This window comes from Macrobrachium nipponense, chromosome 44 (assembly GCF_015104395.2).
Source record: "Macrobrachium nipponense isolate FS-2020 chromosome 44, ASM1510439v2, whole genome shotgun sequence".
Taxonomy (NCBI): domain Eukaryota; kingdom Metazoa; phylum Arthropoda; class Malacostraca; order Decapoda; family Palaemonidae; genus Macrobrachium; species Macrobrachium nipponense.
This window is the reverse complement of record NC_087221.1, coordinates 6,311,790-6,371,789: the sequence shown is the minus strand read 5'-3', so window position 1 is coordinate 6,371,789 and position 60,000 is coordinate 6,311,790. Positions and strand designations below refer to the sequence as shown.

The 60,000-nt window shown below is 37.9% G+C and overlaps 1 protein-coding gene across 2 annotated transcripts; it reads right to left on the bottom strand.

The window, feature by feature from the left end:
• Positions 1-30,846: 30,846 nt before the first annotated feature.
• On the bottom strand, positions 30,847-58,556 carry LOC135204013 (interferon-induced very large GTPase 1-like). 2 transcript variants are annotated; one of them, XM_064233940.1, is made up of 3 exons: positions 58,400-58,556; positions 40,681-41,230; positions 30,847-37,854 (listed from the first exon to the last, which is right to left on the bottom strand). In XM_064233940.1, the coding sequence occupies exons 2-3, from the start codon at positions 41,120-41,122 to the stop codon at positions 32,282-32,284; spliced, it is 6,015 nt and encodes a 2,004-aa protein (XP_064090010.1). In that variant the 5' UTR covers positions 41,123-41,230; positions 58,400-58,556; the 3' UTR covers positions 30,847-32,281. The 2 variants fall into 2 exon arrangements, with proteins under 2 accessions (XP_064090010.1, XP_064090011.1); XM_064233941.1 differs by lacking the exon at positions 40,681-41,230 and having other exon boundaries at positions 58,400-58,541.
• Between the last annotated feature and the right edge of the window lie 1,444 nt (positions 58,557-60,000).

Genomic DNA, 60,000 nt, shown 5'->3' with positions numbered 1-60,000 from the left:
AATTCAAATTACAATTTCTTTCTTCCTCTACAGTAAATTTTATAGAAGGGACTAAATTATTGAGATTATTAAGGAATTCCTGGAGGTTTTCGTGAACTGGCCAAATACAGAAGATATCATCCACGTATCTAAACCAAATAACTTTTTGGGGCAAAATTCTTGGTAAGAGTTTTGTCTCAAAAAATTCCATGTAAATATTGCTAAGGGACAGGAGATAAGGGATTACTCATAGCCATGCCAAACTTTTGTACAAAAAATTCCCCATTGAAACAAAATTTACTATCTTTGATACATAACCTTATGAGACTAATGAGATTTGCTACACTTAAGGGAATGTCATGACGCTCTAATTCCTCTTCCAAATATTCAAGTAAGTCATCTACAGGCACTTTTGTAAATAAAGAGACAACATCAAAACTAACCATATTAAAATCATAATTCAAATTTGTTTATAAAATTTGTTTATAAAATCAACATTGTTTTTAACATTCGTGTTAGAAATATTTCCTACCAAAGGAGTGAGAATTTTTACAAGCCATTTAGATAAATTATTCGTAACTGAGCCCACTGAACTAATGATTGGTCTGATAAGGTTATTGATTTTATGTGTCTTGACTAAACCATACATGTAAGGTAGGGAGGCGCATTGCGGTGTAAACTGTTTAATTAAATGGTCCAAGCCCTTCAAAATGGATTTAATTTGTTTATTAAAATGGGAGTTAACTGTCTTTGTAGGGTCAGACCTCAGTTTCGTATAAGTATCAGTGTCATTTAGCAATGTCATTATTTTACTTATATAGTCACTTTTATTCATTATTACCACTGCATTAGATTTATCTGCTTTTGTCACCTTCACTGTTTCGTCTTCTTTAATTTTCTTAAAAGCCTGGAGAAATCTCACGGGTAGTACATTAGGGGGAGAAGGTTTACTCATAGCACCATACACAATACCTTTACAAATATTGATATCATCAGGGCATAGGTTTTGATTCAATTTTTCTAAATAACAAAAGGATTTTGAGATGTCGACACAGTCCAGGTTACCAATAATACACCAAAGCTTAACCCATATCCCAAAGCCGCTGTCGTAGCACTAATCCACTGGTTTGTCAGATAAATTAATCATGAAGTCCACGTTGGCATGCTTAGTCCAGTCGCTTTCAGCAATAAGATTTTTCAGCTTGACTTGGCTAAGAAATTGAAGTTACCTGTAGAAACGCATTGTCTTAAACATTGCACCCTTTGGTTCCCAAGTTGCCGTGTTCATATGGGACCGAGGGCCATTAGAGTAAAATTAGTTGTTCATGACGATGTTAATACCCCCATTCACAATGTGGGTTTGTGCAACGTAAAGAGTCATCTGCAGAACAAGGGATGTGTGATGGCAGACGACGATATAAGAAATGACACTCTTAGGAACATCACTCTGCTCGTGGGAGCAGACTACTTTAACCTTTTTGTTCTGGGTATAGGTAAAGTAGACGGAGTGAGTGTGTTCGTCACTCACAATGGTACCGCGCCCTATGGGGATGTGCCTCAGTGGGCCCTGGACGGGTTGCGCACTCAACTGTAAAAATCCTGAATATTGTGACAATTATTAAAACGTCTTTCAGATGTATCTTGCAGCTGGCTTCATTAAGGAAGTCGAAAATCCGAAAATTGAAGGCTACTATTTACACCACTTCGAAGTAAAGAAGGAAAACCTATCAACACAGTTACGCAAAGTATTCAACGCTTCGTCCAAAATTAACGGTGAACTCTCGTTAAAACGACTGTCTATATCCGGGTCCTAACCTAGTCATAATGTTATATGATTTGCTGATCAAATTCAGGAGTCACCCACATGCATTAATATCAGACATCTCGAAAGCATTTCACCGTGTTTTGTTGAATCCCGAGGACACTAAATACGGCCGTTTCTTGTGGTGACGAAGGCCTTTACTAGCGTCCTCGTACACCTTTCAAGTCGTGGTATTTGGTGTTGGTTGGTTGGTTGGTTTTATAAAGTCTAGGTGTAACACCGAGCACTGGGGCAGCAAAGGCCATTCAGCGCTTACTGTATAACTATGAGACTATAAGACGTGTGATATCATATAAAGCAGGTTTATTTCTTTGAGATAATTTACTATATTTTGAAGTGGGGCATTTTCTCCCAATAGTTCTTCAAGTGCTATATTATATATGTTGTCGGATCTTCGTTTTCTTTCGAATTTATTGCATTCAGTTAGCAGATGATGGACTGTGACCAGAGTACGGCAATGGTCACAGTAAAGGGCCTGTCTTTCCTCGCCTTGCAGCATTAAGTATTTGTGTGTTAAGTATGTATGCCCTATTCTTAATCTTGTTAATATGACATCTTCCCTTCTTTGACATTGACGTCTATTCCAAGGTTTTACAGATGATTTAATATGCTTTAATTCATGATTCAATTCTAGCCAATCTTTTTCCCATTTTGATTGACAGTATTCTTTTATTGTTGTTTTAATGTCATTGTAAGGTATTTGTATTTTTTTGATAGACTCCTTTTTTACTGCCTTTTTGGCTTCTTTATCCACCTCTTCATTACCCTTTATGCCCACATGGGAAGGGACCCAACATAGTTTTATATTTATAGATTTCCGTTTTACTATTATATCTATCCACTCCCTTATTTCTTCAATTACAGGATGAGAAACTGTGTATTGTCTTAGCGCTTCTAAAGCACTGTAAGAATCTGTGTATATTACAAAGGTATAGTTTGCCTTTCCCACCATAAAGGTATGTTTTATAGCCTCTACTATAGCATTTATCTCTGCAGTGAATATCGAGCATATTTTTGGAAATTTTTTCCCTTATTTTTTATATTTTTTGTTACTACAGCATAGCCTACACCCTCCTTCGACTTGGAACCATCTGTATAAATTCTAATGTCCCGTTTATGTTTTTCCTGGTGTGACAGAAATTCACTCCTTATTTGTGCATCTGTTACCTTCTTATTAAATGATTTTTCACAGATTTCTATTTTAGCATGTCTCCACGGAGGTATTTTAGGAGTGGTTATTTTTGATATGCTACTTATTCCTAATTTTAGATGTTCTATATCAGGTTTTAATCTATTCTCCAATGGTTTAGAGGCTCTTGGTTTATTGTCATAATTATTTGTTATGTTCTTCATATATTTGGTGTTTGGATTATCATTAAGGTTATTTATTTTAGCTATATATTTTAATCCCATTTCTTCTCTTCGTACTTTCAGGGGATCTATTCCTGCTTCTACATACAGACTTTCCACCGGGGAAGTTCTGTAGGCTCCAGTGCATAGTCTAATACCCATGTTATGTATTACATCCAGTTTTGTTAATAGGGTTTTAGAAGCACTACCATATACTTGACATGCATAATCACGTTTACTTAGACAAATAGCCTTATATACTTTTGTCAGAGGTGTTCTATCAGCACCCCAGTCATTATGCGCAATTACTTTTATTATATTTAAGGATTTTCTCACTTTTATCGCCAGTTGTTCTATATGTTCTTTAAATGTAAGTTTTTTATCAAGTATTACACCGAGGAATTTTATCTGATCATCATATTCAATTATATCATTATTTATGAATAAAGTAGGAATTAATTCCTGTTTTCTTGATCTTGTAAATCTGACTGCTTTAGTTTTTTGCGGTGAAAATTTAAAACCCTTGTTATCGGCCCATTTTTTTTATCCTATTTATGGCTGGTTGCATTCTGTTGGTTATGTCCAGCGCTTTTTCACCGCTACTACATATGACGAAGTCATCTACAAAAAGGGATCCTTCTCCATTATCTCATTTATTGCTATTGCAAACAACGCCACGCTTAGTACACTACCTTGGGGGATTTCCTTCCTCCTGGATAATGATTCAGAGATTTCTGCCCACTTTGACTTTTATATATCTTTCAGATAGGAATTTCCCTCATATATTCATATAAATTGCCTCCTATTCCCCATTCTATCAATTTTTTTTAAAATCCCTCCCCTCCAGGTGGTATCATATGCTTTCTCTAAATCAAAAAATACTCCTATTGCTTTTTACCAACCATTGCATTTTGTATCTCTCTTGTAATCATTAAGAGGGGATCTATGGTACTTTTATTTTACTGAATCCAAACTGTCTGTTTGACAATAGCTGTTTTATTTTAAAATACCCATATTAATCTGTTAGTCACCATTTTTTCAAATATCTTTACTTAGACAACTAGTAAGGGCTATTGGCCTATAGCTGCTTGGTGACTCTGGGGTCTTTTCCTGGTTTTAAGCCTGGTATGATTAAAGATTCTTTCCAGGTTTTTGTAGGCATGCTGTGGAGTGAGTGCCATAATTCAATTTAAAAATTTCTGATAAAAAGGTTTTTGCTTTCAATCTGGTAGATTTTTTATCATTTCATATCTAATGTTGTCTTCCCCTGGAGCTGTTGGACTTGCAAGTTTCAGGACATTTTCCAGTTCTTCCATGGTGAAAGGAAGATTATAGATTTCCTGATTATTAGATTTTATTGGTATTGGGACTAATTTTTTTATTTTTTATTGGAATTTCTTTGTATATTTCGAGATACTAGATGTTTTGGCGAAGCATTTTCCCAATTCATTTGCTACTAGTTTGGGGTTTGAATATAGGTTGTTTTCTACTTTTAATGTAGGTAATGGTTCGGCCGATATCTACCTGCAGTTTATTTATTTTCTTCCAGATTTCTTTGTCTTGAGTTTTAGAATTTATATTATTAATATATTTTTTCCATGAATTTCTTTTGGCTATCTTGAATATTCTTTTTTGCTTTGCTTTAGCTCTCAAATATGCAATTCTATTGGCATCACATTTATATCTCAGATATCTTCTAAAGCATGTTCTCGTTATCTTCCTTGCTGCTTTACATTCCTCATTCCACCAGGGTACCAGTGGTCTAGTCGGATTGCCTGAGGTAACTGGAATAGTTTCGTTTGCTTTATCATCTATTGTTTTACTAGATGTTCATAAGCATCTATTTGGTTTTGTAAAGTCAAAGGTAGTTTTTGTTAATCACCGTTTTTCTCTTTATATAAATTCCAATTTGCTTCCTCCATTTTCCTCTTCGGTATATATGTTATATTAGTATTATTTTTTAGCTCAATTTGTATTGGGCCAGTGGTCAACTCCCAAATAAATTATTATTTATTTCTTTCCAACTGAAATCTGTGGCAATTTCTGGGGAACATAAAGTGATGTCTATTGCAGATGTGGTATTATGATAAACATCAAATCTTGTTGGAGAACCATCATTTAAAATTATCAAATTTTTGTTATCTATAAAATCCAGGAGAATATTTCCTCTCCTGTCAGATGATGTATTTCCCCCACATGGGATGTTTGGCATTGAAGTTACCTACTAATAAAGTAAGGTTTTGGTAATTGTTCTATTAGATTTTCTAAATCTTCCACTTGTAATGGTCTATTATTTCCAAGGTGATCTATTAAGCGACTTTCTAAAGACGGTTCCATATATATTGAGCATATTGTTTATTTTTTTTCCCAGGAATACTTGAACTGCACATGCCTGTATTACAGAAGTTAATCCTACCAGGTTGGCATTTGATTGAAGAATGCGTTATGATTGCAGTTCCTCCTTGGCTGTTGTTATTTAAAATTTGTGTTGATTTCCACACATTATAATTTATGCTAGCATTGAGAACATTGTTACCTATTTTAGTTTCCTGTAAGCAAATGATATTTGCATTACATTCTCTAATTGATGATTTTAAGTTTTCATTATTTGATTCGTATCCTCTAATCCATTCTGTAAAATAGACATTTTAAGAAGGTTTTGGGTTTTGTTTTAATATCTTTATTTGTTTTCCTGAACTTTGAATTTTATTGAAGTTGTATAATTTTGCTGTACTTTGTTCTTCTTTTGGTGGGTGATGTATTTCTGCTATTGTGTTCTTTATTGGCTGAAGAACCTCAGATGTTCTTTTTATTAGAGGTGTGCCTTTAAATGGCTTTTGATCTGATCTTGGGTTCTATTTCAATAATTTCTTCAATTTTATCTGATGTTTTAACTTTCTCTTTTATTTGGGTTTCTCTTTTTTCATTTTTTGTTTGCAAGCAATTTTCGTTTATTTTGTCTTCTCGGTCTTCATTTTTTTCCATATAGATTTTGGGTCTTACTGATTGTTTAATTTGTTTTTTGGATTTGGGTGGGGTTGTTTCAAGTAGTCGTTTTTTTTTGTCTTTTGTATTAGCTCGTCAGTGGTCATCAATTCAACCTCGAGACTGCTAAAGAATGGCTTCCACTTGTTTTAGCTGCTCAGCTTCTGTCATCGAGAGGGCTGGTGTCTACACCCGTGGCAACAACACACACGTCCATCCACCCCAGGTGGGCACCGCTACCAACCTCCAGATTCAGGCAGCAGTCCGTACCAAGGCTGTAGCTGACGTCTTCCATCCCGGGCCATCCCTTGTCCAAGACATGGTCCTTGATCTGGTTGACGACAACGCACCCAACCCCAACCTACCTACCCAGGCCAATCTCGTGAGGATGGCCAACAGACGCAGACAGCAGCTCCGCCCAACCGACCCCACCACCCTCGACTTCGAGCTGATGACCGAGTCACTCCCGAGTTTTCTTTCCAGGCCGACATCCGGGTGAAGGAGAGGCGCCACCCCCTGTTCGCCAGTGTCCAGCAGCTAGAGTTGCTCAGCAGGGTGCACTCTGGCGGGCAATCCAAGACTTGTGGCCCGAGCTGCGCATGCAGGGTTGTGTTTTCCACTGGACACGGGCGGTCTGGCGCAACGTTCAGGCAGTTGGTGAGTTAACTATCAATGCATTTATCGTGATTTTACTTTCGTTACTGATTGTTCAACTAACCTATTGTTCATTTATTTGTATATCTGTAGGCCTGCAGACTGCGTACTATGAGGACAAGGATGCTTATCACCACATCCGCAAGCTGCTCGCCCTGCCATTCATTCCCCATGAGCACGTCCTGGCAGCCTTTGAGGAGCTGAGGCACAGTGCTCCTGACGATGCCAGGATCCGCAAGCTGCACGACTACATCTCGGCCACCTGGCTGAGGGGCGGCACTTGAGCCATCGCAGAGTGGTCGGTTTTTAGGCAGCCCATCAGGACCAACAATGACGTTGAGGGCTGGCACCGTCGTCTGAACATTCAGGCCCGACGTGGACGGCTGCCATTCTACATGCTGATTGGCCTCCTCCATTGCGAGACCACCTGCAGGTCCATCTCGTCAGCGAAAACAAACTCCGGCGCTACCAGAAGAAGAAGTACGCCCACCTGCAAGAACGCCTGGCTGCGCTGTGGCAGGAATGTGCTGCCGGGACCCGCACCTCCTCCCTCCTCAGAGCATGTGCTGGGCTCTACAGCCCTACTCCTATTGTGGGGTCTGAGTAACTATTTATATATATATATATATATATATATATATATATATATTATGTAACTCTTATTATGTAAGAGTTACATAATAAAAATATGGAATGTTATTCCATATATATATAAAAGACTAAAACTAAAGAGGTAACCAGATTGCTTGCAGGAATGTGATCAGACCAGAGACGCTAAGATGATGTATACCATAAAGTATGTAGGCTAAGATGACATGCCGTCACCTGTGTTTATTCATTTGTTTTGAAACATTAGTCCAAGCTCCCTGCTTGAGACAACTACCGCGACCTATAATTCAAACAGCCTACATGATCTGTAGTGTGTCTCATTTTGTATGTATGTTCATATGTTCGAGCTACTGTCTGCTTCCCTTATGATTGTAACCGAGATGGTAGACAGAATAGAGTTAGCCATCATCATTGGCAGACCTGTACCTCTTTACCTAAGCTTTATCATGTAGAGAGAATAGAATTAGCCATCATCATTGGCAGAAGCGATCAGCTATCGTCATTAGAAGACTCGTACAATCCTACTTGATCTTCACCATGTAAACTCAGAAAATATAAGTATTTTTGTACTTCGTGGTTTCTACTAGAACCTCATATTGTCGTCATAACCAAAGAAGATAAAACCGACTTCGTAAGTGATCTACAAACCCCAAGACACTCCAATGAATATGGGAGTGCAATACCAACCGACTTAGCGTAAGATTATCGCAAGTCTAACATTACCTCATAGGGCGCCTTATTATACAAGGCAACAGCCCTAAAATTGGTGGCAGCGTACCAGAAGAACTCTACAATGACTTCCGAAGAAAAACAAGAAATAATGAAGTATCATATGAGAAGTCAACGACGACGAAAACAAGAGATTCTTCAAGCAACTTATCATCATCGTATAGTGAGCGACTTCAGAAAACAACAAGAACTCTTCAACAACGACGAAAGCAAGAGATTCTTCAAGCAAATTAGTATCATCGTTAGTGAGTGTCTTCAGTAGTGAATAACTTCAAGAAACAAACCCGACGTGTCTTCTTCCTACGGCAATGCAAGCTTCGTCCCTCATTAGAATCATTCAAGAAAACATCGTTTGTTTCTTGAAGTGCGTTTACGGCACTTCAAGAAACAAACCGAACGCGTCTGCAGCATCGATCTTCAAGGGCTCGAATCATCCAACAATGCGCACGGGGAAAACTGAAGCCAAACCAGGTCATCCGCTAAAAAACAGAAGGAGGACCAAGGCCGTGTGTCGTTATTGGAACACCGTGACTTCCCACAAAAGCAAACTCAGTACAACTTTTTATTCATCTGGAGTAACTGAGTGTTTCCTTTGCAGGTCGAATTTCATTATTCCTGTGGCTGAAGTTACGAGACATTCTTAATCTTACTTTTTTACAGAAATTATCTACATCATTGAGATTTCGCTACTGCGAGTTTTTATCTTTGAGTGTCTGTTTCCAGAAGTTCTACTGAAATATCATAATCATATGCTATGTTAATTTTATCATTTTGGGTGATTATTAATCCTTTACGTAACCAAATCATATTAAACAGTGAATATGCGTTTGCGCAGTGGACGTCTGTATTTATACAGATGCATGGATAGGGTCGTTAGGCACCGTAGTGATAAGAAAAACACACAAAAAACAAGTGGAACACCCGTACAAATCTAGATAAATTAGAGGTAACACTATTTTGGGTCAAACAATAAAAGCTCCTTTGCAAAGTCCCGATCGCAGTTTCAGCTTTTAGTTATGCGTAAAATATCGAACCTCAGTGACTCAACTTAACTTTAAAAATACGGCTGGATTGCAAGGAATAACATGTCTGTAAAAAACTTTCATTAGGTTAAAGCGCTGACCAGGATCCCTCACTATTTCAAATTTTAGCAAAGAATGAAGTAAACAACAGCAAGTACAAACAGTTAATACTGAATGCAGTAGAGATAACTTGTCTTAATAGTAATCGCTCAGTTCCTAATAGTTCGTCATTCATACGTTCGTTGCTTTATACGTAACCAACAACAGAATGCTAAAAACACACAATACATTGCCGATGGTAAACAGTAGCCCTAAATATCAGAATCAAACAAAGCAAACTCGGTTACTGTGTCACCTAGTCAACGGTCAGGGTCAGTCAGATCTGCCGAGTGTAGCAAGTAAAGCACATTCCAAATAAGCGACTCTAGCAGAGTGGGGAAAAGCGATGTTGGATCATACATGCCAATATCTTTTTGAATTAAAAAGGATTTTTCCTATGAATCACACGACCGTATCAAGTAATCAGAGCAGGTTCTAGTAATTTTAATACAATCAGTAATTATAATAGTGGTGGATTAAGCCCGACTGTACGCGCCGTAAAAATTAGAATATCTTGTTTTATTCCTTTAGTACACATAATATCCTGTATTTACGGACTCACCGTCTGTTGTTCGAACTTCCCTAATGAGAAGTCCGGATAAGCGAGCGCTTACAGATACCTCTATAGTTATAAAAAACATTGATCTGTATCTAGTGTAATTGTAAGATATCCATCTAGGGTATACAAAATATTATATTACTCCTGCAAAATAAGGCGTGTTTATCAAAGGAAAATTCTATAAACTTCAAACATATTAAAATCCATTTGAACAAAAAGAGACAGTTAATCAAATAATAACTTATATAGAAGAACAAATCATTGTCTCATAAATCGTGATATTGTTCAACGACCCAACAGAATTCTCCCACAACCGCAGTCGCAGTTTGCACGCAAAATCTCGAGAAGCATGCACCCTCGAATGTCTTAGTGCGTGTAAAAAGACCTTGCTGGGAAATGAAATTTTAATCCTTCCCTTGACACTCTGAAATATACGATTTCCGCGAACAAAGCCCTAGACACGGTTGACTCGCAGCAACAAGTTAAATCTAGTGATCCACAAAACCTATATATATCATGGATACGGAATTTATAAATATCGCATTTTTTTTTTTTTTTTGCTAATTTTTAATCATGCCCAACCAGTCGTAGATGAATCTCTCTTATACTCTATCTAAAGTAATATCAGTAAAGTCATTCAAGCAGAGGTGATTCGGCAGAATTTTTTTTTTTTATCTTTTATCATAATACCAGGATGTTTCTCCACTAGCGAGTGTTTCTCTGGGAAAAAAAACGGATGTCATTGTAAAACAAAATACGGTCCTAAGGGACAAACATAAAGCTATATACGTACCTTCGTATAGACTCTCAATGAAATTTCAAAATAGAGATAAATGACGAAGTTGGAAAATGTTAGTAATAGGAGTCATTAGGAAATCAAATAAGCCCATATAATTTTTCCCTCAAATGTTCATTGCCATAAAAGATCGGACTTGGTGTATCTGCGTAGATTTCTGTCGCTTAAACAAGGAAACGACTCCCGATAGTTTCCAGTGCCATGTACCGACGACATCTTATCTCTGTTAGGTTAGAATAAATTTTTCACCAGCTTGGACTTACTTGAAGGCTTTTACCAGATACCATTACCTAAGTGATTGTACCTCATACACCGTTTTCAGCACACTCAGGGGACATTATCAATTTTTACGTATGCCTCCGGCTTACGTTGCGCCCAACAATTATATAGGTAGTGTTTTGGAGACTTTTAGGGGATACCCTACATGCTTATATGGTTGGTCTTGGATAATCTTTTTCTAAATACCTTAGAATTTACATTCACATAACTAGAGCTAGTGCTACAGAGACAAAGACAAATAATCTCAGAGTAAACCTATCTAAATTGTGAGTTTTAAAAAACAACGAACATGTTTATCTAGTTTTATGTGTCTAGTCAAGGTCTTAAAGTAGTCCATGGTAAGGTGTCGGTTATTCATAACTTCCGGTACCTATTAACGTAAAAAGGGGATACAGCACTTTTGCGCTGTAGTGGGTATTACAATCGTATGTAAATATGTAACTCTTCAATCATGACAGCTCCTTTAACAGATCTTACGAAGAAGAGCGTAGATTTATTATTGGTCTAAAAAGCCGTCAACAGGCGTTCGATATCTTAAAAGCGGAATAATGCAGCTCACCTAACTTAAAAATCCCTGATTTAAATAAGAATTTTTTTTTATTGCAACAGACGCCTCAGACCAAGGGGTAAGAGGGGTACTACTTCAAAAATATGATAAACAGTTCTTTCCTATAGCTTTTTATTCATGTAAACTAAAGCCCTCTGAAAGTAAATATACAGTAATAGGCAAGGAAGGGCTAGGTATCTTTAACTCACTAGTACATTTTAAGTTCATAATCTATGGCTATCCTGATAAGTCCTTACTGAACATGAGTCCTTTACCGAGGTTTTCAAAGGCTTTAATCACAGTCCAAAGGAACTCGGTGACAAATGACCATTCAGGTCTTTGGAGCCAAGATAAGATATCTACCTGGGAAAGCACTACATAGCTGACGCATTATCCCACAATCCCGCACCATACTGCAAGGAACCATTAATTGAAAAAAAAATATATATAAATATAGAAACATCCGTGCCTATGTTGTTAAAACCGTATCTAAACAAGAAAATTCCTTAACCGAAGAGATCGCGAGCATTGAATATCTGGGTTGGAGCGCAGAACTGTTACAAACGAACAAAGCAAGTGTCAAACGCGATAAGCAAAACAATAAGCACTTCGAACGGAACAGGGTCAGCAGCAATAAGCAAAACAATAAACACTTCGAATGGAAACAGGGTCAGCAGCAATAAGCAAAACAATAAACACTTCAAACGGAAACCCTAAAGCAAAAGTATATTTAAAGTATGTGTATCAGAATTATGTAATCAAATGTAATATTATATGTAGATCCGTGACGAGGAAAACCCAAAGAACACAGCAGGTGACTAATGACCAGGTAGTAGTAATAATCTCTTTCATACCAATCGTCCTAAACTGGTTGCATTACGTCATCCAGGGTTCTCTATTATGTCACAGAAAGCCAAATCACTGTTTTACTGGCTAGAACGATGCTTACAGATATAAAAGCACATAACTAATTGTAACACGTGTCATGAAACAAGGGATACACTAAGACACCAGTCTAGTTTAGGGGCCTATCCTGTGCCAATCAACCCTTGAAAGAATATACGTAGAATTATTAACAGAATTACGAGTCTGACAGAGGGTAATAAACACTTCTTAGTGTTAATAGTTTCCTTGACACGTTATATAGAATTAATAGCACTAAAAACAAAACACCGCAATTGAGTGCGTTAGGAATATTTATGAGTGCTAAAGATCAGTAAACATGGAATTCAACACATAATAATAATCTGACTCGGGTGGTGTAAATCAATAATAATCTTAACTCGTTGTGTGAATTCCTTTCCATTAAGAAAACCAATAATATATTTTATCACCCAGAGTCAATCGGTTTGGTAGAATAAGAGATAAATAAGAAAGTGTCAATGTCTTACGAGTTACAACTCGTGATATTGGATCCGAACTGGATTATAGCGGTTCTCGCGGTTTTAAATACCTTTATCATTCATATCTTGTATCAATAGAAATTTGATACCGCAAGTAGCCTTATACGGTACGCCGCTAGAACACTTTTCCACATATTCAAGCCAACCATAATAATATCAAATATATATAAAAAAATATAAATAAATAAATAAATAAAAAAATAAAAAAATAAAATTAAATGGATACAAGTGGAGTCAATATAATACACTCCGTAAGAAGTCGGAAGGGTTACAAATTATAATAAAAAAGGAATCACGATAAAATCAATAAGCAAAACGTAACCATAGGTTAATTAAATATCCAAATATATATGCGTAAAGATTTGAACTCTAATTAACGCTTTAGTAATGACAAATAAGCTAAAAGTTCAAACACATATCAAAACCTACTGACATATTGTCTGTCCCTGGTGATTTATATTCGTAGTCAAAAAATAAATGAATAAAATAAATAAATAAATAAATAAATAAAATAAAATAAAATAAAAGAGATCTTAAAGTCAGGAAGTCTAGAAGTGAAAATGTATATCTATGCAAATAATCATATACAGGGCAAATAGTATATATAAAATTTGTATGGAAACCCTTTTTTCATTAGTTTGAATAAGGAATGTCTAATTTAACATAATTACATTTATTTACAATCATGCAGATTTCCAACATGGACAACTAATATATTGGTTCAATTTTGGTACTGTTTTTTTTTTTCAGACATTCTTCTCATGTGGGTCGAGTATTAAAAAATAATAATAATAATTAATACTAAAGTCGTATTTATTACAGCAAGTAACGTAACTCTTAAGCTGGTGACGACGTCATCAGTCTAGAAGATGCCTGTCGCGTTTGCCGACTCATCATTGTTCTGTTTAACCTCAATAATCTGCTTGCATAGGCTTCATCTGTGTGTGTCGTCTCGTGCTTGCAAAGCAGGTTGCTGGAGAGAGGAATGCTTAGCCCGAACTTCTCATGGGCAAGGCAGACGTTAGGTACAAGTGTCTATCCGTATGCGCAATGCAATTTTAGTTAAGGACTTGCAATCATTTTAAAATTAATGAACAAAATAAGCAAATAGAATTTCTATAACACAAAATGGATTAATTTTTTCTGAGCCTCATAGACAATTAGAGTCAATAATTTTAGCTTATGACATTGGTAAACGGACATTTAGAAGTATCAAGACATGTATATGAAAAATTTACTTGCAACATTAGCCTATGACAAGTAAATCACATTCATGGGAAAATGTCACATTCTCTTGAAAAAAACCCAAAGTTTATATAGAAATTAGTTACATAGTGGGTTCTTTCGTTGCATCTTTAGCCTATTAATAAAGTTTTTTAAAATTAACCTCAGAGGATGCGCGCGAGAAAATTGAATATGAAACTTGTTAGGGGCACATAGGATCAGATTTTATCATAACTTAATTTCAGTTAGCATAGAGAAATACAGAATCATGATTAATATTCTCTTTGACTCTTATGTTGCCTGGCAATCTTACAAATAGCTCCGTTTTCCACTTCTTTGTCTAGTAACTTACTACCAGTAATATCGAATTTTCTTTGGGATTAGTATTGATATCTGTTTATTTTTATAATTATGGATATTTTTACAAGTCATCATAGACTGGATAGGTTCACTCATTGTTAATGCCATGGATAAAAAAGTTTGTACAGCTGACTCTTTTGAATTCCACAAATATCAGCAAATTCATGTGGGTTAAGTCTGGTTCTAAAATTGCTTTCTCCCCCCCTGTATTTGGATGTCGTCTGAATTTACTTTGCCCTTGTGACAAGTATAATTTCACTTGCAGGCTGATTAATGGAACCTGGTTACAGTATCCTGCAGTACGAGAGTTTCACATCGCAACTTCAAAAAAAAAATCGTTCGTCGCTGCGGACGACGGCAGTCGAGTAACAACCGCCTACAATGTGAAAGGAATAAGCACCATCATGGACTTCTTCGACCGACACCGTATCCCGTCATTAATCTTGTTTTAATGCGGAACGCTCCGGCGGCTGTCGGAAATCGACTACAAAAGGGACATACTTCCGACAATTACGACCAGAAGGATATTCAACTCCACTTTGCTGGCGAAGGACTCATGCTGGGGGTGATTTTATTCATCGCGAACGTATTCATGTGGCTTAGGATGCAGAGAACAAGTATGAGCACAAAATAGAACGTTGGACCCCGCCCAGGCAAATTTTCCCCTTGTTTTAACCATTTGAAATTGGCCATTTCATTTGGCTATAGGTGGTTGTCTGGAACTGTGTAATGGACGAAAAGTTGTTCGAACGCTAGTTAAATGTGTAGTAGTATAACCTCGGTCATGTATCCTATATATAAAGTATCATGTATCCTATATATAAATGATCATAAATAACAGTATCGAAATATATCTTTGCGTGTACGCAATAGGAATCTATTTAAAGTGCACATATATTAATCATAATCATATGAATCCATATACATATGTATAAATAAATCAGGTAGCCTAAAATCACCTGTTACCTTTTTATCTTACCAATAACTGCAGATATATAACATTTTAGCATAAAAATCAACGAATCAATCAGCATAAACGTTAATAATTTTTATCAATTCATATATGAAATTTTATCAGTTAAAATATGATTTTTATCATGTTATCAGAGTACATTAGTATTTTCTATAGCATATGTATCTTAATGAGATGAAGTGAAAAACTGTATCAGTATATATCACGTGATCACTATTATTTACCAATATCATTATGTCTAATATCTTATTACTTGAATCTGTATTTGTACACCATGAATTTTTTTTACTTATAAGTATTTTATATTTATCTATATATATTCACATAGTGTCTGTATCACACTCCTATAAGTCAAATGCAAGTCAAGCTTGAGTAATATTCAGTGGTTGCTTTTGGTAGCTGACCGAGCTTTTATGTAAGAGTTACATAATAAAAATATGGAATGTTATTCCATATATATAAAAGACTAAAACTAAAGAGGTCAACCAGATTGATTGCAGAAATGTGATCAGACCAGAGACGCTAAGATGAACGTATACCATAAAGTATGTAGGCTAAGATGACGTGCCGTCACCTGTGTTCATTCATTGTTTGTTTGGAAAACATTAGTCCAAGCTCCCTGCTTGAGACAACTACCGCGACCTATAATTCAAACAGCCTACGTGATCTGTAGTGTGTCTCATTTTGTGTGTATGTTCGATATGTTCGAGCTACTGTCTGCTTCCCTTATGATTGTAACCGAGATGGTAGGCAGAATAGAGCTAGCCATCATCATTGGCAGACCTGTACCTCTTTACCTAAGCTTTATCATGTAGAGAGAATAGAATTAGCCATCATCATTGGCAGAAGCGATCAAGCTATCGTTATTAGAAGACCTGTACAATCCTACTTGATCTGCACCATGTAAACTCAGAAAATATAAGTATTTTTGTACTTCGTGGTTTCTACTAGAACCTCACATCATTGCCGAATCATCATGAGTTTAACACATCGTCGTCATAACCAAAGAAGATAATACCGACTTCGTAAGTGATCTACAAACCCCAAGACACTCCAATGAATATGGGAGTGCAATACCAACCGACTTAGCGTAAGATTATCGCAAGTCTAACATTACCTCATAGGGCGCCTTATTATACAAGGCAACAGCCCTAAAATATATATATATATATATTTTTTTCTTGTCTTGTGTAATTTTTTAAAATTTATTATAAAATGTGATTTGTATATATCTATTTTAGTTGTGCCATGTATTCTCTAATGTGTATTTTAAATTTATGATCTTCTACGGAAATAATGTAAATTATTGTACATAGAATAGAATAAAATGTGATATTAAGCTTAATTATATTAACGATGACTTTACAAACAATAAAAAAAATTCTGCTGCCAATTGCACGTCTTGGTCCATTTCTTAATAACGGGGGCGAAACAACTCCTATATTGACGGCGAAACTTCTATGTTGACGGCGAACAGACTCCACAAAGTGTAGGTGCAATTAGGACGGCGAATTGACTTCACCCGAGGGCGAAAGTGATTGACCGCGAAACCGACTGACGCCGAAACGTCTATAACCCATTGTGGTAGCAGTGGGCAACAAGGTGGCTGGTAGTTCATCAGAAGGTTGATTTTTAACGACTTTAGTGTTAACACAAGGCTTTTCTTTCTTTATGTTAGGCGGGAGTCGATTGTTTACATTGTTGTGAGATGAGTGACTTTTAACGGCTTGTGAGACATGAGATGGTCTGGCAGAGGACGAGGAAATGGAATGGTTGACAGTGTGCACAACGGATCTGGACTGATTACTCTCTCGCAGATCAAACTGTGATGGCGTCCATCACACAATTTGCAGTTACATTTGCAACTGCACTGTTTACTCGTATGACCAGAAGCAAAACAATTAAAACATTTCTTGGTCAAAATAAGTTGCCGTTTCTTGGATGCAACATTCGGATTCTTTAAACAATTGTAAGCTGAATGATTATTATTGCAAAATGGACACGTCGCCGTCCGAGGACCGTTGGTTTCCAACCCGTTTGTACGCGATGTTGGTGAAACACTTTCGCCTCGCTGTAATGAGTCTTCTTCCATAGAGCGTATGAAAAAATCTAATGCTTCAAAGAGTTCATCCAAGGAAAAATCACATTTGCACAGATATTCTACGACTTTCAGATATACCTGACCTTGTGACAATTTTTGGCTAATGAGAGATTAAAAAAACCTTGATCCATCGCAGAACCAGTAAGACGTTTAATTTGTTCAGTTAGTACCGTAAGCTCGATACGGAAGTTTTTAAGGTCAAGGTAATTACATTCAGGGACAAAGTTATTTGATAAATGCCGATATAGAATGACCAGTGTCTCATGCTGGTTACCGTAGTATTTGTCTAACAAATCGCATGCCACCCCATAGTAGGCTGCAGTTGCATTCAAGATCTACCGTGAGCTGCGCTCCTACTAAAGACCCTGACAAATAGGTGAATTTGGCCACGTCCTCCAAATCGGTGCGTTGATGCACACGAACATCGAATAGTTCCATGAAAGTGGCGAACTCGCTTTTTTCGCCATTGAACATGGGCAAAGGAAGCTGGCCAATGTACTGATTCTATTGATGAGAAGGAGGATCGTTTGACTGCTTCATCCAGTGTTTTTAATATCTTGCTTTCCGGTGCGGGTTCGAGCTTGACCGCACTCTTCAATAGTCCAGGATTTTTAAGGCCAAAACATCATGAAATCGGACATAATTGGTACAGAAGATTTTTTTGTTTTATCGGATAGAATGATGTGTCTAACATTCTAGAAATAAAGTCCCAGCATGGGAAAATCCGGGAACTTGAGCAAAGCTAACGTTTTCTCTAGCCACTGTCAAATATGCTTACAACTACTATTTTTGGTTGCCTATTATATTAGCGGTGCCAAAGCAGTTTTTTTTCCCTTTGTAGTGACAGACTATTTGCACAATTTATTGTACGTACTCTTTCCCGCTTAAAATGTCTAGATTTTAATTCATTTTCGATATTACAATAAAAAATACAGGTATAGAAAGAAAAATCTGTAGGGCTTGTATATACAATATGCTGTATTAAAGTTCTGAAAAAAAATTCTACCTTTTATAAAGAAAATAATTAATGCTTTCAATACATCTAAACTGATATTAGCACTGAATTAAATGTATTTTAATAAATGCCAGTAAGATGAAAAATATAAGTCGATATTTATTAAACAACAAATGTATTAGCAGAAAACACATCCTAACATTTTACAGTACAATTCCACAGCTTGTACAAATATCTGTGCTTTGATGAAGTAAAACGTAGTTTCAAATGATTTTACTAGAAATAAACTAGATACTAAAAAATTCTGACCATCAGAAGATACATCTTAACAATTGGTGATCCAAACACAAGAAGTTCACTCATTAATCTATAAATGATTTACATTGCTTTTCAGTATGCTAGGCACAAATTTACACTTTATATATGTTGGTCCTGTAAAAAAAAGCATTTACAGCAAAGGGATACTGAAAGTTGTTTTATGTTTATCAGAAATAGAAAGAATATTGCAATGTAAGAACAAGAAAAGTCTCTTTCATCCGCACAGATCAGAATAAAAAAAAAAGTTAGAATGACAGTATGACTGACAACTGTGACTTTTCCTTTTACATAGTACATTCATCACTATCATCTATATCATCGTCTTCAAAAATGTCATGTAAGGAGTTGGAGCATCCTGACCCACGACACTGGCCACATGCTTGGGAACATTCAAGGTTATTTTTACGGCACCAACATTTATTTGACCCACAATCAGTCATACAGTTACATCTGATAATAGACAACAGCGATGCTGGGGCAGGTTGTATATCTGTCATTACTGGAAGAAAGCTCCTATTATCTAAACACCAACCCCATGTCACAAGTACTATTCACTAATTAATAAATATTAAACACAAGCTATGCAATAGCACTTGAAGGTTCTTTTAGTCTTTTAAATGTTGTAGACGAAGTGGTGATAAACAAGTTTGAGTTTTTTTAAAGTTTTAATTATAACATTAGCAAAACGATATATATAACATTTAAATGATAATAAAATGAATAATATGGAATAGTCACGTGAGTATAATAAATGTCAAACAAATATCAGTAAGTAAGAACGGTGTTCATTTCATCAATAATAACTTACGTAAAAACAAATTAGAAAAAATGATTACTATCTGATTTTACATTTTTATACATTATATATATTCAAGCAATAGGTATCTTATTTAATAATAACCAAAATATAAGGAAAAGATACTGAATACACTCGCAGGTACTGCCGTGCGGTCAGTCACTTATCCCTTGTGCATAAGGCCACAACCCTCAAACATGCTTTCGTGACTTCGACCGGCCAATAAACACTCTCTCTCGATCATAGCGACCAGTGCACATTTTGCGATTACCGTAACATTTACCACTAAACACCAAGCACCAATACTTCGGTGACGGTAAACAACCAACGCCGACGAAGAGCACTCTCAAGTAGGGCTGATGTATAAAATCCAAGGTGGCAGGGATCTCGACCTCTTCCGCACAACAGCACCACGAATGCACTCACGAGTTATTTCTGCTGATCCCCATTTCACCTCTGAAGAGAGAGAAACAGTAACTAAACAACTGTCCAAAACAAGATGTCATTACCAATCTTCATTACGGTAACAAGAATTCGTTGTAATTACAGTTGGGTCTTTAACCTCGCCCTTTAACTCGGAAATGCCTATATACATACAAACATACTTATTATATGTAAATATACCTAGTAACAACCTAAACACTAAACAAATATATAAACACACTGTGACAATACCTCCCCCCTTAAAAAAGAAAATAACAATTTTCTGTACTTAACTTATATATCAGTTTCACATCTGCTCAAATAATCAGCTCCAACATTCTGTGAACCCTTTATAACTCTTATATTGAAGTGATATGGTTGTAGAATCAATGACCATCTCATTAATCTTGGATTTAATTCTCGAGCAGTCTGAAGATAAGCCAAGGGCTTGTGATCAGTCTCCAGAACGAAGGATCTTCCATACAAATAGACTGCGAACTTCTGAATCCCCCAGACTATGGCAAGGCACTCCTTCTCCACGGCAGCATACTTAGTTTCCCTCGGTAGCAATTTTCTACTTTCATAAGCAATCGGACGCTTCACTCCATCCACTTCTTGCAGAAGTATGGCACCCAATCCAGCGTTCGAAGCATCTGTACGTAATACGAATTCAGCCTGCAAATCTGGAAGTAAAAGAATAGGCTCGGCAGCAATTTTGTTCTGAAGAGAAACAAACGCCCGGTCATGCATTTCCTCCCACAAAAGGTCATTAGGCTGATTTTTCTTGGTGAGATCTGTAAGACAGGACGCGATGGTAGAGTAATTTGGAATGAATTTTCGATAATAACCGCATAATCCCAAAAATGAACGTAATTCCTTCTTGGTCCTCGGATGTTTTGCACTAACTATTTTCACCACTTTATCTTTAGTAGGCCACATTTTATTCTCGCCTACAACGTGTCCCAAATATTCAATTGAATACATGCCAAAGAAACATTTAGTAGGTTTAGCAGTTAGTCCAGATTTTTTTAGTCTACGCAAAACTTCTTCCAAAAGATACAAATGCTCCTCCCAATTTTTTGTTTTTGATGAATTATCAGATCATCTAGGAAAAAACTCACCCCCTCTAAACCTGCAAATAAACTTCTCATCATCTTATTGAAAGTGGCTGGGGCATTCACAAGTCCAAATGGGAGCACTTTAAACTGGTACAGTCCTAAATCTGTTTGAAATGCAGTATACTGTTTACTATCCTTATCCCAGAGGAAATGTGTCAATATCCGCGGGATAAATCCATCTTAGAGAAATATAATACTCCCACCTTAAGCTGGCAAATATCGCTCTGGGTCACACATAGGTTCACTATCAAAAATAGTTAAGGCATTCAGTCTTCTAAAGTCTAGACAAATTCGCTTTGAGTTATCAGGTTTCGAAACCACTACCATAGGGGCTGAATATGGAGAACTTGAAGGCTCAATAATATCCAAAGCTTTCATAGATTCTATTTCTGAATTCACATCTCTGCGCAAAGCATAGGGAATTTTGTAGGGTTTTACTTTAACAATTTCTTCTCTTACCAACCTGATTTGGTGTTTGATCACGTGAGTGCGCCCGGGAATGTCCGACATTACCTCTCTGTAGCGGCTAAGGAGAGCCTCCAGATTCTGCTTTTGATTTTCCTGCAATTCCTTATTCAGGTTGGTTTGTTCCCAAGTAGGTGATGGTCCAGTAGCAGGCACTAGTAGGGGTGAGAAATCCTCCTGTGGATCCTCCTCGACCACTGCAATTGTACCTCCACTTTCTCGAACTTCTACAGAAATTTTATTCCTAGGAATGTAAGCTTTAAGCAAGTTAGCATGATAAAGTTTCCTTTTTCCATTTATTTGAATTTCATAATCCATCTTACCCCTCACACCAACAACAGGAAAAGGACCCTTCCACTGAAGTAACAATTTATTATTAGCCTTGGGTAATAGTAAGAGAACTTCACTGCCAATTTTAAATGTTCTATTTTTAGCCTTTTTATCATAAAAGAATTTATATTTACCTTGCGACTTCTTCAATTCCTCTTGGGCCAACTTACAAGTTTCTTCTAATCTTTCTCGGAGGTTGAATACATAATCGTAAGTAGTTCTTACCTCTTCCTCATTTCTCTCCTTATCCCACAAATCTCTCAGAATAGCTTAAAGGGCCACGCACCGTTCTCCCATAATAATTCAAAAGGGGAAAACCCCATGCTTGCTTGTGGAGACTCTCGGTATGCAAAGAGAACTGCCGGCAGGTATCTATCCCAAGTAGTAGGTTGTTCAGCACACATCTTTTTAATCATAGATTTCAACGTTCCATTGAACTTTTCAACTAGACCATTCGCCATCGCATGATAAGGGGTAGTAGGAAGATGCTTGGATTGAAAAAGAAAAAGCCTCTAACTTCGTCCATCATCTGCGATGTAAATTGACTGCCTCTATCAGTCACATTTCTTCAGGAATCCCGACTCTGGAAAAGAAACTCAATAAGGCATCAGCTACACGCTCAGTTTCGATAGATGGTAAGGCTATGGCTTCAGGGTATCTGGTTGCATAATCAACCATGGTCAGGATATATTTTGTTACGCCACTACTTCTTAGCAAAATAGGTCCTATCAAGTTCAACAGCAACAAGTTTAAAAGGAGTGTCAATGAGTGGTACCTCTCCCAAAGGTACCTTCCCAACTTTTCCTCTAGGATAAGTTTTCTGACAAATGTCACACGACTGACAGAATCTCTCTACTGCTGCCCCGCCAATACCTGGCCAGTAAAATTCCTGCCTTATTCTACCTAAGGTCTTTCTCAGCACCCAAATGACCTCCAAGTATTCCTTCATGTGCCATGCTCATCACGCCCTCCTCGAGAGCTTAAACGGTAATACTAGTTGCTTGTGTGTCAATACCTCTGTCTGAATAGATTCTGAACAACAATTCCCTCCTCCAAAACTGCCTTACCTTTTCCATCTCTAGTAATAGCTTTACCAGTTCTTGCATCATCTCGCAGAGATCTTAAGCTTGGATCCTCTTCTTGCTCTTTCTTGATTTCCTTTGAATCCATGTCCCAAGAAATCTTAGAGTCTGACGTTTTCAGCTTTTGGAATGTAGATTGAGATTTCTTTGCACCAGCTCTCGTTAACAGCGCCGGATGTGGGTTCCTCCAACCTTGTTGCTCCAGGGATGTTGCCTATAATGATATCATAAAGAGGGTCCTCCATGCACACAGCAAGGGTAGTACCCGTGAAAAATGGCGATTGAATATAAATTTCAGCCAAAGGATAAGTTTCTACAAGATTCTTGTTCATATATCGAATCCTACTGCTCTTACCAGTAAAATGTTCAACAGGCACCAAGTCTTTTCTGGCTACGACAGTTGTACAACCAGTGTCCCTCAAAACTTTCACTGGGTTTCCGTATAAAATACCCTCCTCGACAGGCATATCAGAAGCAACACTTGCCAACTCAGTGTGATCATTTTTAAACACTTTATTATTTATATCCGCAACGGCCCTTTCTGGTGCAATAAACAACTTCTCCTGCTGCAGCATGAACATTTTTCTTGGATCCTTTTGCATGTTCTAGACAATTTGAAGCCTTATGACCCACTTGTCCACATTTATAACACTTAATAGAGGGTGGACATCTAATGGGTTTAGCCGTCTGCTCAGGATGCGCTTCCCCGGATAAGTCAACTCTGTCACTACGTACTGTAGAAAAATATCTAGAATTATGAAATAAACCTCCATGAGCTTGAACATAACTTTCTGCTAATTCAATCATTTTGTTAAGCGATAATGGTAATCGCTCTCTCAGATGTACCTGCAACTGCCTGCTACAACTCTGCAAAAATTGCTCCATAAGAAATAAATCAGTTAAGCCTTCACATGTCATTTCACACTTTGACATTTCAATCCACCTCTTCAAGAGATGTCTTAATCTAGACACAAACTGTTCAACTAGCTCATTCTTCTGAGGTTTAACTGACCGAAACTACTCTGAAACCTTCCTCAGTACAATCAAATCTTTTCATAAGTGATTCAGAAACCTTGTTATAATCCAAAGCATCCTCAGGTGAAAGTCTAACGTAAACTTCCAAAGCTGCACCCTTTAAATGTGAACTTAGAATTATAGCCCAATCCCCTTTAGGCCACTTGGCTGCACTAGCAAGAACTTCAAACCTCCTAAGATATGCATCAATATCATCTTTGTTTTCATCAAAATCAGGAATAGAAGGACCTTTAACTTTTACTCTTACCTGGTTACCTTCAGTGTCGGAACCTTCGGTATTAGCTGGCGAGTCCTTGATTTCTTTTTGCAGTTTTAATTTCTCAATCTCCTGTTTTTGCAAAGATTCTTGCATATCATACAAACGAATCTCATGAGCTCTATCTCTCTCACTTTTTTCACGGTCATATTCACGCTCCTTTTCTTTCTCCTGGCATTCCCTTTCTCTTTCCTCACGAGCAGCTTCTAGTTTTTCACGTTCTAATTCTCGTTCCTTATTTCTAATATCCCTTAAAGCACTTTGTTCATCACTACAAATCTTCTAAGGATATTGGCCTTCATAACAAGCTCTTTGCCGAGAGCTGTTAATTCCGCGATGGAAGACATAATTACCGACTGACTTTCAGATTACTCAATTTTAACACAATTTATCTTTTTAAACCACTGTCTACATCCTGTCACGGTCGCCAGATGTCACAAATACTATTCACTAATTAATAAATATTAAACACAAGCTATGCAATAGCACTTGAAGGTTCTTTTAGTCTTTTAAATGTTGTAGACGAAGTGGTGATAAACAAGTTTGAGTTTTTTTAAAGTTTTAATTATAACATTAGCAAAAAGATATATATAACATTTAATTGATAATAAAATGAATAATATGGAATAGTCACGTGAGTATAATAAATGTCAAACAAATATCAATAAGTAAGAACGGTGTTCATTTCATCAATAATAACTTACGTAACAAATAGAAAAATGATTGCTATCTGATTTTACATTTTATACATATATATAAATATAAGCAATAGGTATCTTATTTAATAATAACCAAAATATAAGGAAAAGATACTGAATACACTCGCGGGTACTGCCGTGCGGTCGGTCACTTATCCCTTGTGCATAAGGCCACAACCCTCAAACATGCTTTCGTGACTTCGACCGGCCAATAAACACTCTCTCTCGATCATAGCGACCAGTGCACATTTTGCGATTACCGTAACATTTACCACTAAACACCAAGCACCAATACTTCGGTGACGGTAAACAACCAACGCCAATGAAGAGCACTTTCAAGTAGGGCTGATGTATAAAATCCAAGGTGGCAGGGATCTCGACCTCTTCCGCACAATAGCACCACGAATGCACTCACGAGTTATTTCTGCTGATCCCCATTTCACCTCTGAAGAGAGAGAAACAGTAACTAAACAACTGTCCAAAACAAGATGTCAATTACCAATCTTCATTACGGTAACAAGAATTCGTTGGTAATTACAGTTGGGTCCTTAACTCGCCTTTAACTCGGAAAGGCCTATATACATACAAACATTACTTATTATGATGTAAATATAGTAACAACCTAAATACTAAACAAATATATAAACACACTGTGACACCCCAGTCTTTGGCATTAAGGGAGGAGACACATTTCCACTGCAGGACTTGGTAATATACTCTCATACTATGAAATTTAGCTGATGCAGAAGTTGGTGGTAAACTCTGACACATAAGGTGGGAGCTTTTCACCGATACTTTCTCACACTCTTTTATACCTGAGGTTGTTCAGGCTATCAGTGGCTTCACCATTGCATAAACTAACTAAAGCTTTTTCTCCTGCTGATATGATTTCATCGACAGATTTTCATGCTGCATTGAATATTTCAGCCTGTCTACGGAATTCTGGGTGTTTTGCATATTTCTTCTGTGAGGCATTCTTGCTAATGCCATATATGTGTGATGTAGTATTGCAACCGAGGAATGCATGTATATAAAGAATGTCCCTGCACACTGACTCACCAAGTACTTGCTTCACTTTCTTGATATTCCACAATCTTGGTTTCAATTTTGATTCATTCTTAATGAATATGTTGTGGGTATTTAGATCAGCATAGTAACACAACAAGACTAACAAAGTCTGTATCATTTCCTATCAAGACAGTGTCTGATAACACTGCTGTCACCTGTGTAATCAAGATGTCAGCATCACCATCAGCATGAACAACTTTTATGTCCATTCAGTTGTAGATATTTCCCTAGCAAAATGATGAAGTTTGCCTTATGCTTTGTATTTGAAAGAAATATGTCTTTTTTTTCTGGGTCACTTTCATCTCTTCTGAGAACGTGACTTTCATCCCAACTTTTCTCTTTCCTTATCAGTGGCATCCTTTGTAGAGGGTGTTCCATAACCATCAAATACTACAGTTGCATGGCCATACTTCCTTGTCACATATGTAACATAGGTTAGACACACTTCCTTATAAGTTGACACGCCAGAAGACCATGGAATCCGGTGGAGCAAAGCTCCTCCATCTAGTACATATTTTACTTCACTGGTTGGTGTTTCTTGGTCAGCTTCACTTAATTCAGACCAGATGGCATTGGCAAAACCTGATTCCTGGGCTTCCCTCATCATGAGAGATTCATCGAACAGGGCAGGTGGATAACCTATCTGCAGTAATATCAGATGCCTTGGCTGCAACCACCAACCGCTGGAAGAGAAGTTGGGGATCTACTTGTATGTGCTCACTACCAATCTTAGTTGCCAATTTTGTTGCCATAGTTGTTGCTTGGTCAGTACGCTTAAAAATGTACTTAGTAATACTATGCAATGGGAAGTACATAACAGAAAGCATACTGCTAAGTGCATGACAGAAACCATAGTGCTAAGTGCATAACAGAAACCATAGTGCTAAAACAATATCAATGTTATTGTCAATGATACATGCAAACTTCTATATATCACTTGTATGCTATATTGGATATTCTTATGTTTCACAAAATGCTTGCCTCTTCATAGTGTAATCTAATCATCTGAAAAAATGAAAAACACCTAATATGAGGTTCTTTCTACTCCAAGTCACAGACTCTAACAATGTTATTCATCCGTCCCAGCCTGAATATGGCCTGAATTGAGTGAAATCGAAAAAGTGAATTTTCATTACTTTCCCATATTTTCTCAGACTGGGACTTTTAATATGGTGTTAGTATTGCTTGACTGTAAACGAATAGGGAAAGATTTCTTCTGTACCATTTTTGCCCCAAAAAATCTGTAAAATGCCTGGTCTATCAAGTACAGTTCCTTGAGCTGCTGCTTGTCAGCTTGGATACGATCTAGCAGATTTTGATATATGGGAATGTTATGCGAGTCCATAAGGTTCCCTTGTGCCCGCGTTAACGAGGCGGTCAGGAGGACCGCAAGAGAGTCAACTTGTGTTTCTAAAGTGGCCGCCATTTTGTGGTTACGGGAAGTTACAAATAATAATTACGTTATTTGGAAAGCCTTAGTTCCAATTCTCAAACTGGCAAATGGGATGAAGGAAATGGTGTCCCTTTCTTACTTTATGTTACGTTAGTTCGTTACAACTTAGGCTATACTTGGTTCTCCTCATCGCTCTGACGGGCTTTCTCGCTACGAATCAATCTCATGATACGGTTACTAAATGCGCTTCACACATGCGTGTCGAAATGAACTCGATCAGACGTTTTCCCCTGTCTATAGCTTGCAGGGTTTATCAGTAAGTGACGCACTCCGTGACGTCTATGTCTAGTGCAATACTTCCTAACCTAAGTGTTAAGGGCTCTTACTCTAGAATTATATTAATTGGGGACAATACCAAAACGATTCGCTTCCGCATTGCACATGGCTGCTTTTACTGTTATTTCTCTGATTCTGTCTAGGAAGGTCTTCAGTCTTCCCCAGACTTCTACAGCAGATAGATGGGCCAAATCGTTGCCCCGTAGATATACGACAATGAGGTGATATCACCTTTGCCAGAAGGGCAACGTTGCAGATGCTATTAACCTGCCTGGTCTGTGGTGAATTTCAATGTCCACGTCCTCGATCGGCTAGAGGTGCGAAGGTAACTGGAGTGCCCTAACAAAAGCACATTAAACACCATAACTCGTTCGTCGTTGCTTAAATCTATTCGTCATTCGAAGGACCAAAAAATGTCGCAAAGTTTCCTTGGCAACTGTTAAGGACGGGTTCTCTGGCCCGATGTTAGGGGGCAATAGATTTACCAAGAAGGAAAGTCACCAGTCCGTACCCAAGGACGAAAGAAGCATGAAGTTTATTTACAAATTTTATTAGAAAAATATACCTACTCTCATTAATACACTTATATCTAAATATTTATACAATTCAGGCAGCTCCAGCCACTATGGTATCAGGACTGAAAGAAAAAGGGTGACCTCGTGGTCACACAGGTAACATGAAATTTATCACTTGAAATCTAGTTCATCGTTGACAATAACACGCAAATCTCCTCAGCACAGAGATTACTGATAATTAAATAAAATGTTAAACAAATGCCTTAGCTAAGTATTGAATATTTCTCTTTGAGTACTAATAGTTACGGTCACTTAGTGGAAACTGACATTCAGGTGGACGACCCTCAGACCCCGAGTTAAGGCCTGTCCACATGAGCGGGCCTGATCGGCGTGCTCCGGGGTTGACGGGCAAATTCTGGCGGGCTTACCCGTGAATGTTGTCCACACAGGTGAGGCGATGGAGAGGTGGGCATGCCCGACGATGCCAGTAGTGTGTTCGGTGCGGTACGATAAATATGGTGCCTACCACAAAGAAGAAGATATTGTGTAGCATGATAATTGCTTTGTGTGTGATAAAAAGAAGAGAATATGGTGTAAAGAATGGCTCAGTAAAAGAAATGTATATGGTTAACATACGTCTGCCAGGGTTGAAGATCAAGCCATCGGGCATCACCATGGTGATTTTGCTACAAGACCCATCGGGCAATTTGACGGTTTGCCCGTCAAGTATGCCCGTTAGAGGGGAGGTCTGCCGATCAGGCCCGGTCGTGTGGACAGGCCTTTACTCTCATGTCTTATCTCAAGCTAAGTTCTTTAGTGGAGAGAGGGATTGAACTCATGTTCGCGCTTTTATAGCACTGCCAACTAGTCCTTTTCAATAGTTCGATTTCAACTTTTCCACCAAGCAACTAACTCGATAAACTGCTAAATAAAAAGGCACAACAACATCAAATAGCTGTTTGTGATGCAGAAAAATTAAGTGAAATAATAAATTGATTCGAAAAATTTGCAAAATTTAGAACCATAACATTTATGCTGCCACTTGTGGGAAATAGGAGAGAAAGTTAAGAGCTCAAGGTGGAGTTCTTTATCGCAAAAAACTGTGCACTAATTTTTTCATGACACCTGTCATGAGATTTGTGTTTCTTATAAAACCACAAAGCAAAATTAACCATGTATATAAGATAAAAACAAAGGAAGCGTGCTTAGCGAAAAGCTTCACCTATGGGAGAATCCCTCGAGCCAACTTAAATTGTAGCCCATAATGTAAAACTAGAGTTCGTCATCTACCTTAATCCAAACTGCCAAATCTTGTACGTAATGAATAAAGATGAGACGCAATAGAGTGATGCATCAATTGTTCTAGAATTGTTACGCCATGACGTTCACAAAGTTGTGCTCGAGGGCAACACTGCGTGACAGCAGGCATTCCTTTCCCAGGTACCAACAGAGCAACAGGTAAGACAGTCGTCTTCTCCTCTCAACACAGCCAGAGTTATTACTTTGTTACTTAATTTGTCATGCTATAGTGTAAGTTTATCACGGGGCATCCCACACATCCTATGAATAATGAAGCCTATTTATGGTTTATATCAACAAACGCAAAGTGAGTAATCCGATTATGTGTGTTTTGTATCAGATTTATTGATATTGTTTTTTATTTGTTGGTCCACCTCACGGACATAGAAGTTGCAACGGCCACGTGCCTTTAATCCTTCGAATTATCATGTTAAATGTTTCCTATGGTTTCCTCGCGTGTAATTAACTCGTAAATAATATGTGGGGAAATGTTTTTGAGTGTAATTTAGTTTATTTTTTTAATAAAATTGTAAACCTTGCTTCCTCAATCCCTCCACTGGGTTGTAGAGTCTAGTCCTTCAGACCTTGTAATCGCCCAGACCACCGGACAAGAACCTAAGTAAGTAAAACGTGGATAATTCGCGACAATATAGCTATACACCAAAATGTAGAAGCAATTTGCGGCCTTTCCGCCAATATATATATATATCTAATCAAAGTATGTATCCTTCACGCTTAATTATACGTATGTTTGTATGTGCGAGAAAGCACAATCGCAGCAGGACTCTGTCTCCTTTTGTATGTGCGCGTGACGGACAATATGTTTCCGTTCGCACAGCCTCCTTATATATATCTGTTTCTGATTAATAAACCAGTACAATTCTCTCGATGTCTCTGTTCGATCCTCACAGCTTGCTGAATCTGGTTCCAGCTAATCCTATTAATCTACTAGCTCCCTTGCCTGTGACTTACGTATATTTACGGCTCTCTCTCATTTAAAAATTAAATTTTGGGGGGAAGGGCTGCTTGTATATGCTGTCTTAGTGTCAAATATACTATTAAGATATTCATATTTATACCTAGATGCCTATGAATTCAACACCGACATACCGGATGTCAAGAGACAAACATTTTTATAATGGAACAGCACAAGAAGTCCCTGCAAAGGTTATCCTAAAGTTGCTTGAGGAGTCTCAAGCTGAAGTAGGATCAGGCCAATGCCAACTAAAGTTATTATGATTTTCTTTCGAGGAGAATAAAAATAAGGATAGTATTGATGTTTATTGACAAAAAAATTATTACAGTTTTTGTTCTACACATAACCATTCAAACAAAATCATGTCACACAAAGAGAACATTAAATAGGAACTATCAAAATGATGTTTTTACATTCAAACATTTTTCTATTAAAAAACAATGTTAATACTCATTTATTTTAATAACAGTAAATTAATAATTTGTTATGAATCACTGCATTTTTATTAACAAAATATGCCCTCAGAACACAATGACAATCTTTATGCTATCAGCACCATATATTTCTACATCGCCACACGGGCGTTGTATGGTATAAATCGAGAGAATATGTGAAAAAACAACCGAATATAGGTCTTAACTAAGTGATGTTACCTCACAATTTTCGGGGAACCACAGAGAGAGAAAATTCTACGTAGAAGTTCTAAATCCTGAAATGCATCCTAGGCCTACTTTAAAGTATCAGAAATAATACAAACAAGTAACATAACAGAAAAAAAATTAAAATTGCCAAATTCCAGGATTAAGGCCAGTTCCAGTGTCTTGAGGTCGTTAGCCACAAGGTGACATGAAGAGTAGTCTTATACTGGAAGTCTTCACACTGAGAAAGCTTTTGCGAGTTTTGCCTGCACTCAGTGGGGCAGAGAGAAACGGATAAGTTCCAGCAACGACGTCAAACCCATTTATTTCCTCTTTTACCTCAGGTCCTTAATTGCAGTGAAGCTGTCAGGTGATTAAAAACTGCCAAGAAAAATTCTATTAAGTATTAAGGAAACGTTAAAAGGGCAAGTAGGAAACGAAGGATTGATGTTAACATGTAATAACTAATAAGAGAATTAACAGACAAGAATTTCTGTCTCGGTTAAATTCCCATTAACAAAAGTACCTACTACATCTGTTTTACGCGGATGTCCTCACTACAGCTGTCCGTCAACCACTTGGCTCTCATGGCGCAGAAGAGAAAATCTGAGGGCTGAAAGTACTGACTGCAGTTCTGATCATCCAGCTTTGATCGCTTGGTAACGTCTATAAAAAGGAACTGACACAGAGAGAAGTTTTAGACCAGGTGTGGGCAAACTACGGACCGCTGCCAAACGAATTAATGCGGCCCGCCACATGTCGGTAAATTTGAAAGAGAAAGGGTATTATGTCTTTCAAATGTGTTTCATGTGAAGTTCCTACTTTAAATTACTAATTAAAATTGTTTTCCAAGTGAGTGACTTTGTATTTCAAATAAATGCAATTCATGTGAATCTTTTACAGTAATTCAAAATATTAATTGATAAAAATTAAATGCATTTTTTCTTTAAAAGCCTTTTATTTTGTATTTTATGTATTAATCATTTTGCTTAATTCACTATGCGGCCCTATAAAATTTTGAATTTTTGACTGTGGCCCTTGCATTGAAAAGTTTGGCCACCCCTGTTTTAGACAAACCAAACTGTTCTTTCACTTCTCAAGTGAGTTTAATGCATCATCTTTGGTAATTCGTCTCCAAGAAGACGGAATGTCAGGCCTTTCTGCTTCAAACACTTCAGCTAACTGGGCTTCATATTGCACCAAGAACCATTTCCAGTAAGGCGTTGCTTCAACTGACAGATCGCCGTGAATTTCCCAGTGGGGATATATTTCCTTGTAGTCTTTATATGGATGGTACTGACCATTAGTTGCACCACAGGAAAACCTAGCGTCACCAGCAACCAACATTGTACAGCTTTCTGTAACAAGTTTCTGAGAGTCTTTCCACCTGTACCTTCCGCATGCTTCTGGGTAATGCTCCAATGCAGTGTGATTGACTCCTCCCTCTGTGTGACCAGGCGTATTAAGGGAGCACGGAGCAGAGCAGAAAGGACATCTTTCCGTGCATCCTTTACATTCAGCTGCAATCAAATTGTACACATTGTCTTCCTGGGTATCCTTGTGGTCAGCTGGTGTATGGTTACGAAAGGTGTCTTTTATCACATTCTGACTTTTTTGCACGATTTCGCTGAAGGACTTGGTGAAAGTTTTCAACGAAACGATGTTATAGCCTTCAGATAGGCTCAGCAAATCTTCCAACGGTAATGTTAAGATATCCTTTACTCTTGAATGGAAGTCTTTAATCCACATTAAAAAAGAATTTTCATCCTCGGTTGGGGCTTCTGCTAAGATTTTATTACAGACTTCTGAGGTGAGACCTTCAATCTTTTGGGAAGCAATTGTTGTGTACCTGTTGGGCTCATTCGTCTGCTGGGTGAACAAATATCTGTCAATGTAGTAGCATAGCCATTTCTGTAAAGATTCATCCAAGTCAGAGAGATAAAGATGAAACTCTCTGAACTCGTCTACTTCTAAAAGCTCACTTAAGACTGATTTCAGAAAAGCTGGTTTAAGCTGTAATTGACTTACGTTATTCCTAACGTCTTCGGCTAGTGTTCGGGCCACGTCTATGTTAACAGCATTTTCTATAGCTTTTGCTACACGCTCAGATAATACGTTGGCCAGTGCTTGTTCATCCGTGAACTTGAAATAGAAATTCTTGAACCTTTCGAAACATGGGCCATAATTGTCTCTCTCATATACCAATCTTTGGTCCCTATCTTCCACATACCTCTTTTGTTTCTCACAAAATTTTGGAAGACAAAACTGGCACAAATAAACAATCAGTTCAGTTCTGAAAGTCTTTGTGAAACTGACGTCATTACACTTGCTTTCCATAGAAACCACCATGTGTATGATTTCCTCAATGGAATGTTCACTGAAACACTGAACTTTGTCAGTAATTGTCTGAACATCAACAAACAAGTTATCTATGAGCGGCTGAACATGTTGCTCGACACTCTTAGACTTCTCCTTAGTCATCTGCGTGTGCTTCTTAATATCAAAGTTGAAATTCCTGGAGCTATTCTGTAACATGAGTTCTGGTTTAACTCTTTTCATGACTTCTTTATAATGTGTAAAGGTTTTGAGGAGAACTTGTTCAAAAGCAGGAAGAATGCCATACGCAACCACTTCATAAGTCTTTCCTGGTCCAGGCTCCAATTTAGATATTCTGGAGTAAGGATGGGAAGCATACTGACATAAAAATATTGCTAAGCAAATTTCTAACTCATTCACATTGGAACATTTCAAGACTGAACCTAATTTCTTAACAGTCTCACGCACGCATCTGATTATCTTTTGTGCACATTCTTGGTTTATCTGATTCTTTTTATCTTGTTTATCTCTCACAACTGCTTTGACGTTTTCTATCACTTCATTCAGATACTTTAAAATAACATCTTTATCCTTGGAAAGCATATTCCAAAAGCCATTGCGAGACAAATATATTCTGTCAGTAGCATAAGTTTCGATGGCTTTTACGCAGTTCTCACGAGCCGTTTCTAAACACCTCTCCTCCTGAACCTTTTTGAGTAAAGGTAAATCCTGCACGAAGACTCTTTCGAGGGTATCATTTATTTGCTCTACAACATTCAGGTCTTCCTTTTCTTTTTGAGGTATTGTCTTCAGCCATTCATTCCACTTTTCCCTGAACGTGTCTTTCAGCTCTTCTTCACTTAGTTTACTCTTGCCCTCTTGCAGTCTTAGATTTTCTGCCAGTTCCTGTGCTTCAGTCATTATCCTATTTATATAGGCTTTCATATCTTTCTTCTGTTCAATTTGGATTTTCCTCTTTTCTATTTCACATCTTATATTATCAATGACACTATCTGCTTTGTTGCTATAACTTGCTTTTAATTTTAAAGCAGAATTTGCACGCCATTGTTCCAAAAAGGATCTATCCTCGTGAGTGATGAAGTAATTGTCAAGTCTCTTGACTGCCTCCTGATATACTTTGTCTAGATGCTGTCTGCACTCTGATGTCAAATCTAGACTCAGTTTCTCCAGTTCACTTTCTCTGTTGGAAATTAAATTTCTTTTACTATTGAACCACTCCATAGCTGACGACTTCATTGACCACAGAATATCAGATAATTCACTTTCTAATGAATTGTAAGCATCCATTTCAAGGCTATTTTTGAAACTAAAAACAAAATTTTGATCCAGAATCCCATTCCAAAGATCTTTCAGTCTAGCACAAAATTTATCAGCTGTCAGGTGGAAGGATCTTTTCTTCATTACGTCTGTCATTAATTTTTGCTTCACATTATTTATATTCTCACTGTAGCCAGGGTTGACAGGTGCCATTGGTGGGTCTCCTTTCCATAAGTCCGATATATAGAAAATATCTTTGTTTATGTCAAAGTTGATAAGTTGCCTGAATCTGGTGTACTGGGGATTATCCTCTTGCTTTCCTGCAGCTTTTGTTACTTTATCAAGTGTCTCTATGAACCTCTGCTGGCCAGTTCTCAATTTCTGGGAAGCGTCCTGAGCAGAAACATTTTGATGAATGAAAATGCAAGATGGCTGCAATTTAAGATTCTTGTTCACTAAACTCATTTTCAGCAGAGCATGAACTACAATCTGAAGTACATCCTCCATTTCAGAGACATTTTCTCCTTTAACATTGACAAGTGTTATATCCCCTAAACCAATAACCAGAGTGGCAATTTCATTATCATGTTGAAGTTTGGCTTTGCCTAATTCAGCTGCTCTTAAACCTTCTGTATCTACAACCAGTATGTAATCATATGTAGTACCAGAATACTCTGTGCAAACTGGCAAAAGCTGTGCAAACACACCTCGAGTACATCTACCAGCTGCTACAGCAAACTGAAGGCCAAACATAGTGTTGAGCAAGGTAGACTTTCCAGAGCTCTGGATTCCTAAAACGGAAAGTACAAAGATTTTCTTATCACCAATCCTTTTTGTGAGCTGACTAAGAACAGCTTGTACCCACTTCATTGGTATATGTGCAGCATCTCCATCCATTATTTCCAGAGGGTAACCTAAAAGCATCAGCTCCGCCATGATACTTGGGAGACATTGCATTTGTTCTCGAGTTTTTGCTGATGCTTCATTTCCCATGTACTGAACAGATTCATAGGCCTGTGCAATTTCTCTCATGAAATGTTCTAACCCAAAAGAAGCTTCAGCTAGTTTTTTTTCACTTTCATCCAACTCAACTTGTAAGGCTGCCCGTTGTGTCGCGTCTTCGCACTCACGGATTTTATTCCATTTTTGGCTACACTCCTTTTGTAGACTCGGTAGTGTTTGTCTTGAGATTTCATCCAGATGAAGCTTTAACCACCGCAGGAAGTAGAGGATCTCTTCACTGACCGGATCCGTAAGGTTATCTAAAAATGCATCACGGGCTATGTTTGGATTTTCAATTAGTCGCAATTGTTTTTGTCTGAGTTTTCTCATATCATTAGCAATTTTGTCCATATAAGAGTCCATACTATCGTTTCCTCTCCTCTCTCGTCTGTGCTCTTCTTTGTGCAATTCAGCCCATTCCTGCCAGGGTTGACATTGCAATGGCATATTCTTGGCTTTAAGATTATCCATACCACGTTTGCAAATACCTTGTATTATTGATGATGCCATCTTTTTGCTTTTACTGCATTCTGAAGTGTTTTCATCCACACCAATCTTTAGACTATCAGCCAACTTCATGCACTCTTCAATAGACACCTCTTCAGTTCTGACAGCCAGATTCATGTTAATCAAGGCACTAATTTTGCTTTTCAAATGTTTAATGTTTTTTTCCCCCCTGGCATCAAAGTCAAAAACAATATTTTCCAGTGGCAATCCTTTACATTGGAGTGAATCAATCAATTTCTTGATTCTCATTTTACTCGTTTCATCAAATTTGGTGCTCGCTTGTTTTGTGACCAAAAGGATCAGTTGTGTATCGTGTGAGAATTTTGATGTTAAACTATCAATTTTGTCAGAATGCCCCGTGCCATTTACATCTATCATTACTATCACAACACTAGATATTTTGCACAAAAACTCCACGCTCTTGGCTATCCTGGTTGACTCTCCATCTCCCCGAAGATTTACGAAAGCTAAATCTCTACTCAAATCAATGTTTTCATGTCGCTTTGGGGGAAAGTACCATGCAATCTCTAGAACTCCTTCTGAGAGAATACGTCCATTCATTCCATTCTGGCAGTCCCGATGAAAGAAAGTAGGGTGACTCTGGTCATTTAATATTTCATTTAGGAATTTTGATTTAGATCTTGAAATCTCTCCTACCCTGAGACACGACACAATAGGGATTGGATGCGTTACAACTGACGTTTCATAAAGGTCTCCACTTGGAAGCTTGAATTCTGCAACAGTGCTTCTCAAAGACCAAAGGAGAGACAATGGTTCTTCTCCCAGGACTGAAGGTATAACCAAAGGGATGCTTAACTTGCACATGAACAACTTCTCACAAATAATTTGCCTTAGAAAATTTGATGAGCACATGAAGAGAGCCAGAAGAACATCCATGGGGTGTGGCATTGAGGAAAGAGAAGTACTGTCCATATCCCCAGCAAACATTTCCTCGAAATCAACAGTGGCCTTTTTCTTAGGTCCTTGAATGGTCTGATCAGTTGCGAGACTATTTTCAATAGCAGGTGAAATAATGTCATCTCTTCCCCGATAGTCAAGCATCAATATCTTTGAGAAGACATGCCATGGTATGTCACTCATTAAATCTCTTTTGCCTGATGACTGGGTCACTACATCCAGTAGGGATATCTTCTCTCCTTTCACATATTTACTCAGTCCAAGTTTGCCAAGCAATTCTTCCTGTTTCTCTAAAGGAGAGACGTCATCTGCTTTATGGATAACCATAAAACCTCCACTTTCTGTGTCTTCTTCACTTACTTCCATATCACTGTCACTGCTATCCACAAAATGTTTACAAACCTCTATGCCACCACTATTTTTATCTAATTTTTGTCCAGCTACTTCCATCCTGCTTATTTTCTTTTCAAGCACATCTTTTCTTTCTATTTCCAAAAGACTGTTATCTTTATTTTGTACTTCCTTGTGACTTATGTTCCTTTCTATAACTCCTTGGGTCACCTTCATATCATGATGGTTCTGGGGCTTTTCATCCTTCTCAGGCTCTGCTTCGCCTTTATTATCCGTCTGAGTTAATGCACCTGCAACAAAGGATCATTATAAGTTACTTGCATTCTATTTAATTAGATTGATGCAAGATGTTTTAATGCACGAATGCATACTATTAGGGACTCAACTTGGATGACTGTGTTTGCACGCAAATTTCTTTGAAATATTCAGCCCTCTAAGCATTCCTTTGACATGTCTGAATGGGCTAAATGGATGATGATAAGACAGAATGATTTATCACATGCGCACTAACACTTAACAAAGGTCGTGATCACACACTTGGATACTTCCTCTGCTTTATCATATCGTTATGATTCTGATGGCACAGTGAAGTATGAGGTACACTGTTTAGAAGCTGTTAGTTGCTCTTTAGTTATAAAAGAAGTTTACTGACTTGGTGTGTGTGTGTGTGTGTGTGTGTGTGTGTGTGTGTGTGTGTGTGTGTGTGTGTGTGTGTGTGTGTGTGTGTAAAGCTTTCATCTGCTGTTAGATCTAGTTTTTTGATAACAGACAAATAAAATTAATTTGAAGTTTTCTTGGCTACACTACGTGTCTTTTGGACAAATAAAATTAATTCTAAGTTTTCTTGGCTGCACTGTGTGTCTTTTGGTATTGGACATTTTCAAAGATTTCTATTACCTGTTTTCTCAGCTAGTAATTACTTGATTTCGAAGGATAACATCCTTCACAGTTAAAATAATAATCAGGAAAATCATAATCCTTCTCTTTATGAACCTCTAGAGCGAAAAGAATATCTTAATGACTTGCCTGTGAAACTTTTGTTTGTCCAAGGCAACTATGTCACAAAGCTGGGCTAATGTTATACCTTTTAACCTATAAATATATTTGGTCTCCAAATATTACCTAGTTAGGAATGCCAAATAATTACTAAATGACAGTACAAGTATTTCCTTTGTGCCACTTGATTCCTTTACCCCATGTACATGTCTACGTCTGAATAAATTGGTCCCTGTTCCCTGTGAAATCATTTATAAGGGGGAACTTTACTAATATTTCTATTTTGTGGATCTCTGAAATTATCGAGTAACTGTCTGCGTTGAGGCTCCAATGTTTACCAGGATTTTTATTTTTTACATCATCTTTGATCATGTTTACTGATTCTTCCTTCTATGTTGTAGCAAACCAAATACTGAAGGGCATTCCTATTATCACAGAGTTCTCTTTTCTCTCCTGTGTCATACAGCCAGTATTCAATACCCTTTTCATCATAGCAGCCACTAACAGAGCGCCCATTGAAACATACATTCCTGAAGATGTTACCATACCAGTGAAGGTAGCTGAGGAGTCTTTAGTGGTTCATTTTCAAATTAATGGTCATCAACTGTGGATTAGTGATATCATGCAGCCCTAGGTTTAGGTCAGTTTTCAGAAATCAGTCAAGAGGTTAAAAGAGCGGAAACCTGTATGAAAATGCTAAAACAACTTCACACAAATTCACAAGGTTTATTTCTCAACCAATGAATTTAGCTGGAACTAACTCCTTGATGTCCACCAGCATAATCACAGAGAAACGAATGTAAGCCACTGTACTCCTATGGCCAGCATGCATTAGGACAAGGGACTTTGTAATCCTGAAGGGGTGAAGTGACTGAAACCTATCAAAAAACTGCTCGGAGGTAATGCTGGAACTCCTGTAACCGGAAAGTAGCTATAGCTTTTTGCGTGGCACAAATTAGCAATACTGATCACTCATCTGGCCTAGCAAGCCAGTGAACTTTTACTAAATTGCTCTAGGAATTCCTGAGGTGGGACAATTGATAAGCTTGGTAGCCTACCTGGCGTCTAGTTTGAAAGTAACCTGCTTGTTTGCACTGAAACTATTACGATCATCACTTTAAATACATATTGATAGTCATATTAGTACCTCCCAGGTCCAAAGCTTTAAACTCCAGTCAAAGACATAATCTCTTTCTTTATTTGCCAAGACGGAAATACCCATACCTTGAAGTCAGACATATAATTAAAGATATGAAGAGAGATTGGATCCGAATTGAGGGACAAGATTTCAAAGTCCAAGAGTTCTCTCAGCTGTCATATCGATTCTAAACGGGATATGTCTATTCAACATTGGAGTCATGTTGCCCCCTAAAAGGCAGTATCTCCTTGAGAATTAGCTAGCACAGCTGAAAATAATGAGGGTATTTTAAAGTTTTCTGGATAAAGGAATGAATTGACGTGTTGTCCAGGAGTTTTGGAAAATAGAGGGCTAGCAAGAGTTGGCTAAAAAGAATTAAGTAACTCTGAAAATCAAGGAGGCACCAGAGTGTATACAATATACAATGGATGATAATTAGTGTGATGGATCGGCACACACACACACACCCCTAATGAACCTTTGTTTAGTTTTACACAGCAGTTGGTGCTATGGATTAATTTTACTCAGGCGATCATCCTTGATCCAGCAGCTAATGGATACATGTAGTAGTGATTTTTGCCTAATTTTTCTCTAAGGCCACCCTCCTGTTACAAGAAACTGTTTATATTATAGCAATATTTTAAAGCAGGAAGTATTAGACAAGACCTGGGTTCGCAAAATTCTAGTTGAAAAATTGTCAAAATACTCTTGACATAATTAAACGCTGGAAAGCTTAGTTGTGTTAACGTTGACTGACTGTATAACATCTATTTTCAGTGTTTTGAGCTATTTACAGTTATTAATTGAGATCCAGATGTAAATGTCAAAGTTAGCAATCTCTCTCTCTCTCTCTCTCTCTCTCTCTCTCTCAAATACGTACATACACACACACTCACACATAAAAACACTTTTCGCACACCAAAGTTTGTGTAATTATCAGCATGCTTGAAGTTAATAAGAAATTTCAACAACTTTTACTTACCTGTTTGTTCATCTGAAGATGCACCAGAGTCTCGAGGTAAGTTGTGGAGTGATTCTCTTGGTACAGTCAGTCTTTTCTCGTGTACAAGAAGCCTCTCGATGGCAGCTAATAACTCTTCCTCAGTCTTATCAGTGAGTGCGCCACCTAAGGAGGTTGTTAAGTCTCTGCGCAGCTGCTCATCACAGCATTCCAGGAGTTGCTCCACTTTTTCCTGACCAGTGATTTTTGTGGCATCTACATATTCTGACCATCTTGATTTAAAGCTGGGCCAGTTTTCTCTCGTGCTAGCTGCTAAAATGCAAGGTCTCTTCACTTCTACTTTGGCGGTTGAAGGAGAACTATGAACATTATTATGAAGAGTCAGGAGTGCAGCTACAACTGCTACGTCAAGGTCCTCGGTGACATATCCGCAACCAGGAACAGGACACTTTATGGAAGGCATGGCGTCTGTTCAAGAGACCCTGCTTCTCCAGTTGTAGTTCAAGATTTTCTTAGATCATACTCAAGGTCAGTGGAATTTACTTTCCAGACGAGCAACGACACCGTTTCCCTGAAATGAAATCATACATAACTGCAAGAGATTGTTTTAGAAAAACTGCATGGAAAGGCAATCTCAGTTTAGAGTATGATAACATAAAACGAATAAGTTATACTAATTACTCTCATCATACGTAAATGAAGTAGTGTGAATTAGCGAACTCAACTTGTGGTTATAAGCAAGCACATCCATCTGCAAGAGGTTCCATTGTGAAAAGGTTATCTCTCTATGCAAATTATTATTGGATTATTCTAGTCACTTGTCAATATTATAACCGTATAATTTTCAGAATGCCCCCCCACCCCCCTTTTATAGACCAGATACACTACACTTTTCAAGAACCTGGCACAGCACTATGAGGCTGCCCTTGATCTTGAGATATACTAGCTGCAGGTCATAAATATTCCAGGGTCTATAGGGACAGGCAACTGAGATCTAATCTATAAAGGCTGGATCATACATTGGCGAATGTGGCTTGCGACCGTCATGAAAGCCGAATTACGACCAAAATCTTCATGTGCGCTCACACAGTTACCAAGCTTCACGATATCCGCCAAGTGATTGCAACAACTAGCTATTGCACATAGTTATCGCGGTCAAGCCACAACAACTGCCAAAAGTCTCCATGTCATGCTGTCGAACCCAAGAACTCTTTCGACGTACATATAGCTCTTTCGACATACGTAATGTGATTACGGCAGACGTAAGTAGCAATTTCGACGTACAGTGTCCGTTTCGATGTACGCAGTGTAATTGGCAACCCCTCAACCTGCGCAGAGGAGGTGAGCAGTAGCCACATTGTGACACTTGCATTCCCAGCTATAAAAAAAAAGTTCTAGAGCAGCATTTAGTAGACAAACCTGCCAAGAATGGGCTCCTTTTATTAGATGGAATTCTGTCGTAAGGGAACATTTTTACCATTCATATATGCACATATGCATTCAAATATAAATATATACATACATATATATATATATAAAATATATATTATCTAAATAGATCATATATATCTATATATATATATATATTATAATATACACACACACATAGATATATATATATTATTATACAATATATATATATATATATCTATATATATAATATATATTATATAATATAATATATATATAACTACACACACAACAAACACATATATATATATATATATTTATATAATATATATACTATATATATAATATACATATCTACCCTATACATACTAACTGAATCACGGAAGTTTGGAAGTTTGATAAATGCATAAATAAAGGTATAAGCCATGAAGGAAAATGAAACACTGGAGTGGCTGCAAGATCTTTCAACTCAACATTCTTTACTTAGCAGACTGACTGACATACATGAGAAACTGAAGGGGTGTATAACTGACAGATAGGGATTATAAGGAGATAAGTACCTAGAATCCAACAAACCTGGAGAATTAGTAACCTTCCCAAACGAACATAAACATGGGTACAATTTAAGGCCAAAAAGATTAAGTCCGACTTCTCAGACACAGGGACATGACAATTAAAATATTATACAGGGCGGCAACTGACCTCATTCAAACCTTTGGTAAACAAAAATTTATTCACAAAACATACTAAACATACATATACAAAGAAAATATCTATAAGGCAACCAATTTGTATTTAAGTCTGTGATTCTATCTTTGAGGTCATTCTTAAACATGATACAAATACAAGGGTCTAAATGAAACAGGCCACGACTAATATTAAAATTACAATAGGAAGTAAGTCGCATAATGGCAGATTCTAAAAGATTTCGTGATAAGACATCTTTTGATCTTGCAATTACTGAACTACCAATCCAATTTATCCAGTGGTTGTTTTCACTTAAATGAATTAATATTGCATTGGATGTTTGCCACGTTTTGACAGAATGTTTATGCTGTTTGAGTCTTACTTCTAAGCCATTGCTAGTCTGCCCGACATAAAAGGAAGGGCAGTCCATACATGGAATTTTATATATTATGTTGTTGCTTTCCCTGGGGCCATTTTTTATTAACATTCCTGTTAGTGTGTTATTATAGGGAAAAACGAGATTGATCTTAAAAGATTTTAACAATGGTTTTATGGTTTCAAAACCGTTAAAATAAGGCAAGCTGAGAATGTTCTTAGAAGTTTCTTTCTCCGTGTTACCTACACGATAAAACTTTTTGTGGGCTTTATTATAGCAAATATCTAATATATGTGAAGGATAACATAAATCTTTCCCTATTTTTCTTTTGTATTCAATTTCTTGATCCAAATATTGGGGACTGACAATGTGCAATGCTCGTAAAAACATAGATGAAAAAATTGATATTTTGATATTAAGATGGTGGCCTGAATAGAAATGAACATAAGTTAGTCTGTTGGTTGGTTTCCCATAAATACTGAATTTACATTGAAATGGTTCTCTATATATCAAAACATCTAATAAATGGAGGCAATTGTCCTTTTCCAGTTCTTGAGTAAACTTAATCGATAGTACCTGGTTATTTAATTTAGAGAGTAAATCATTTACACCAATACCAGCAGGCAAAACAGATAAAATATCATCAACATATCTATACCACTTTAAAGGAATATAAATGATATTAGATAAATAGCGTCTTTCAAAGAATTCCATGTACAAGTTTGAGTGGAGTGGTGATAAAGGGTTGCCCATTGCCATACCAAATATTTGTTGATAAAACTAATGAATCTATCTGTGGGGTAAAGAGTAATTTTGTTTAATTTACCAACTAAATCTAGGGACATATATATGAGAATCTGAGATAGTTCCAAGTAACGGGGACAAGAGCTTAGTGATATATTTCGAAAGTTTATATGAAATTGAGCCAACAGTACTGATAATAGGCTGCATAGGATTATTTTCTTTGTAACCTGTACAGGTATGGTAACGAAGGAAATTTGACTGACAATTTGCCTAGTAGTTCTGTATCATCTTTAAGGATTTTTTTCACTGTGCTATTAAAGTTTTTTATGAATTGATCAATGAGGTTTTTTGTTAGTTTTTTGTAAGTCACGTCATCATCCAGTAAGGCTTGCATACGTGATTTGTAGTCAGCTTTATCTAAAATTACTATACTATTTGACTTATCAGCTTTTGTGATGCAGATAGTATTGTCCTATTTAAGATCGGTCAAACTTTTCTTATAGCGAGCAAGGAAGTTACTTTCATGCTTAACATTGGCAGCTCAGTAAACAATACCTTTAATTATTTCAACATGATTTTGAGGAAGATCACAATATCATCCAACTTTTTTAGAATCTGCCATTTTACAACTTACTTCCTATTGTAATTTTAATATTAGTCGTGGCCTGTTTCATTTAGACCCTTGTATTTGTAACATGTTTAAGAATGACCTCAAAGATACAATCTCAGACTTAAATACAACTTAGTTGCCTTATAGATATTTTCTTTGCAAATGTATGTTTAATATGTTTTGTGAATAAGTTTTTCTTTACCAAAGGTTTGAATGAGGTCAGTTGCCGCCCTGTATAATCCTTTAATTGTCTTGTCCCTGTGTCTGAGCAGTTGGACTTAATCTTTTTGTTCTTAAATTGTACCCATGTTTATGTTCGTTTGGGAAGGTTACTAATTCTCCAAGTTTGTTGGATTCTAGGTGCTTATCTCCTTTTAATCCCTATCTGTCAGTTATACACCCCTTCCTGGTCCTATCAGTTTCTCATGTATGTCAGTCAGTCTGCTAAGTAAAGGATGTCCTTTAGGGGACACAGGCCTCATTTTCCCATCTTTCCCACAATTTAGTTCTTCTTCTTGCTTCACTCCTTAGGATGCTTTGTATGAGCGAATTGCTGCTGTTTATCACTTGGGTTATCAAACTGGACATTGTTCGCCTTACAATGATTTTTAAATTGTCCAGGTGGTTTTCTATGAACATCTGTGTGGCAGAGTGGTAGCGAGGAGTGTTCGTGAGGCGTCTCAAAATGTCATTGTGCACAACAGTGATATGTCTCATGGTCTCTCGGGTATAGTTTGTTCAGAGGGAACACCCATAGATACTGTAGTAGTGCAGGCGGAAGAGCAGCAGTTTCACGTCTCGGTGACAGAAGGCAAACCTCCTTTCAATCATGCTGCCAGTTGCACATAGTTTGCGACGCCTCTGTTCAATGTCTGTCGTATCATTTAGGTCAACGGTGATAATGTGACCCAAATACGGAAATTCGTGCACAAATTCCAGCCAATGGTTCCAAGGAAAATTTGTGGTGCTGCAATATGCTTAAGCGATCTTAGGAGCAGCGACATGCACTAGGTCTTGATTTCGTTGTACAGGATATCATATTCCTCTGCATATTGGCGGCAAGTGTCGATGAGTTGTTGGAGACCTTGCACTGATGGGGAAATCAGTTAGTATAACAGAGGTTGTTTTTAGTTGTTTTATTGACAGTGCATCCGACTAGGAGTGAGTTCAGCTTGACTTTCAAGGCATTTGTGTATGTATTAAACAAGTATGGAGAGAGAATGCCCCCTTGCAAAAGCCCGTTTAGGGAGCCGAAGGTGTACGATATGTTACCCCATTTGACACAGAATTGTTGTGTGGAGAACCAGCAATGTAAAATGCCAATTACATATAGGGGTGTGCCTCTTTTATGCAGCTTCAGAAAGAGCTTCAGGTAGTTTACTCTGTCAAATGCTTTTCTCACATCCACAAAACAAAGAAAAACAGGAGAGGCCGATGATAGGTAGTAGTTCAGCAATTTTTTCAGTATGTAGATGCAGGTGTCGGTTGAGTGGTTTGCTTTAAACCCGAACTGGTTGTCAGTGGTGTGTAGAAAGGGGAGAAGTCTCACTAGAAGAACTGACTGAAGTATCTACGATGCGATTGTTGTGATTGCCATCGACCGGTAGTTGCCAGGGTCAGCTGCATCCTTTAGCTTGTTTTTTATTAAAGGTATCGAGTGAACTAAGAGTAGGGAGTCTGGAAGAAACTGGTGAATTATGCACGCATTGAATAGGGCATCTAGCAAAATGTAAATTATCGGATGGCAGAATTTGAAAACCTCTGCGGGAAGACATCACAGCCGGGCGATTTATTATTAGGTAGGCTGTTTATGGCATAGCTGATGTTACCTGGCGTAATACGGTCTGCAAAATGAAATTGAATGTTGTCAGTAAGGAGGTTATCTACATCCCTTCAGGAATCTTGATAATTTATGCAATTCAGGATATTGTTGAAGTGATCACCCCACATACTGGCGATAGCCTCGTCTCCGACTGCTTCCCCTACTCTCTGTGATAGCTTTTTAGTTTTCGGATTTAAGGACTGGATGTCTTTCCAAAGATGAGGATAATCACCAGATTTTTATAATATATTATGAGGCTAATTTTATCACCTGCAGTAGGGGAGATATTTTCACTGATTATTTTATAATAGCAGGTGATCAAATTAGCCTCATAATACACTATAAAAATATGAAAACCAGCCAGCTGCTTCTTAAAAACAACCCGCCCCCCCCAGAAACGTCTTTGAAGAGAGGGAGTGTCATCTATGCATTCACATGCCCAGTGGAAGGATGTCACCACTCCTATATCAGGATGACCACTACCAGACTCTTCAAGTGTCTCTCCTGCCACCTTCAAGAAGGGGCCATTTTTATTCACTACAGGGAAAAGCATAACAGAAGACCAGAAAGAGCTGAGCTTAAAACGAACACAGAAATTATTCACCATGCACCAGGCCGGAGACGTCTACGTTATCTCGAGGCACTACACATATTATTAGAGAAAAAGCCGACTATCAACACGGTAAAAGAAACAGAATTTCTTGCTACCATCATAAGAAGAAATAATACAAGAAACCAGCCGACTCCATATACTGTCACGAGAGGAGGAGGAGGAAGAGAGAGAGAGAGAGAGAGAGAGGAACTGGCAGAAATAGAGAGGGAGAGTGAGAAAGAGAGGAAGAAGCAGAGAGGGAGAAAGAGGGAGAGAGCTAGCGGATGACATGTCACCTGGACGGCTTATAGTACCTGCCACCCAGGTGCTAGGTACCCCAACCAACACCCAACCTACGCCAACAACCCTGGACGTACCTAGAAGATCTCAAACCCTCAGGGACAGATTTCGTCACCATCCAACGACCAATTAAAATCCCTGTTTACCGACCTACCCACCCATTGTACACGCCCTTGCCTGCTAGAAATACACGTAAAACAGTATCTTAATTCACTTTCCTGTATACTCTCATAGATGGCTGACTGTGCGCTGTCAACACATTAGAGGAAATAAACCTACGACAACTGAAATCTTTATATGTCCTTAGAAACCTGATACACCAGCTACAAGCTGATGAGAAAAAGATAATAAGAAGAATTGAGAAGATTCTATATAAATTACATGCCGTTGAAACAGCTATAATGTGGCGGGATCACAAGCTAGAAAAATACAATTACAAAATCGCCCCCCCCCCCCCCCCCACATTAACCTAAACGATCCACCTGCCAAAATCCACCCTCAGTCACACTTTCTTCTTTACACAACAAATACACGTAGGACAATTGACCTACACCTATACAAAAACAAAACAAAAACAACACAAAACACACGTACTTACCAACACTCCAGATACTCCGGGCTATCCTGTGCTGTCCATTGGTTGAGGTCACAGAAATACCAACAACAACACAAAAAATCACATATAACAACAAAACACAACAAAAGACCACTGCACAAACAACACAACAGCACAGGCACAACAACTCTAAGCAAAAAAAAAAAAAAAAAAAAAACACTAACTTAACAGCAACTATACAACAAAACAAAACACCAAAAAAACAAATAATTTCCAATCCTTCAAATAACTGCTTCCGACACCACTAACTCTCACCAGCTCTCACCAAAGACTCACTTAAGACTGACTAAAAAAAAAAACACAGAACTCTGATCTCTACCAGCAGACAACCCAGCCAGAACTCACTAACAGCCAATGCAGTCGTTAACTATCCATACAGAAATTACACCCTCTCTCTCTCTCTCACACACACACACACACAGACGACGTTGTCAAATGGAACTCCATAACTCCTCCATATTTCCTCCCCTGTTACATTTGACAACGTCTCCTTTCACTCACAACACCCACACTAAATAGCCTTCCGCAACACCCACAGATGCTCAGATGCAGGTCCCCTGGATCTTGTTTGAGGGCCCTCATACACACTCTCAGTTACACCGCCATCAACTTCTCCCAGATCACTTCCAGTCACACTACCATTACTATCTCCCTCACTACCATCCCCCCAAATCCCATTCACTATCTCATCTACCCCTTCTAACTTTTGTCCGAACATCTCTTGTAACTCTGCCACCAAATCACTTACCTTATTTACTCTCCTGCCAAACTCCCGAAGAGACTCATTCATACTGCCAACTACATCCTTACTACCTGATTCCCTTCCTGGTGGAACTTCACCAAACCCTGACAATTCAAACCCACACATGCTATATGTATCATTCCTCCCCTCAAAGTCATCTGTATTACACTGCGTAGCCTTATACACCATTTTTACCTTAACACTAACCCTTCTATCATGCAGCTCACGTCTCTCCCTTTCATTCCCTTTCCTTACCTTTTTCCGCTTCCTTCCATACTCAACCAACACCAACTGCCGATCTTCCAGACCCATTTGCTCACTGACACTCGGTTTCACATTATTCACTTTCAACCACCCACTCATCACATTCTCCTGAACATACTGCCGCACACTAGAGGACCCACCCAACTGAATCCCCTTTTCACCTAGTTTCCCGAATTCCCAGCCTGACTCATCCTCTTTCGCCTACACACACTCGCCACGTGACCTTCCATTCCACATTCAACACACTTCGCACGCTGTTCTTTACACATCCTAGCATAATGGCCATTCGTCCCACAGTTGCCGCAAACTATGTTCATACGGGTACCCCGACATCCACTAGCTATATGCCCTACCTGTCCACACCTATAACATTTAATATCCCTATCTTTCTTACACTCACTCACCAAATGCTCTGTTTGCCCACACCCAAAGCACGCTCCTAATGCCCAATGACATTCATTCTTCCTGTGTCCTGGCTTACCACATCTATAACACTGATCTCGCTCACAACTAACTGACCCTACTCTTCCAACACTCGCACTCCTATCTCTTTTAGGGCTAACTACACTCACATTACTTGCCCTAACACTCCTATCTACCACTCGCTCTGCCATTCGCCTTGGCCCTTCCAAAACTGCCTCCCTATAGCTTTTAAACTCCGGTACAACCTCAGCTACTTCAGTCCTAACACTAACACTTCTACTCTCTTTCATACACCTATCTAACTCGTAATCCTCTACTATTTCTAAAATGTCGTTCCACGTTAACCTTTCATTCGTCCATCGCATTTTCTCCTTACGTTTCAGATTTATAAACTCATATACACTCTCTGGTACAGTCGCCAACAACTTTCGCACTAACTCCTTACACTCATTTATCCCTTCTTCCCCAAACTTTTTCCTGGCTAATGTTTCTAACCTACAGACATACATTGACAACGACTCGCCAACATTCATTCTTGCCTCTTCAAAATCTTGCTTTCTCCTATATCTAACGCTACTCTTTATCCTCTTTGCCTGTTCTACAATCCTAGCTTTAACACTCATACGGCACATTCCCTACACCAATAATTACCCTATACATATTCAACAAAAATCCCGTCAAAAAGTTACCTAACTCTCTTGCCCAGACTCTCTTGTTATCCCCATACTTTGCCTCACAATACCTCTCATATTCTTCAAAAAAGTCCCTTATGTCCCTACTACCATATTCCTCGTATTGTGCACATCGGGGTACCTCTCTCATATACACAGCCTTTTGTACTTCCCGCTCACTCTCACTTTCGCTACTTCCATTCCAACCCATCTTTCCCTCTTCCGAATACAGCGAATCCACTTCCATACTCACGTCCATACCCCTAACTATGCTCTTCTTACCCTTCTTCTTTCTACCTACCTGTTTCCACTCACCACTATCCAAATCACTCTCAGCCCTTTCCCCAATGTATTATGACCTAGTCCCATCCTGTCCGTCACCCGTACTAACTTTCTTCCCCTTAGTCTTCTTCTTTTCCTCAGCCACTTTCTTATTCCTGTCCTCAGGTTTATCCTTATCCTGTGTCTTCCCCTTCTTTCCCTTACCTATCACAACCAAATCACCTTCGTCACTCGTACTCTCATCCACTCGCTCTTTCGCTTCCTTTACCACTCCTGGCCCGTCACAAGACCCAGTAGGCCTACCTCCTACAGCTCCCTCTCCCACGAATCCCTTCATCATTTCCTGCATCATCTATTGCACTGCATTCATCATCACCCCCAATTTTTCATCCATTTTCTCAACCATTCTCTCTTCCGCTCCTTTCACCTCTTCTTTCCTTTCCACTTTCGCACTCCTTAACATTCCTCTCATCTCCTCTAACTCCCTCTTCTGCTCCTCACACTCTACCCTCAACCTCTCATTCTCCACTTCCAGCCTTCCCTTAGCTTCCCTCGCCAACCTCAGCTCCTCCTTCAGCCTCTCTATCTCCTTCAACCCTTCCATCCTCACTTTCTCCACCAATCACACAATTCAATAACCCAATTGCCCTGCAGCTGCCTCACCAACAGTCCCTGTTCGGGCGCCAAAAAATAATGTGGCGGGATCACAAGCTAGAAAAATACAGTTGCAAAATCGCCCCCCCCCCCACATTAACCTAAACGATCCACCTGCCAAAATCCACCCTCAGTCACACTTTCTTCTTTACACAACAAATACACGTAGGACAATTGACCTACACCTATACAAAAACAAAACAAAAACAACACAAAACACACGTACTTACCAACACTCCAGATACTCCGGGCTATCCTGTGCTGTCCATTGGTTGAGGTCACAGAAATACCAACAACAACACAAAAAATCACATATAACAACAAAACACAACAAAAGACCACTGCACAAACAACACAACAGCACAGGCACAACAACTCTAAGCAAAAAAAAAAAAAAAAAAAAAAAAACACTAACTTAACAGCAACTATACAACAAAACAAAACACCAAAAAAACAAATAATTTCCAATCCTTCAAATAAACTGCTTCCGACACCACTAACTCTCACCAGCTACCAAAGACTCACTTAAGACTGACTACACAGAACTCTGATCTCTACCAGCAGAAACAACCCAAGCAGAACTCACTAACAGCCAATACAGTCGTTAACTATCCATACAGAAATTACACCCTCTCTCTCTCTCTCTCTCTCACACACACACACAGACGTTGTCAAATGGAACTCCATAACTCCTCCATAATAATATTCAATGCTACTGCCCTCAGAGAAGGCCTCTTTCCTCAAGTAAAAACTATTGCAATGAAATCTTACGGTAGGGACACATACTTTACATAAGAGATAATAATCCATACATACATATATATTTATATATTATATATATATATATATATATATATATATATATATATATATATATATTATATATATATATACAGTTTTACACATCTGGTACTTTAGTATAAATTATCAAGTAGCAGTCGGAGGACATTTTAGTGAATAATAAATGGAATATTATCAAGTTTCAAGGATCAGAGTGGCCAGTTCGGTGGTTAAGTTAAACCCCCTTAAGGAAGACAATCTTAGAAGTGTAACATATAGGTTAGGATTCTTACCTAAAATGTAGAATGTGTTGCAAGACCGGGGGGGGGGGGGGTGGGGGGGCGTCCTGTAACCCCCCTTCAGAAAGATATAATATGAAAGTAAATATTATAATAATAAGAACAATTTTATCCAAGAAATTGTTATGGGTCAGAAAGGCATGTAAAGGTGAGTATAGAAAAAAGAAGGGAGAAAAAATGCAAAAAGAAGGGAGAAAAAATGCAGGTGTAAACTGTAATGTCTGTAAAATGTAAAAATGTAATACCATAAAACTGCATAGAAAAACGTCAACTGCCATAGTTTTGTTCGCCGCGGTCTACCGGCTTAGATCTACCAAATTCTTGTTCAGTGAGTAAAATAACATTGGAAAACGTCAACTGCCACAGTCTACTTTACAGCGGAAAGCGGGCTTAGAATGACCAGAAAACGGGCCAGCTCTGAACGTCTACTGGTCTTTTTCTTTCTTTATTTTTTCTTATTACGTGTTTCTTGGACAAAATACTTTGGCAGCAGTTGGCATTATTTACGCAGCATTGGCAACACGGTGCGTTAACTATTTTGTATAAGAGATTAGCCACGATCTCTCGCTCTCTCTCTCTCTCTACAGTCATTTCGGTTGTTTTGTTCCTAAGGGATTCGAAATGTCATTGTTAATCTTTAAATCTCTGAATTCAACTTCTCAAAACTCATCATTATCTACGCCAGTATTGACTGGTGCCAAGGATTGGGGCCATACCAATCCCATTGGCACCAGTCAATACGAATCATAAACGGACGCATATGGGCGCCTGCAAATAAGGGGGGGAGGGGGCACTTGCCCCCCCTGAAATCCTGAAAAAAATTATACATATATATATTGCATTTATTAACATTTAACTACATCACTGTTTCCTTTTCATTTTACAATATACTTTTTTTCGTTTAAGTAAATTAAAAGTTATCATTCTGTATAATATAAGATTTGTATACAATATATAACTACGTAGTTCTTGCCAGAAATGCTTGAATACAGCTGAACAGTATATGGAAAAATTGACAAAAAAATGTCAATGTAATACTACATTTTCTTTATTGCATCTTGTTTCACTTAAATTATTGGCATCTCAGTTCCACTGCACACATACACCCACACCTGTATATGTATATATAGATATATATATATATATACACACACACACACACACACACACACACATATATATATATATATATATATATATATATATATATATATATATATATATATATATATATAGCGGTGATGGTTCGGACACTTTTTTTAAAAATGTCTATCTAGAATAAGAGTTTAAGCAGAGATGTCGTTGACATGTCAGTATGGCCTCATCATCTTACATTTACGAGTGAATGTGGTAAGTCGTATACTTTACTAAACTTGAAGCTATATTCTCAGCAAACATCGTGGGTTTTCAGTTACATTTTCTGTTTGCCAATCAAATAAGTTTCCAAAATGTCAGAATCATCCCTACCCATGGTGATGATTCGGACAAGAGCTTGGGATGATTCGGAAAATTATCATAATTGATATTTACCTTCAAGTCAGATGATAAATGAAACATAGATACCAAGCGAAATGTTTAATTGAAATGATCAAATTCAACTTGAAGATTATTCTCTCCTTTTATGATTGGCAGGCAGCAAATGTAACTCAAAACCCACGATGTTTGCTGAGAATAAAATGTCCAAGTTTGTTTGTATGGTGTTTTTACGTTGCATAGAACCAGTGGTTATTCAACAACGGGACCAACGGCTTTACGTGAGTTCCGAACTACGTCGAGAGTGAACTTCTATCAGCAGAAATACACATCTCTAACCCCTCAGTGGAATGACCGAGAATCGAACTCGCGGCCACCGAGGTGGTACGCCAACATCATACCGACCACGCCACTGAGGCGCTGGCTTAAAGAATGCTGCATCCTTCAAAACAAAAACTAAATGAAATATCCTCGCCAGTCAATGCAATGATTAAATACCGAAATATGTTTGAATTTATTCTCTCTATGAGTAAACACAGAATGTAACTCAAGTACATGACATTTGTTGTGCCTAAATTTTATTTAATGTTGGCCTAACGACCTTTGAAATACCCCTCCCTGTTTTCTTTTAATACTCCAGTTACTGCCTCTTGACCAGTAGTTGCTTTATCCTCAATTTATGGAAATGTAAAACTAAAAGTAGCAAATTTCTGTTTTTCTTAAATACGAAATTTGAAATTCATCATACACTTTTAAATGACTGACTTTGCTACCTTTTACTGGATCTATTCCAACAAGAACAAAGTCTCCCTCCTCTGGGAATTTATCAATGGAACCTACTTCTGTGTGTCTTTGATCTCCTCCTCTAAGATGCCAGAACCATTATTGTTAAGCTCGGCTGTCAAGAGATCTTCAAGACGATGATGGTCTTCATCACTGGTTTGGGTCCTGTGTCTAACTTTTTAGTATCTGTCTTGCTGCATGATGTTCTTAATGTATCAATTCCAAACTTTATTTTCTTCTTGGTTGGGATTTTTGGTTTTTACTTGTTTTTCTGTTTACGTTCAAGCTTTTCTGGGGTGTCCATTGCAATCGTGCATCATCTAGGCTTTCTTCCATTAGCTGTCTCCTTCCTCTCTCCTGCTTTTGGGAATGGTCGAATATTCTCAGGAGAAAACTGCTGTTGTGACGATGGTGTAGGTTGTTGTGCTTGTGGGTGGTGAAAACCCTTCTGGTCAACCCTGTTTCTATCTTTCTTCACATAATCATGTTCTACCTGAACCATCTTTTTCTCTAAACTCCAGAAGTGTATTTTCTACAGCAGCAGCATCCTTGTCCCTATTGGTTTTCTTCTTATATGCGCGTCCCATGATAGGCTTTAAGGAACTGTGATCAATCTGAAGCAAAGGATAGAGTATTTTTCTTTGTAATGAGGGCTCCTATCAGTAGTGGCGTACTAAATGGGGGCGGGGGTGGGGGGAGTGGTCCGCCCCCATTTAGTACGCGGGGTGTCATAAAGGCTCATAGCTTATATCCAGTTCCTCCGTTTGATGTTTCCAATTATTATTATTATTATTATTTTTATCACAGTCCTCCAATTTGACTGGGTGGTATTTATAGTGTGGGGTTCTGGGTTGCATCCTGCCTCCTTAGGAGTCCATCACTCTTCTTACTATGTGTGCCGTTTCTAGGATCACACTCTTCTGCATGAGTGCTGGAGCTACTTCAGCCTCTAGTGTTTCCAGATTTCTTCTCAGGGATCTTGGGATCGTGGACATCAATGAGTGATACTTTCTTCTTGATTTTGTCAATCAACGTCACGTCTGGTCTATTTGCACGTAATCACCCTATCTGTTCTGATACCATAGTCCCAGAGCAGGTTGGTGCTCGTACCACTTAATACTGCAAGGTAGCTGGTGTTTCTTGCACAGGCTCCAGTGGAGGGCTTTTGCTACTGAATCATGCCTCTTTTTGTACTGGTTCTGTGCAAATGCCGGACATTCGCTTGCTATGTGGTTTATGGTCTCATTTTTCGTATTGCACTTCCTACATATGGGAGAGATGTTATTTCATTCTATCGTTCTTTGAACATATCTGGTTCTTAGGGCCTGATCTTGTGCCGCTGTTATCATTCCTTCAGTTTCCTTCTTGAGCTCTCCCCTCTGTAACCATTGCCATGTGTCATCACTGGCCAGTTCTTTAGGCTGTCTCATGTATTGTCCGTGCATTGGTCTGTTGTGCCATTCCTCTGTTCTGTTGGTCATTCTCCTGCCTCTGTATATTTCTGGGTCTTCGTCTACTTTTATCAGTACTTCTTCCCATGCACTCGTGAGCCACTCGTCTTCACTGATTTTCAGATATTGCCCTAGTGCTCTGTTCTCGAAGTTGACGTAGTCCTTTATGCTTAGTAGTCCTCTCCCTCCTTCCTTTCGTGTTATGTATAGTCTGTCCGTATCTGCTCTTGGGTGCAGTGCTGTGTGTATTGTCATATGTTTCCTAGTTTTCTGGTCTATGTTGCGGAGTTCTGCCTTCGTCCATTCCACTATTCCTGCGCTGTATCTGATTACTGGCACTGACCATGTGTTTATGGCTTTGATCGTATTTCCGGCGTTGAGTTTTGACTTGAGTATCTCCTTGAGTCTCTGCATATATTCTTTCCTGATCGTGTCCTTCATCTCTTGGTGTTTTATATCCCCTCCTTCCATCATTCCCAGGTATTATTATTATTATTATTATTATTATTATTATTATTATTATTATTATTATTATTATTATTATTATTATTATTCAGTGATTTTCTGAGGCGGTCTGCCTCAGAAAACGGGCGATTTCTGCCTCAGGAGTGCACATTATGTCGCTGTAAAGCCAGACAAGAAACAATTTGAAAAACTGATTACAGCCTTGGAGACATTAACAGACCAAAAAGAAAATGTAGATACAAGAGGATCAGCTGAAAGTTTACTAAAAGCAGTGTGTGATTTTTCATTTTTGTCATTTCTCTCATTCTGGTGTGATATATTGGAAGAAGTGGAGCTCACACAAAAATATTTGCAAACATACGGAATAAGCTTGGAGAAATGCTGTGTAAAGATCAAAGGTTTGAAATTGTTGTTTAGAAGTCAGCGCAATGAAATTGTAGAGAAAGCAACTGTATATGCAAGTCAACTGAGAAATGGGGATATCCATGGAAAGATGAGGAAGAATAAAGAGAAGAATGCCTGGAGAGCTTGCTAGGGTTAGTGGACTGACATTGCAAGAGGAAATGAGTAGTCAATGTTTGAATGTAGAGATAAGTTTAGTCAAGCCATTCAGCCACACACTTTGCTCTCTGTAAATTAAGAACAACTTCAGGAAAGCATCTCAAGCATGTCTAAGATTTTTCATGAAATTCCAGAAGAGGAGGTCAAAGTGGAAATTGTGCGACTCAGAAGACACCTGGAGACCCCCAAAATCACGACTACAGAAGCAACACTTGGATGATCTTACGGTTTCTCAAGTTCATTGTCGAATGGAGCTTTGGAGAATCCTTGCCAAAATTATCTCTGTGCATTTTAACAATCTGTTTATCAGTAGCATCATGCGAAAGAAGTTTCTCTAAGCTAAAGCTTATAAAGAATTATCTTCGATTAACAATGAGTCAGGCAAAATTGAACATTGCTATAATTTCTATAGAGAATGAATATGTAAAGAATATTAATTTTGATGATGTCATCGACAAGTTTTGTGCTGCTAAGTCACGTAGAATGAGAGTGTAAAATTTGTCTTATTTAGTAAATCAGGAGAATATTTAGCTTTATTTAAAGATGCTTTTTTTTTTACATTGAGATTTTTCTGTTGCGAAACAAAAGTTGTTTTAGTTACGATTATGGTTTTATCTAGCCTACAATATGCATATATTACAAGTGGCTAAGAATGAAATGTCAATGTACTATTATCGTTTAAGTATCACAAGATATCAACCAAAAAAAAAAAAGCTATATATTCATTCCTTATCAAAATTCCCAAGTTATTGGGCTGGTGTGGGGAGGGGGGTGTAAAGGAATATTAGCCTGGAATAACCCACCCCGGATGCCAAATACTCTAGGAACGCTTATGGTTCCTATAATGGGTTTATGAAGCGCTTTATCAAGTAATGAGGGGCTAATGAATGGATACACAATATATAACGTGAATACTGTTAGTGAAAATCGTTTGTTTCTTTGTTGGAATTCATTATTAGTAAAGCATTTGCTAGGAGGGATGCCTACCCTAGACTGTCCGAACCAACCCCCACAGATCATAACCATTTGATGACACCCTCAGCCTCATGTCCTTCGAGATTACAGGCAAGTAACAGCTACATCATCTTCGTCATACAGTACAAATTCACACCCAAACTGATAATCAATTGCCTTATCATATTCACTGCACCACGCGTTATATCTCAACCAAAGCCCATGTGTCACTGTCAGTGCCAGTGCCGGTAAACAAACTCTCGCAGCGCGGCAGCTCGATATTTCACGTGATTTTCCGGAGATAAGGACCCCTTACGTTTTCCAGGAAATGTACTGTCCGAATCAATACACATATATATATATATATATTATATATATATATATATATATAATATAATTTGCCCCCTCTTGGAATATATATATATATATATATATATATATATATATATATATATCTATATATATATATATTATATAATTATATATATATATATATATATAATTTGCCCCCTCTTGGAAAATATGCTTGGAAAATAGGCCATAAAGTTATGCCCACAACTCCAGATCGCAATAAACATTATCTAGTCACAACTACTCACGCAGTAGCTAAAAGAAACATTGAAAGACAATGGAGGCATTTTTCCCGCTCGTGACTTCACTCTGTCAACATAACTGTTGATGTTCAAGTTAGAAAACTATTACATGCGAAAATGTAAATATCAAACTTGGACATTTCAAATAAATCGAACAAAGGCAGGACAGACTAAACTCAATTTCTTACCATAGTCGTGGAAAATCACAGAGAAGTTATTAGAAGCGGGTGGACTCGGTTCGAGAGAGAGAGAAGGTCCTTGGTAACGATTCTCTCTGTGTAGAATATGCCGGGACCCGATACGAGCTCCGCGTTTTTATATGTGGGAAGTGTTATGCAAGAAGTAGGCGGAGACAAGCCCCAAGATACGTGTACGGGAAGGCTACAGAAGACCACGAAACGTTTTAGCACAGCCCGCTATTCACTTTCTTTCTTTCTTTCCTTCTTCTTCTTCCCCTTTATTTCCTTAAGTTGGTTTGACGTCCCAGCAACTGTAAATGGAAATTATGTAACTGAAGTACCTGTATTTGGTAAACATCATATCCCTTTGAATTTCCTAACTTTAAAAATGCTCCATAGAACTTTCCTTACACACACACACACACACACACACACGCACACACACACACACACACACATATATGTATATATATATATATATATATATATATATATATATATATATATAGTGTGTGTGTGTGTGTATATATATATATATATATATATATATATATATATATATATATATATATATATATATATATGTGTGTTGTGTCATATATATATATATATATATAATATATATATATATATATATATAGATGTGTGTGTGTGTGTGTGTTATATATATTATATATATATATATATATATATGTGTGTGTGTGTGTGTGTGTGTGTGTGTGTGTGTGTGTGTGTGTGTACGTAGAGATGGGCAGATTTTGAATTCCAAAATCAAAATCATGTATTTCATTTAATTTTAAAATACCACAATTTCAGGAGATTTGCATTTTGATGTCAAATTACAAAATTCAAAATTATCTTGATTTTGAAACCATCAAAATCATTAGAATAACTTAGCGCCGAGAAAAAATATTGGACCAAGCTTGTTACTGGCATCCGTGGTTGTTAGCTCTCTCTCTCTCTCTCTCTATTCGCTGGAAGTGCATAACAAGTTGTGCACTTTCCTTATGGAAGTTAATGATTGTTATTAACAACCATTAACTCAAGGAGGAGTTATATACAAAGGCGCGATTTTAGTGAAGGACTCAGGGTTGCCATTTGGCCGATTTCAATCTTGATTTCTCCAAAGCGACAGTCAAAGTCTGGCAAACTGCGATGATCATCGAACAGCCGGCAGCTGAGAGAAGTGACTCAGTCATGGCTAAACTTTAAATAAGTAGGCTCCTGCGTCCTGCAGTTTGAGTAGTCAAGATTTTAAACGAAGTACAGAAAAATACTCTGATTTCATTGGTTTGGAATAAACTTATGAATAGGAAATTATTTTTCTACAACCTGTACGCATGTTGCAGTTGCACAATAACATTTTTAGAAGGTGATTTTAGAGCGATTTTGAAAATCATTTAAGTTTATAGGTGATTTTAATAATTTTTAACAAAATTTACTGGTTATGATTGATTGTGTGACCTTAAAATCCCTGTTTTGGGTGATTTTGATTTCCAAAATCACAAAATTTAATTATTTTGCCCGTGTGTGTGTACACAACACACCTGTGACTCAGTAACCGACAGGTGTAGAAAGTGAAAGTACTTAATTGTAATTGTGGTACTATT

What these genes read in the sequence shown, in the direction of transcription:
- LOC135204013 (XM_064233940.1), bottom strand. Translation starts at nt 41,122, where the DNA reads ATGCCTTCCATAAAGTGTCCTGTTCCTGGTTGCGGATATGTCACCGAG. An exon ending in ATCTTCAGATGAACAAACAG is followed by an intron (nt 37,855 to 40,680) that starts GTAAGTAAAAGT and finishes CCTTTGTTGCAG; the next exon opens with GTGCATTAACTCAGACGGAT.